The sequence below is a fragment of the Oncorhynchus nerka genome, linkage group LG13 (genome assembly GCF_034236695.1).
Source record: "Oncorhynchus nerka isolate Pitt River linkage group LG13, Oner_Uvic_2.0, whole genome shotgun sequence".
NCBI classification, from domain to species: Eukaryota; Metazoa; Chordata; class Actinopteri; order Salmoniformes; family Salmonidae; genus Oncorhynchus; species Oncorhynchus nerka.
Genome location: NC_088408.1, coordinates 52,977,950 through 53,050,038, shown reverse-complemented (window position 1 = coordinate 53,050,038; position 72,089 = coordinate 52,977,950). Strand labels below are relative to the sequence as shown.

Genomic DNA, 72,089 nt, shown 5'->3' with positions numbered 1-72,089 from the left:
CGTGAACCACAATTAATTGACTGAGGTTGCAGTACCTACAGCTTCCACAGGGTGTCTAGAGTCTTGTCATTTCCCTTCGAGTTTTTTCTTGGTCAAACACATACAGGACACCGTATCTAATCCGGTCTAGGACCGGATATTTTCGTTGAGTTTCTAGCCGGACATTTTTCCAGACGGACAGCTAATGATCTTTACATCGCCTCCTGATGAATTTTATCGCTTATTAACGTTTACTAATACCTAAAGTTGCATTACAAACGTATTTCGAAGTGTTTTGTTAAAGTTTATCGTCGACTTTTTGAATTTTAAAAAATGACGTTACGTTTTGAAACAATGTTTTTTTCGTTTATCACACAGTCTACATATAACGATATCTAGGCTTTATATGGACCGATTTAATCGAAATAAAGACCCAAATAGTGTTTATGGGACATCTAGGAGTGCCAACAAAGAAGATGGTGAAAGGTAATGAATGTTTTCTATTTTATTGTGCGGTTTGTGTAACGCCGAAATGCTAATTATTTTGTTTTACGTCCCCTGTGGGTCTTTTGGGGTGTTGCATGCTATCAGATAATAGCTTCTCATGCTTTCGCCGAAAAGCATTTTAAAATTCTGACTTGTTGCCTGGATTCACAACGAGTGTAGCTTTAATTCGATACCCTGCATGTGTATTTTAATGAACTTTTGAGTTTTAACTAATACTATTAGCATTTAGCGTAGCGCATTTGCATTTCCAGAGCTCTAGTTGGGACGCAAGCGTCCCGAGTAGAAGCAACAGGTTAAAGCCACAGACATGATTCAACCAGTTGTAGAGACTTCAGAGTGTTTTCTATCCACACATACTAATCATATGCATATACTATATTCCTGGCATGAGTAGCAGGACGTTGAAATTTTGCGCGATTTTTTACAAAAAGCTGCGAAAATTCGCAGCATCCCTAACAGGTTTTAAAGTATTAGAACATGAAGGACAAACAATACAGCATCAAGACACTATCAAACATGTATCAGTCTTTTCGCAACAGAGCCAGCTTGGGTATGTAATAGAATTCTACAACAGTTCAAATGACTCATAGTGTGTTCCCCAGATATGAAAAGTGTACACAATCCAGCCCTACATTCTGGCACAGAGACTCATTCAGGACTTCTCCTTAGATGGGGGGCTCACAGCAAGTCAAAATATGTCCCCACGTGTCAGACATACGCGATACCAACACAGGCTTTCCTCAGGGATGTGTTTTGTCCCCACTCCTGTACATCTTGTACACTAATAGTGGTACTAGTTCCCATCCTGACAGACACCTCGTTAAGTTCGCTGATGACACCGCCTTGATGAGCCTGTTGCATGATGATGAGGAACATCATGGCCGGTCCTAGATAACTTTGTAGAGTGGTGTGAGGAATCACACTTCGTCCTCAATACCAACAAGACCAAAGAGATGTGCATAGACTTCAGGAAGTGTACAACACCTACAGTTGAAGTCGGAAGTTTACATACACTTTAGCCAAATACATTTAAACTCAGTTTTTCACAATTCCTGACATTTAATTCTAGTAAAAATGCTCTGTTTTAGGTCAGTTAGGATCACCAATTTATTTTAAGAATGTGAAATGTCAGAATAATAGTAGAGAGAATGATTTATTACAGCTTTTATTTCTTTCATCACATTCCCAGTGGGTCAGAAGTTTACATACACTCAATTAGTATTTGGTAGCATTGCCTTTAAATTGTTTAACCTGGGTCAAACATTTCAGGTAGCCTTCCACAAGCTTCCCACAATAAGTTGGGTGAATTTGGGCCCATTCCTCCTGACAGAGCTAGTGTAACTGAGTCAGGTTTATAGGCCTCCTTGCTCACACACACTTTTTCAGTTCTGCCCACAAATTTTTATAGGATTGAGGTCAGGGCATTGTGATGGCCACTCCAAAACCTTGATTTTGTTGTCCTTCAGCCATTTGCAACAACATTGGAAGTCTGCTTGGGGTCATTGTCCATTTGGAAGACCCATTTGCGACCAGGCTTTAAGGACATCAGAAATATTATGGACACATTAGAAATAGTGGATATTTGGAGACTAAAAAACCCTGACCTAGTGAGATATACTGGAGGAGACTTAATCAAGCTAGTCATCTTGACTACTTTCTTGTCTCGTTCTCTCTTGCATCAAAGGTTAAAAAAGTTTTAATCGGAGACAGAATGCGATCGGATCATCATCTAATTGGCATTCACATAACTCTTATAGATTTTCCACATGGACGGGGATATTGGACATTTTATCAAAGTGTACTGGAGGACAACTTATTTTTAACTAAGACAAAATCATTTCTAACTGATTTTTTCCAGTATAATATAGTTTCAGCAAATCCCCTTATTGTTTGGGATACCTTTAAATGTTCCCTCAGGGGTCATTCAATTCAACATTTATCAATAATAAAAAAGCAGATTCTGGCTAAAGAAACAAGACTAACAAAGGAAATCCATGAACTAATAGTACAGGTAGATAGCAATACAAATGATACTACAGAGATACAAAATAAGTTAGAGGAAAAATAAAAAGAACTTCAGGAACTTATTCAAGTACGATCTAATTTAATCTATTACAAAAATAAAGCAAACTGGATGGAATATGGAGAAAAATGCCTAAAGTTCTTTCGGAATCTCCAATACAGGAACGCTAACAAAAATAATTTGCAGAAACTCATTTACTGAAGATGGATTCATCTATGATTCTCCGAATTATATTTTAAAAGAGGAAGCTAATTATTTTAGGCTGAGGTTCTCTTTTCCGTCTCATCCTCTCCCACTGAATGAAGATTACGGTAAGGAATTATTTCCAAATAATATAAAAAATGGAAATTAACAAATGTTCAGAAAGATCAGTGCGAAGGCGAAATTACAGAGGAATAACTTTTTGAGGCTATTAAATCATTTCAGTCTGGAAAAACCCCAGGGCTTGATGGAATACCTAATTCAAGTATTTTTTGATATACTAAAAGCCACATTGTTAGATTGTTTTAACTACTCCTATAGAAATGGTAGTCTGTCAGGTATTCAGCAGGAACTCAGCAGGAAGGTCTATTATTAAAACAAGACCCAGATGGCAAGTATAAAGACCCGGTCTATCTAAAAAAGACAATGGTGTGATGCAAAAATACTGGGAAAATGCATAGCACTAATTAAAAGGGGTTTACAAGGTATTGTTCATCCTGATCAGACAAGTTTTTTACATGGACGATACATTGGAGATAATATACAACAACTACTAGAAATAATTGAACATCATTGAAACATAAGAAGCCAGGAATGGTATTTATAGTGAATTTTGTAAAGGCATTTGATAAAGTAAGACTGGAATTTATTTATAAATGCCTGGATTGTTTCAATTTCGGTAATTCTCTTATAAAATGGGTAAAAAATCATATATAGCAACCCCAGGTGTAAAATAGTCAATAACGGCTACTTCTCAGAGAGTTTTGAATTGTCAAGAGGAGTTAAACAAGGGTGTCCGCTGTCACCATAACAAATATTTATGGCCATCGAAATGCTTGCTATTAAAATCAGATCCAATAACAACATTAGAGGATTAGAAATTCAAGGCTTAAAAACAAAGGTGCCCATGTATGCCAATGACTCAAGTTTTATGTTAAGTCCGCAAGCTAGATCCCTGCAATGTCTCATTAAAAGATCTAGATAACTTTTCTGTACTCTCTGGACTAAAACCTAATTATGATAGGTGTACAATATTCCGTATTGGATCCTTAAAAAATACAACTTTTACATTTCCTTGCAGTGTACCTATAAAATGGGCTGATGGTGAAGTAGACATACTCGGTATTCATATCACAAATTATATAAATAAGCTCTCCACAATGAATTTCAATAGAAAACTTGTAAAAATAGACAAGATCCTGCAACCATGGAGAGGTAAATACCTGTCTATTTATGGAACTTGTAATGGTAGAGTTATGTCCTTCATGGAGTTATCAGAATTGTACGGGAAGGTCTGCTCAATCCAAGAGTACAACCAATTGATTACACCATTGCCCCAAAAATGGAGGAGACGGGTGGCAGCGGGAGGAGGTAGGGAACTGGTCTGTCTTCCCAATATAAAGGATCAAAACTGGCAGAGGAATAAAAATAGCATAAATAGGAAAGTATACCAGTTTCATTTGATGACCAGGATGTTGACAACTGTGCCATACAGATTGCAAAATAGTTGGGAAGAGATTTCTGATGTACGGATTCCATGGTACAGGGTGTATGAGTTGATATATATAAAACAATGCAAGATTCAAGACTTTGTGCTTTTCAGCTAAAATGATCATATAGAATTCTTGCCACCAACAAAATGTTGAATATTTGGGGGATAAAATCATCGAAGCTCTGCAGATTTTGTTGTGAGGATACAGAATCAATAGACAATTTACTTTGGTATTGCCCTCAGGTAGCCTGTTTCTGGTCTCAGGTTCACGAATGACTGTGGGAGGGGTCTCGAATGGTTGAGGGACAGCTATTGGGGAACTGTGGGGGGATCTTGGAGGGTTCGGGATTCACAAGGTTGTGATCATGAAAAAGGAAACTATGACATATTTTATATCACTATCATGCACACACACCCTCACACATAAGGCTGGCTCTGTTGCGAAAAGACTGATACATGTTTGATAGTGTCTTGATGCTGTATTGTTTGTCCTTCATGTTCTAATACTTTAAAACCTGTTAGGGATGCTGCGAATTTTCGCAGCTTTTTGTAAAAAATCGCGCAAAATTTCAACGTCCTGCTACTCATGCCAGGAATATAGTATATGCATATGATTAGTATGTGTGGATAGAAAACACTCTGAAGTCTCTACAACTGGTTGAATCATGTCTGTGGCTTTAACCTGTTGCTTCTACTCGGGACGCTTGCGTCCCAACTAGAGCTCTGGAAATGCAAATGCGCTACGCTAAATGCTAATAGTATTAGTTAAAACTCAAAAGTTCATTAAAATACACATGCAGGGTATCGAATTAAAGCTACACTCGTTGTGAATCCAGGCAACAAGTCAGAATTTTAAAATGCTTTTCGGCGAAAGCATGAGAAGCTATTATCTGATAGCATGCAACACCCCAAAAGACCCACAGGGACGTAAAACAAAATAATTAGCATTTTGGCGTTACACAAACCGCACAATAAAATAGAAAACATTCATTACCTTTCACCATCTTCTTTGTTGGCACTCCTAGATGTCCCATAAACACTATTTGGGTCTTTATTTCGATTAAATCGGTCCATATAAAGCCTAGATATCGTTATATGTAGACTGTGTGATAAACGAAAAAACATGGTTTCAAAACGTAACGTCATTTTTTAAAATTCAAAAAGTCGACGATAAACTTTAACAAAACACTTCGAAATACGTTTGTAATGCAACTTTAGGTATTAGTAAACGTTAATAAGCGATAAAATTCATCAGGAGGCGATGTAAAGATCATTAGCTGTCCGTCTGGAAAAATGTCCGGCTAGAAACTCAACGAAAATATCCGGTCCTAGACCGGATTAGATACGGTGTCCTGTATGTGTTTGACCAAGAAAAACTCGAAGGGAAATGACAAGACTCTAGACACCCTGTGGAAGCTGTAGGTACTGCAACCTCAGTCAATTAATTGTGGTTCACGTTTATCAATGGGTTCAAGTAGCGCATGGATATATTTTCCCCATTTTCAGTGATCAGTTTTTCCTGTGCTTTTCGATGTAAATGCCGTTCTGGTAAAGCCACAGCAGTGATTTAACCAGTTTTTTAAACGTCTGAGTGTTTTCTATCCACACAGACTAAGCAAATGCATATACTATATTCCTGGCATGAGTAGCAGGGCGCTGAAATGTTGCGCGATTTTTAACAGAATGTTCAAAAAAGTAGAGGGTCGACTGAAGAGGTTAACAGAACGTGTTTAGGAGTAAAAATCCCAAGGAAAACTGTTCACAAAAAAACACAAAAAAAATATTCATCCGCCAGTCTATCTATCTATCTGTCTGTCTGTCTGTCTGTCTGTCTGTCTGTCTGTCTGTCTGTCAGTCAACTCCGGCAAATGCTCAATCGAGGGAACTCCCGCTTCATACCTGAACTGAAGACCTGCTGGCGGACCTTTTACAACAAGGCACAGTTTTATGGAGTGTTCAAAAAGGTCATGAAGCCACCGCTGCTGGACAAAGGTAATTACTGGCTCTGTTGACATTGGAGAATCCCATGAAATAAAATAGATAAATAACTGGCGGCAGTAAATCAAATGAAACTATTTTTGTTTTTAACAGTGACGCACTCAATCACCATGATGAAGGCTTTACCAGATATGTTCCCATCACCTGTGGCTCCACCGAAGAAGTTAGGACATTGTCACGACTCCCACCGAAGGTGGCTCCCCTGCCTGTTCGGGTGGCGCTCGGCGGTCGTCGTCGCTGGTCTACTAGCTGCCACCGATCCCCTTTTCCTTTTCTGTTTGTTTGGTCTTATTGGTTGCACCTGTTTCTTATTTTGTTTTTTGATTCAGTCTATTTAAGACTGTTTAGGCCTGCCTGTTTTTGTGCGGGCTTGTTTTTCTGTTAGTCAGGTTGTGCGTGTTGTGTTCCTGTCTGTTTGTGCCCTGTGTTGGGTTGGACCATTTTGTGCCGATTTTCGCTGTTGTCTTGGGCGTTCGCTTTGGAAACCTAATAAAGTCGGTTTCCGCAGTATCATCTGCTCTCTGCATTTGACTCCGCACCCACCACTCCAGGCCTGGTGACAGACATGCAAGTGCAAGTGAGGCTATGCTTCACATTCTTGAAGTAAGAAATGTGTGCATGTATTAGAAATTTCATTACTTAACCATAACATACAAAGAGTGTGAATTGTCTTTGTGGTCATATTTGTTTTCTCTTTGTGTTTGTGTCAGTCTGCAGAAGACCCCAACACCTTTCTTCAGGTGAGACCACTCTTCAGCCCTGTCGTGATTGTCTGCGAAACAAACTGCGTACTGGCCATTGAAACCATGCCTGTGGTGACCTTCCCAAAAGAGGACATCTATGCCAGAGTGACGTATCTCATGGCATGTTATTACGCCTTTCACCTCACATATCCCAAGTGTATGGCGACACTCCTCTCTGTGCTGCAGACATAAGTCCTCTCAGACGCCATTTACGACCGGGACAAGACTTCTTCATATAAAAAGACTATGGCCAAGTGGAAAAAGTTCATTACTGACTAGAGTTGCAACATTTCTTCATTTCCGGTCCCGATAACAGAACTGTGTGTATTGGCCCACACGAGAACCGATCCGATCACCTTTTTTTTTTTTTTTTACCTTTATTTAACCAGGCAAGTCAGTTAAGAACAAATTCTTATTTTCAATGACGGCCTAGGAACAGTGGGTTAACTGCCTGTTCAGAGGCAGAACGACAGATTAGATTAGAGTTTTACGCGCTTCAGCACTTGGCGGTCCCATTCTGTGAGCTTGTGTGGCCTACTACTTCACGGCTGAGCCGTTGTTACTCCGAGATGTATCCACTTGAGTGATTGTGGCTGAAATAATCGTATCCACTAATTTGAAGGGGTGTCCACATAATTTTGTATATATACTGTAAGTATTCAGACCCTTTGCTATGAGACTCGAAATTGAGCTTAGGTACGTCTTGTTTTCATTGATCATTATTGAGATGGTTCTACAACTTGATTGGAGTCCACCTGTGGTAAATTCAATTGATTGGACATGATTTGGAAAGGCACACACAGTTGACAGTCCATGTCAGAGCAAAAACCAAACCATGAGCTCCGTAGAGCTCTGAGACAGGATTTTGTCGAGGCACAGATTTGGGGAAGGTTACCAAAACATTTCTGTAGCATCGAAGGTCCCCAACAACACATTCTTTAATGGAAGAAGTTTGGAAGCACAAAGACTTCCTAGAGTTGGCTGCCTGACCAAACTGACCAAAGCAATCGGGGGAGAAGGGCCTTGGTCAGGGTGGTGACCAAGAACCCAATGGTCACTCTCACAGAGCTCCAGAGTTCTTCTGTGGAGATGGGAGAACCTTCCAGAAGGACAACCATCTCTGCAGCAGTCCACCAATAAGGCCTTCATGGTAGAGTGGTCAGATGGAAGCCACCTCTCAGTAAAAGGCACATAACAGCCCTCTTGGAGTTTACCAAAAGGCATCTAAAGGACTCTCAGTCCATGAAAAACAAGATTCTCTGGTCTGATGAAACCAAGATTGAACTATTTGGCCTGAATGCCAAGTGTCATGTCTGGAAGAAACCTGGCACCATCCCTATGGTGAAGCATGGTTGTGGCAGCCTCATGCTGTGGGAATGTTTTTCAGCAGCAGGGACTGGGAGTCTAGTTAGCATTGAGGGAAAAATGAACGGAGCAAAGTACAGAGAAATCCCTGTTGAAAACCTCTCCAAAGCACTCGACCTCAGACTGGGGCAAAGGTTTTACCATCCAACAGGACAACAACCCAACGCACACAGATGACTTAGGAGTGGTTTCGGGACGAGTCTCTGAATGTCCTTGTGTGGCCCAGCCAGAGCCCGGACTTGTTTCCGATCGAACATCTTTGGAGAGTCCTGAAAATAGCTGTGCAGCAACACTCCCCGTCCAACCTGAGATCTTGAGAGGATCTGCAGAGAATGGGAGAATTCCCCAAATACAGGTGTGCCAAGCTTGTAGGATCATACCCAAGATGATTCGAGGCTGTAATTGCTGCCAGGTGCATCAACAACTTACTGAGTAAAGGGTCTGAATACTTATGTAAATGTTATATTTCAGTCTTTTATTTTTAATAAATAAGTAAACAATTCTAACAGTTTTTGCCTTGTCATTATGGGTTATTGTGTGGGCCGAAGCTCTAACCACTAGGCTAACTGCCTCCCCAAATGTCAAGCGGTCTGAATACTTCAGAACAAACTTCCTTTAGATTTATTTGGGGTCTATCTGTTGTTCCATGTTGTGAATCTGTTATTCAATGCATTTGTATGGGCTAATAGCAGTAAGGCCAAAACTTTTATTATTTGATACTTCAAGGGGTCTTAAAATGTAAAATAAAATAGCTAAAATATCCCCCCCATCCCCTGCCTTAGACTCTTATGGGTAAATTAAATATTTTCTGATGTATTTTTAGGGGGAAAGGGATTGGAAAACTTGGAAGACTACGAAACTCAAGGTAGTCAAGATATTTTGAATGTACAACACTGTTTTACCATTATTATAAAGCACCGTTTGTCCCAATGATGAACCGTTATATTTTTGTAAGTTTAAGTTTAATGTTAGTTTCCCCCCCAATAAAAGCTCCATGAGATATTATACAACAGTCCTGTAATTGAACTTGAAAGGATGTGTGGATAGGTCTGGAGGAGGCAACGGTAAGATTACACATTCATTTATCCCAAATGGCACCCTATTTCCTACAAAATGCACTTATTTTGATCCCTACGGACCCTGGTCAAAAATGGGGCCACTGCAGAGGGAATAGGGTGCTATTTGGTACACAAACTCAGTGAGCTGAGAGGAGCACCGTTTTTTCTTCATTCGTCTCTGTGAGAAGAGTGTTAAATAATATTCATGACCGGGTTAGTCATATTACTTACCTCCGTTTGTACCGACTCAAGTGATTTTATCAATCAATAGGGAATGCAGAACAGCACAGAAGATGATTCTGCCTGACATAATCACAGGCTTAAATAAATTGATTAGCACACCCGCTATCTTTAAATAGATCTAGATGATGATGTTGATTGGAAGCAGAGCTCTATCCATCTTTTTGATCTGCTGATAACTGAAATCCATCTGCATCTTCTATCAGGCCCTGGCTCTCTCCCGAGACCACAGGTTTTGGGGATGGGGCCCAAGAATGTAAGTCATTCTCAGACTGAACTATTATTAGTCAATGGGCTGTGAAAATATACTGAACAAAAATATAAAACGCAACACACAACAATTTCAATGATTTTACTGAGTTACAGTAATCAGTCAGTTGAAATAAATTAATTAGGCCCTTATCTATGCATTTCACATTCCTGGGCATGGCCGCCACCACGGGTGGGCCTGGGAGGGCATAGGCCCACCCACTTGGGCTCTAGGCCCAACCAGTGGGGAACAGGGCCCAGCCAATCAAAATGAGTTTTTCCCCACAAAAGGACATTATTACAGACATAAATTCTCCTCAGTTTCATCAGCTGTCCGGGTGGATGGTCTCATATGGTCCCTCAGCTGAAGAAGGTGGAGGTCCTGGCCTGGCGTAGTTACACGTGGTCTGCGGTTGTGAGGTCGGTTGGACTTACTACCAAATTCTTTAAAACAGCGTTGGAGGAGACTTATGGTAGAGAAATAACATAAAATTATCTGGCAACAGCTATGGTGGACACGCCTACAGTCACCATGCCAATTGCATGCTCCCTCAAAACTTGAGACATCTGTGGCATTGTGTTGTGTGACAAAATGGCACATTTGATTAGTATTGCCCAACACATGTATTAATATTTTGTGTCACTGAACCACAGGATTCTTTGTTCTGAACCAGAGGTTTTTGCTGCTTTAATCTGATTAACACTTTGTTACTTGTAGCATTTAATGTAATGTTCTCCAGCTATGTTTTTCACAGCTTGCTGCATCTAATATGGCCAGCCCTGCATGATTATGCACTTGTTAATTGGTCATTTTCATTGATGGTTGTTAATTGGTCATTTTCATTGGTGGATGTTATTAGAAGGGTAATTTCACTCTGGACGTAAAATCTCTGCAGAGCATGGCCACTCACTAAAGTCTATTTATTCCCAGTCCAAGTCTAATTACTCTGCCTGGTGTGCTGCAGGTATGGGCCGCCTTGATCCAAGTCACAGCCGCCCCAGCACAGCACTGATAAGAAAATATTCATTGTTTGCTTTGTCTCCCAAGGGACCCAAGTCACTTAATAAAGAAAAATGATTCCTTCTTCTTGATTCACCTACTATTCTGAAAATACTTGAGTTGGGCAAGCAAGGCGGAAGGAAATCTTTGCTCCTGTTACCGGATGGGCCATTAACTTGAAACTGGCCAAATACCCTGAAAACAAATCTAGTAAATAAAGGGGAAATAGATGATGGTTGCAGGACATTGTTCACGGAGACGACAAAGTGTGTTTCATAAATTGTCAAAGAATAATTGTTTTAACCTAAATAATTTAATAAAGACATTTATAGTATATTATGGGGAATGGGAATGAGAGGGATACTCACACCGTGTTGGAAAGGGATCACAGCAGTGATTGAATGAGGGTATGAGGCATGAGTTGAGGTGTTCAGAGGCTTGACCAGTGCAGGACAGGATTTGACATGGCTTCAGTTCATGTCAGGAGAAAGTTGACAAAGATAGTGGAGTGGAGTAGTCATCACCTCATTAATAATCAGGGAACAGGAGAGGACTTAGCTGTAAATACAAATAGCAGATACATTCCATTACAGCTGCGCCATCGTAGGGTTTGAACAACGAGTTTCTCTATGAACTTAAACTCAGACATCACAAAATTCATAAAGTCAAACAAACTGCGCATCTCGCCCACGACACATCAAAGTATCCCAAGAAACGTTCATGAATAAAGCCCTGATCATCCACATACCTGATGATAACTGACAACTGCAAGGTCCCAGAGCGGTGGGGAAATTTTTACCTCCTGGGGCGTGGAGTTTTTCCTTATATGTTAATTAACCTAACTAGGAAAACTCTGGACCCTATACAGTTTGACAGTGATTAATCAGTTGTAAAAAAGTTTTATATGGGCTATGATGGGACCCTGGGGGAGTGAAAACCCTGTCAAACTGCAGTTACCTTATATTTGTTAATGTAAATTATATTTAGACTAGATTAGGAGGGGGATTTCCTCTACCCAGACAACAACTGATAGACAATAGAGCTCACAGAGCTGAGCTTGCTTTATGCATGTTTGCATCATGCAGGCCTATGCAACTGTAGGCCTTACAAAACATTTACTCACATAGTCATCACTATTAAGTTGATTCATTCATTCCAGTTAATCATTATGGATTAAAACGTATAGGCAGCCTAGCCAGCCCAATTTTGAATATAAACCAAATTTGATCACATTCACATTTTCTCCTGACACACAAATGGACTATAAATACATAACGTTACCAATTAGTTTACCCTGAACAGATGGACAGGGCGCATAGGATGTATTTCTGCTGCTCTTATTAGTAGCCTACAGTTGATCAGACTGAAAAATTGTCTCGTTTTCATCCCATACAGCATGTCAGATTTCCAATGTTTAGGTGTAGCCTAGGCTGCTGCAACATTTCTATCGTGAGTTTTTGCTTGTGTCTGTCCAGAGTGATTGTGTCATCATCTTTGCTAAATAAATACCAGAGGAAAGTGGAAAGTCTACTTGAGCACACGTGGAAAAATGCTCTGCATCAAACTCTCTTTAATCTTTTAATGGATGATGCAATGGAAGCTATCAAATCATTCGGAATTGTTTTCGACATCCCAGAAAAGACAGTCGAAAGTTTGATAAGTTCAGCAAGTAAAGCAATCGTAACCCCTGCAAGCGCCTTGTAGTTGCCCTTCTCTGCGGAACTTTCCATCTCGCTGTGTCCTCTAAAATTAAATTCTTGCCTGCCCAAAAACGCAGGCGAGTCCAGCAATACAGGTGGCTTGATTAAAGGCTCCCTGTTAATTAACCAGCTATACTTTTGATACCAGGTGGTATTGAACACCCTCACCTTTTCATCCTTCATGAAACTGATCTTAGGCAGAGATCGACGCTCGCTTTTAATTCATACCTTTTCCATGTACCCCAGAGAATGAAAGGGGTTTTTCAACAAAAAATCTACAACATTTTCGGCAGCATTGGCCATTCTACCATTCTGGCACAGAAAACTGCACTCACGCTGGAAGTTTGCAAGGCAAATTGATATAATTTGCACTACCTGGACACAAAAATAAAGTTATAAAATCAAGAAAACTATTTATAATATACCGCCTCAGTCTCCTGTAATATGAAAAAAAATAAAGAGTTTAATAATATCCCCAAAATGCTCAATTATCACTTTTCACTCTAAATCTCTAACCAACAACGTCACCAAGCTTCTCAACACATAAAACCCCCATAATGCCCTGTGGCACAATCACAATACATCTCAATGGGATCATTCTCTGATCCTAATTCTATGATTGGATGGACAACATTCTCTGATACTAATTCTATGATTGGACGTCCTCCGGAAGTGGTCATAATTACCATGTATGTGTATGGAAGGGGGTGTGTAACGGTTTTCTTGACTTGAAGGAGAGGCGGACCAAAGCGCAGCTTGGTTATTCTGATTCATGTTTAATTCAAAGATAACCACAACAAAACAAGAACCGTGAAAACCCAAACCAGCCCTATCTGGTGAAAACACAGAGACAGGAACAATCGCCCACAAGAGACCTAAAGAATATGGCTGCCTAAATATGGTTCCCAATCAGAGACAACGATAAACACCTGCCTCTGATTGAGAACCACTCTAGGCAACCATAGACTTACCTAGAGTACTACTCTAACCACAATCCCGTACCTACAAACAACCCCAGACAAAACAAACCACACAAATCCCCATGTCACACCCTGGCCTCAACAAAATACTAACGAAAACACAGAATACTAAGGCCAGGGCATGACAGGGTGAGGCCTATGAGCCTCCTAGGTTTTGAATTAAAGTCAATGTAGCCAGAGGAGGAGGATAGAAGCTAGCTTTTCCTCCGGCTACACCATGATGCTACCCCAGACAGTGCTGTTAAAGTTACTGTAGACCTTCATTGTAGACCTTCATTGCAAAACATTTTTATTTAAATCAATTATTTGGTAACATATGAATATATTTAATATAGTTTAATCTAAAAAAGATAACTTTTTAAATGTTTCACAATTTTTATTTTTATGAAATTTCACTGAGGAGGATGGTCCTCCCCTTCCTCTGAGGAGCCTCCCCTGATGGATCCTCATTCGCTGCTGACACTTCCTTGTATCATCATTAGCAGAGCCTATTTCCTCTAGGTGACTCGTTAGAGACTAAATTAGTATCACCCTCCCAATTGTTCTTAAAGGGGAATTTCCCCCTGGGGGAATCTGGTCTTTGTTTTCATAATTTCTGAGGCATTTCTAGGACAGTGAGATGTAATTGCCCAGGAGGAAGGCAGGTCAGTGATCCAAAAATGAATGTAGTCCTGCTTCGTGGCATTTCATGAAGGCTCTTTTTTATACTGATCGCACTATATGTTTTTGTGGGTGTTAATATGGTCGTCCTTGTTCGATAGATCTATTGGACATATTTCAGAGGTGTTCCTATCGGCGGATTCATTGATAAATATACAAGCATTTTTCCAGTCTCTGAAAGACTACAACTTGTGTTGGGCTGTGCTTTATGCTCTGGCCCCCGTTTCTCCCCCAAGGCGAACATTAAAACCTCTTAGATGTAATGGCAAAATATAGATTTCCGTCTAAATAGACCTATCCAAAGGTAACTTGCTATTCATGTGTAATTACATGATTCTGACATGCCATAACTTGGTGTATTTGGAAAGAATACATCTGGAAGACTATGAGGAAATGATCAAAAGATAGGAGTTACATAGTTCAGAATACACAAGATCAAGCAGATACAAAATAACATTGTTTTTTCTTTTTTATGTCATCTTTAATTGACAAGCTATAAGTGAGTGGTTGAAAAACAAGTTTTAATGACTCCAACCTAAGTGTATGTAAACCTCCGAGTTCAACTGTATATGATATGCTTGTGGATATCTCTGAAAGACTGAATGAATTGCTAGATTTTTAAAACAACTATCTATGGATGAACATTTTAAAATAAAATGATTCCTATTTAACAAGGGCATTTCCATTTAAAAGGATCCAAGAGCACCAACATGTGAAGTTCATAGGAGCATGTCAAATTGGATGTCAAATTAAAGCTAAGAGTCTATATTTTTGAGAAATCATGGCATATATATATAAAAAAAAAATACATTATTCCATCCAAAAATGTTGGACTTTGATTTCTGGTCAAACAGATGGAAAATTGGTCTTGGACAACATCTACCAGAAAAAGTACATCAAAACACAATAATGTTGAAGAGTGCTGAACATATCTACTTTACTGTATTCTACTCAAAACACAATAATGTTGAAGAGTGCTGAACATATCTACTTTACTGTATTCTACTCTACTGTGCTATACTGTACTGCACTCTGGTCCGTACCAACCAAATGCTCATTACAATAATAGCCAGTGTGTAGAATAAAACTCAAATAAGCAAAATGAGGATATTGCATATTTCTTCCTTTGTGTACCTAATCAGGATACATCACCATGATGAGCACGATATTCATATCCTTCATTATGCATTTCTGTATAGTACAGATCAGGGATCCATGATGCAATTTCATTACCGTAATTCCGTTACCAGATGTAAACCCACTTCACCTACTGTAGTTCAATAACCAAAATAAATTATTTCAAACTCAAGGTGTCATGTCATAACTGACACCCCATTCTTTTTGCATACATATTTTAATCTTAATTATTGGAAAATGTGTTTGCATAAGAAACTGAGGGAGATTTTACCGTAATTCTATTACCAAACTTTGCATCTGTACAGTTATTTTAGTAAATGTAAGTGTAAATTGTTCAAAGTAGTCATTGTGCATGGAGTTATATGGTTTGTTAAACTTAGAAATCAATGTTTTTGTTTGGCATACATTTTAACGTGATACATCTGAGTCAAAGTGTAATTCGGTTAAAGTGGAATTGCCCTGAAGTAATCACTAGCAATTTTCTATGCAATTGTGCAATAGTTTTTAAAAATATTAACAACTTTGCAGCTTGCTACTACATCTTCCAGATTAATCCCCACAAATTAATTTCTCATAAATAATAAAACATACTCACCATAACAATGCAACATGTTCACAAATGGGAACCTCAATTAACATTTCACAACATACAGCTGCTGTGATTACATTTGATATGTCAAAATAAGTGAAGTATAATATACTTTGTGTAATCTTTCAACATTGTAAAAAACTAAAAGTTGTTTCAGCTTAGCATGACAAAGTGCTGAGTGGATAGTGCAAATGACATACTGATCATTTTGGCAGTTAATGAGTGTAGGTTAAGAAACTAAATTACAATGGTTTTAAGATATTAATTGTAAATGACATCTTCTCATAATGACTGAATTCATTGTATTCATTTTGTTAAAAGTTAGTATACACATTAGAGAGCCATAAACAACAACTGCATAATACTTCTCTGAATACAGTAACACACATAGTGATAACCCTACCAACCCTCCACATCCACAATAAATGGCTCTTTGACTTCTATCTTCCCACTGTTGACAATGACACACTCTGTGTAGGGCAGGTTCCGGTCATTTGTGTCTTGGAGCTCGATGGTATGAACCACAGACTGAAAAAATAACATTAGAATATGTATTAGTGTTGAATTGGACCACTATGTATCACCTGTGTGTGTGTGTGTGTGTGTGTGTGTGTGTGACAGATGATTTTCCAATGCCTGTGGCCACAAAAACAATTCAAACTCTAACAGCAAATTGTGAGCCTCCAGTAGTGTGCCTCCACTTACCATGCCCTCCAAGATTTTCCCAAACACCACGTGCTTCCCGTCCAGCCAAGGAGCCCTGGACGCAGTGATGAAGAACTGAGAGCCGTTGGTGTCTGGGCCCGCGTTGGCCATGCTGACCCAACCTGCTCCCATGTGCTTCAGCTTGAAGTTCTCATCAGCAAATTGGTTCCCGTAAATGCTTCTACCTGTGCCAGCAAATGAGTAAACAGCATTTAGGGACTGTGTGACAGATGGAGACACTGGGACTGGAGACTATGGGCCCATGTCAAAAGTAGTGCCCTCTATAGGGAATAGGGTGCCCTCTAGGACAGACCCACAGAGAACTTTAAGGGAGTGCACATAACCACCTTTTCTGCTCTGTTGATGCTCTATGAGAAAAACGCTTTACAAATTAAATGAATAATTATTATTGTTACTATTCCCAACATTCAACATGAGATCAAAGGTCTAAGACAGGTCAAACTCTACGTGATCATACTTAAATCTTTCTTACCTCCATTTCCATCTCCAGCTGTGAAGTCACCTCCTTGGATCATGAAGTCCTTGATCACCCGGTGAAATGTACTTCCTTTGTAGCCGTATCCTTTCTGCAAAAACAACGATTTTGGAAATTGAAATGAGCATCGCTTATCCATTTGCAATTGTGCAAGAAATATGCTGGTGATCTATTAGCTAGCAACCGTGTGTTAGAATCAAATACTGTAAATTGCACCATATTCCCAACATAGTGGACTACTTTTGACAAGAGCCCCTATGGGCCCTGGTAAAAAGTACACCATTTAGGGAATAGGGTGCCATTTGAGATGAAGATGGTGTGTTCAGTTTACTCTGCCAAAGCAACATCATGTCAGCTCTTAAGACCTATGATCTATGGATGGATATTGGTATTCAGATGCTTTCCTTTGTGTTGTTTACTCACACAACAATAACAGGTTTCACAGGCTTACCTCCCCTGTGGCAAGAGCCACAAAGTTATTCACAGTCAGGGGAACAACATCTCCAAACAGGCCAATCACAATCCGTCCAACTTCATGACCTGCCACGGTGATGTCAAAGAACACCTGTGATAGGGAGACAAACACAAAACATACCAGCTTCAATTATGTATTCATATACTGTAGACTGATACAGGACAGTTTATAGATTAGAGTTTGTTGAGATGTGAAACAGAAGTGATCATATTTGTGTCCTATGATATTTGATATATTGCTGAACTGGAGAAAATGTCTCATCTAGTTGCACAGGCTTAAAGTCACTTTATCTTAATGGTGGTGGGCACTGGTGGCATTTGAGAGTAGAAAAATCTGAACCTTTGACGTTTTCCTAAATAGTCCCAATTTTTATTTATACACTTATGGATTGTAATTACTTATTGTACAAATTTGAATAGCTAAGATATCCCATAACCATAGGCCTACAAGCTGCATTTCTAAAGGATATTTTACTAAATGGTGCAATGGGGAATGAGTGTAGCATATTATGTGGAATAGCTTGGTTTTTATAGTCCGACTCATTCCATTCAATGGCTTGCCCATTTGGCAGTAGCCAGACTACTTGTATATATAAAAAAATAGGCTATGTTGAGTTTAATCTCCGGTTAACTATTCCTAGCTCCCGAGGCTCCTATGTCGATATGTGTAGGCTACCAAGCCGTTTAACGTAAGAATGTGATAAATACCGTGTGCTGTTATTGCGCTATATCTGTTATTAAGATGTAGGTTCTCGTGCTATGTATTCAACAATGCAGCTGTTATTTGAAGGCTTCCATCGAATTCCCCCGTGAGGCAAGCCTGTGTTTGTGTATTCTCCGACGTCACATAAAATAAACGATAGCACGATGCTCTACTAACCTTTTCGGTCACTTTAGGTCCAACCCTTCCTCTAATACATCCGACGTTTTCTGAAAACGCAAAAGCCAAGAAAACGAAGCAGGACATAAATTGCGGCTCCATCTTGCAGAAACAAAACAAATAATAATCTCAGTGTATCAAAGATGTCAGAAAAAATATATTTTTACCATCCATCCTTCCTGCATGATTTACAACCCCACTCCAAATTGGGCCGTGTTTTAGCGGAGAGGTTGGCTTTAGAATGGAGCCCAACCTTTGCTTCAACTCAGTGAGAAATGAGATAGATGCACCTAGCGCTCCTCAAATAGCCTCCCTTCCGACAATGCATTCTCTATAATTTCGTGTTAAAACAGGTTTACCAATCCAACAAAACCGTAGAGGGTGTTGTGTCCCGATCAGACACTGCGCCCTCTGGCAAATGTTGGAGACATAACACATCCAGCATCTGAAGCCGACTCGGCTGTATACTCTTGTCGTCGTTGGCTATTGTTTTATTTGCCCGTATACAAACAAATGGGAATAGGTTACAGCATTCAGGACATGGGTAGGCAATTATTATACTTTTTTTTTAATAACCTGTATTTAACTATGCAAATCAGTTATGAACAAATTCTTATTTACAATGATGGCCTACCCTGTACAATGATGCAATGTCTTAGATGCAGAGTCTTAGATCACTATGCCACTCTGGAGCCCTTCAATTGACTGAGCCAAAAACTATTTTATTCCAGTGGCCAAGACTTCTGAATGACTATTTCATATATTTAATGTATAGTTGAAGTCGGAAGTTTACATACACTTAGGTTGGAGTCATTAAAACTCGTTTTTCAACCACTCCACATATTTCTTGTTAACAAACCATAGTTTTGGCTAGTCGGTTAGGACATTACTTTGTGCATGACACAAGTAATTTTTCCAACAATTCTTTACAGACAGATTATTTCACTTATAATTCACTGTATCACAATTCCAGTGGTCAGAAGTGTACATACACTAAGTTGACTGTGCCTTTAAACAGCTTGGAAAATTCCAGAAAATTATGTTATGGCTTTAGAAACTTCTGATAGGCTAATTGACACCATTTGAGTCAATTGGAGGTGTACCTGTGGATGTATTTCAAGGCCTACCTTCAAACTCAGGGCCTCTTTGCTTGACATCATGGGAAAATCAAAAGAAATCAGCCAAAACATTGTAGACCTCCACAAGTCTGGTTGATCCTTGGGAGCAATTTCCAAACGCCCGAAGGTACCACGTTCATCTGTACAAACAATAGTATGCAAGTATAAACACTGCTCAGGAAGGAGACTCGTTCTGTATCCTAGAGATGAATGTACTTTGGTGCGAAAAGTGCAAATAAATCCCAGAACAACGGCAAAGGACCTTGTGAAGATGTTGGAGGAAACCGGTACAAAGGTATCTATATCCACAGTAAAATGACTTCAATCCTATAGAAGATTTGTGGGCAGAAATGAAAAAGAGTGTGCGAGCAAGGAGGCCTTACAAACCTGACTCAGTTACACCAGCTTTGTCAGGAGGAATGGGCCAATATTCACCCAATTTATTGTGGGAAGCTTGTGGAAGGCTACCGAAACATTTGACCCAAGTTAAACAATTTCAAGGCAATGTTACCAAATACTAATTGAGTGTATGTAAACCTCTGACCCACTGGGAATGTGATGAAAGATATAAAAGCTGAAATAAATCATTATCTGTACCATTATTTTGACATTTGACATTCTTAAAATAAAGTGGTGATCCTAACTGACCTAAAACAGGGAATTTTTAACAGGATTAAATGTCAGGAATTGTGAAAAACTGAGTTTAATATGTAAACTTCCTACTTCAACTGTATATGTACATATTCTTATTCATCCATTTACACTTGTGTGTGTACAAGGTAGTTGTTGTGAAATTGTTAGATTACTTGTTAGATTTTACTGCACTGTCGGATCTAGAAGCACAAGCATTTCGCTACACTCACAGTAACCAATCAAATTCTATTTGAATTTGAGATAGGTGTTCCTTTTTGTCCATGTGGGAAAGGGCAGTGTGGAGTGCGATTGAGATTGCATCATTTGTGGATCTGTTGGGGCGGTTTGCGAATTGGAGTGGATCTAGGGTATCAGGGAGGTTGCTGTTGATGTGAGCCATGACCAGCCTTTCAAAGCACTTCATGGCTACTGACATGAGTGCTACGGGCCTGTAATCATTTAGACAGTTTACCTTCGCTTCCTTGGGCACAGGGACTATGGTGGTCTGCTTGAAACATGTAGGTATTACAGACTCGGTCAGGGAGAGGTTGAACATGTCAGTCAAGGCACTTGCCAGTTGGTCCGCACATGCTTTGAGTATACGTCCTGGTGATCCGTCTGGCCCCGCGGCTTTGTGAATGTTGAACTGTTTAAAGGTCTTGCTCACATCGGCTACCTAGAGCATTATCACACAGTCATCCAGAACAGCTGGTACTCTCGTGCATGCTTCAGTTTTGCTTTCCTCGAAGCGAGCATAAAAGGCATTTAGCTCGTCTGGTAGGCTCGCGTCACTGGGCAGCTCGCATTTCGGTATCCCTTTGTAGTCCGTTATAGCTTTCAAGCCTGTATTGACACTTTACTTGTTTGATGGTTCGTCTGAGGGCATAGCGGGATTTCTTATAAGCATCCGGATTAGTGTCCCGCTCCTTGAAAGCGGCTGCTCTAGCCTTTAGCTCGATGCAGATGTTGCCTGTAATCCATGGCTTCTGGTTGGGATATGTACGTACGGTCAGTGAGGGGACGACGTCGTCAATGCACTTATTGATGAAGCAGATGACTGAGGCGGTATACTCCTCAATGCCACTGAATGAATCCCGGAACATATTCCAGTTTGTGCTAGCAAAATAGTCGTGTAGTGTAGCATCTGCGTCATCTAACCACATCCGTATTGAGTAAATCACTGGTACTTCCTGCTTTAGTTTCTGCTTGTAAGCAGGAATCAGGAGGATATAATTATGGTCAGATTTGCCAAATGGAGGGCAGGGGAGAGCTTGGTATGCATCTCTTTGTGTGGAATAAATGTTGACTGTGGTCAAATAAGTTTGGCTGGGGCCTCTGGACACTATATGGTACTTATAAAGCACTGTGCAGGAAAAACAATTGTGTCCATAAAACAATGGTCCAGTCTGCACTTTTCTACACTCGCTTTAAGGGCTGTAGAAACCTTTTACTGCAACATTGTATTTAAGATGATTTTTCCACTCTCGCTCTTCTGGGTGTAAACTCTGTGGATTTGGAAACTAGAAGTCCTCCTGAGTAGAATGGGCCACCCTTTTACAGCGACACAACATACATCAAATTGTGCAGGGTGCAATAAATGATAGTACACACACAAAAAACATTGTTGACCAAAAATACTTTTCATTAATCCATGTATAATAACTAGTATGAAATATAAAGATAGTTGTGCATATTTTCCATCATTTTCAGCCTAATTATTGATTTACAAAGTATACAAAGACGGGACTTTTATTCTGAAGGATTTCAAAAATCCATGACCCGGAACTACTTAATTATTCTTGCCTGCTTCACAGCGGTGGATACGGTCATAGCTTTAGGGTTGCATACAAACGGAGCTGGAGGAAATGCGAGAGGGAACCAATTAATTCGATTTACAATTCATCGGGTAAGCAACCCTCAAACGAATCACTCGATTGATAATGAAATGCATGGCCTCAGACGACCACTAGTTTCCATGGGAGTTATGAGGGTGCATGGGATATTTGTGTATAAAACGGGTTTGTTGTTTGCATTTAGAATGCATGTCAAACAGACCATATACCTTCCCTTCCTTTGTTCGCCTGCGCCGTTTTTGCACACCGATGCGGGGTTTGTATGTACTGCTGGTTCAACATGGCTGACATTGTTAGAATCCAGTCAATCCACCTATTTGGCAATCAAGCGAATCATTGCTTCAGGATGCACATGTGTTTACAAATGCAACCGCAAGCAAATACTTCCTCCCTTTGATTTTATTTATTGTATAAATGGCAATCCTATACGTTCTTAGCTATAACTGCTCTCCATGGCTGTTAAATAAAAGTATAGTTAGGTCGGGGGCAGTGAGACAGATACACATTGTTTCAATGTTATTTGTAGGTACATTTTTTTTTATAAACCATGAATGAACTGGGTGGGGCTAATTCTAATCCCAATTGTGTGTACATTTTCAGGAATGACAGCCTATTAGGCTAGTGGCAAGGCTCCCACATTGTCTTGATACCCATATCCGAGGTAAAATAAACTACGTTTTTTTCCATATCTCTAAGGTCTCATGTATGAAGTGGATGGTTGTGTGAATTTTTTTTTACTGCAAAAGTGGGTAAATTGATAGATATTGTGACACATCCCCTTAACTCAAGCAGTGCTAAATGATCCTGTCTGATAAAAATACATACAGTAACACTTTTCATTTTATGTTGTGGCTATTGTAATCTGCTCTAAAGAAAACACCCCCCCCCCCTAAACTCAAAGTGCAGAATAATGCCTGACTGAAGGGAGTGGTATACATAAACTCATGTAACCCAATATTGCAAGCTCTGATATTGCTCTAATTTGGAATACAAGTATTCACCTGTCAGCCCTACATGCATAAACAAACAGCATTAGGCTTTCTGAATGCATCTTAGAAAAATAGACCTGTAAAGACACAGATACAATAGGTGGAAATATATATATATTTATTTATGATGAATGTAAACTTCACTTTTTGGTAGCTATTCAATAGACCACTATCCATGTCAAATGTGCTCTCATTCAGTGCTGTATGGTCATTCAGTACTGTATGTTCCTGCCTGACAAGAAAAATTCAAACAGTAAGGCTACATGTTTTTTCATGTTGTGACTATTGTAATTGGCTCTAAGGAAAACAAATGGGCTCAGACATCAAAATATATATTTTTTTGGGGTCTAATGTTCCTTAAAGTATTTTGTATCTTTTAGCCCCTAGTATTTCAATTAAGTCATGGGGCCATCACATATTATCTTTATATTTTGCCTCGTTCAATATGCCATCCAAAATTCATTTTTCCCCCAGAATTGTGTAGTTTACAACACTTGACTATAAAGGCTGCTGTGAATCAATTTGATTCTGAATCCAATATGGCCAACATTATTACACTCCAACACCTTCACCTGCACGTAAGTAGCCCTTGTTCATTTTGTATGTATTATTCTGTCTTTAAAAATGGTTTCGTAAGGGTCTTGGTATATCTAACTATGAGTGGCACTGCCATGCCTCTGTGTTTGAATAGCCGAAGCCAACTTCGATGTGTTTGTTTTAATCTCATTCACACACTTACAGCATATCAACAATGGGCAATTCTACAAAATATAATAACAAGCCTTTCACGACACAAACACACAGTAGCGTAACCAACTTACAGGAAAGCAACCATAATACCACACTCAGCTACTCTAGTAGTGTATATGTACAGCCCTCTTTTACCCGCTAAAATTAAGTGTGCAAGGTTGATCCAAAGTCTTTGAGGTCTCCATGAAATGTGTGTGTTTTTAATAAAGGGAGAGGAGACGAAGTAGCCAGTTGTGGTTGTAGTTCAGGGGCCTGATCAGCTTGCACAGCTAACTGGTCCTTCTAGGCAAGCTGCAGCGACATGGGTGGTATCCTTCCTGTTTGACTGGCGGGGTATTGGGGCTGTTGGGTGATAAGTTTCCATTTATACGGTTCACTATAGGCAGTCAGCAGATGCAGCTTGCATACCGAAGAGACCCATTGACTAACTGGAATGTTATCCCAGCCTGAATGACAATGGGGATACTCCAGTAGTGGAATGGTTGGTTGGCTGGTTGTGAGGGAAAGTCTGTGAAAGGGCTGTCACAGACTGACTTGCCTTTAGATTAACCGTGCATGGTTGGCATTGATTACGGACTGGGGCACGCCCAGCAGAAGTGGAGAGTGACCGAACCTGTGAGGGGGACCTAGCTAGGTATTTGTATTTATTAGGGAACCCCATTAGCTGCTGCCAAGGTAGCAGCTACTCTTCCTGGGATCCAAACATATCAATGAACTTACATTACATGTGAAACCAAATATAAAACAGTACATCATATAACATTATTACTCCACTACATAGCTACAGTACTAAATGTTTAATACCACCATACAACAATTAGACCATGTGTGCGTATGCATGTGTCTGTACTTTTGTGTGTGTGTCTCTTCACAGTCCCCATTGTTCTGTAAGGTGTATTACCAGTTTTTTAAAATCTGATTCTACTGCTTGTATCAGTTACCTGATGTGGAATATAGTTCCATGTAGTCATGGCTTTATGTAGTACAAATCCTAGTATTGGAACAGTTTTAATTCTAAGTGATGCATAATTTCTGCCAGGGCACACTTTTAAGATGCTGGAACGGTCCACATCTGCCAACAAAACGAGTAATGATTAGAAAAGTCAGACAACCAGGGACTGATTTAGACTTGGGACACCAGGTGGGTGCAATTCATTATCAGGTATAGTAGAACAGAGAACCAGCAGGCTCCGGACCTCATAAGGTAAGAGTTGAATACCTCTGGTGTTGGATATAGGCAACTCCAAAAGCCTGCAAAGGTTGTGAAATATGAACACCAGAACTTTCAAATGCTTTTGAAAATACAGTTTTTTACAGAAGTTTACTAAGTGTTGGTAACAGGCTGATTGGTTGGCTATTTGAGCCAGCCTGAGGGCACACACTTTCTAGTAGGCTTAAATTGAAGATGTGGCAATATCGTCCGTTATTATCCTCAGTCAATTTCCATCCAGATTGTCAGACCCCGGTGGCTTGTCGTTGTTTATGGACAACAACAAAAAATGTACCTATTCCACACTGACTTTACGGAATGCAAAAGTTTCTTGTCATTCATAATTTGGTCAGATATATTTGGATGTGTGGGTGATTCTCATGAAATCTTGGTTTCAAAGATTTCAAACATGAAATATTTAAAAAGACATGCATCAACAAATGTCCTTTTTAGGCATTAATAACAAGGTCTGGAGTGTTTGTGAGCATTAGTTTAAAAATATTTACTGACAATTTAACACCTTTTTGAACATATTTTACAAAACAAGTCCTCTGAAAACGTCAAGACCGCTAGGAAAGCTAATACATTTTCAATGTATTTTTTATTAAGTCATGCACAGTTACTTGAAACTGAAATAATATATATTTTTAAATTGCATTTTTTATTTGATTTTGACTGATTTCTCTCACACCTTCCGCAATCTACAACCTAATATTTTTGATGTCCGGTTTCAATGAAATATTTTCAAAATGATGTGGCAAGCCTGATAGAACGTAACGTATAGATTCCGCACATGCATTTAAAAGCAAACTACTATTTCTTCCATTCATTAAATTAACATTAAATTAACACCTGTTGCGGTAATGATATGTAGGTTCGGAAATGAGGTTGATTTCAGTAATGATAATAAGTATACTAAGACTGAGGTATGGTTAAAAACACAATATTTAATGTAGAAAATAAATGAGATAATATTGGCACAATCATGGATTCAAGTTCAATCAATTTCAATTTGCAGTGCTTCAGAAGAACATAACATACATTGGCTAAAAACAGAGAACACATAAAAACACATACGAGAACATTAGAACAGTACGTCATCGTCATTACACACACTGGCCTGTACAGTGTCCCTTGGGGTTGATGTTTCTATGGCCACAAGTTGGTGCAGTTTCATCTTCAAACCAAAGTTTTCATGTGTTTTGCAAGCACTTGTTTTTCTGTCTGTGACTCTTCGCAGGCCAATCCAAAATGGCTTAAGTTTAAAGAATTGAGCCTTGGAAAGGTTGTCCCTTGGATTCTCAGATAGAAATCTTCTATGAAGATGTGCCCGTTAAGGCTCTCTTGCGGAATATCTGTCCCTTTCCCCGGATTTCCCATTTATTACAGTGAAGATTTAATCTTGACGAAGGAAGCAGCTAACAAGTTTGCGGATTATTCTTCTCTGGCTGTTATTGGATAATTCTTCTGGACCTCTCTGCCTTCCATTTTGACAATTACCTGCTTCCTCTTGGCCATCACCTCAAGTCTTTTCAGTATTTTCTTTAGGTTGACCATCTCCTTGTGGTCCTCTCCAGCAGTTTCTCTTCTGTGTAGTGCAACTTTGACCTCAATTTTGATAGTGTTTTCTTGCTTCTGTTCCTCTTTTTGGGTGATTCCTTTGGGTTAGATGTATTCTGTCCTGGTGTCTCTTATTTTAGAAGTTGAGTTGATGGCAGGGACATTTACCTGCTGATGTTAGAATGTCTGTTCTCAACTTGTTCATTTTTCTTCTTGAACATGTTGAAGTGTATCATCATCCTTGCTTGATTGTGTTATGTCCAATACAGCTTTTAGATGTTTCTCTTCTCTGTAATACCTTTGAGTTTTCCCGCCACTGGTTTTTCTTCTTTTCATGTGGCTTCTTTGTCAGATCTGGAGTTTTCTTGATTTTGCTTTCGTTTTTGATATCTGGAAAGGAACCATGACATGAAATGAGCATGTCTAGAAACATGGGAAAAATCTTACTGTTATGGACACGTCATCCTATAGCAGAGACTGAATGGCTTACTGACTGTGTGTGTACTCAAATCAAATCAAATTTATTTATATAGCCCTTCGTACATCAGCTGATATCTCAAAGTGCTGTACAGAAACCCAACCTAAAACTCCAAACAGCAAGCAATGCAGGTGTAGAAGCACGGTGGCTAGGAAAAACTCCCTAGAAAGGCCAAAACCTAGGAAGAGAGGAACCAGGCTGTGGGGTGGCCAGTCCTCTTCTGGCTGTGCCGGGTGGAGATTATAACAGAACATGGCCAAGATGTTCAAATGTTCATAAATGACCAGCATGGTCGAATAATAATAATAAGGCAGAACAGTTGAAACTGGAGCAGCAGCATGGCCAGGTGGACTGGGGACAGCAAGGAGTCATCATGTCAGGTAGTCCTGGGGCATGGTCCTAGGGCTCAGGTCCTCCGAGAGAAAGAAAGAGAGGAGAGAATTAGAGAACGCACACTTAGATTCACACAGGACACCGAATAGGACAGGAGAAGTACTCCAGATATAACAAACTGACCCCAGCCCCCGGACACATAAACTACTGCAGCATAAATACTGGAGGCTGAGACCGGAGGGGTCAGGAGACACTGTGGCCCCATCCGAGGACACCCCCGGACAGGGCCAAACAGGAAGGATATAACCCCACCCACTTTGCCAAAGCACAGCCCCCACACCACTAGAGGGATATCTTCAACCACCAACTTACCATCCTGAGACCAGGCTGAGTATAGCCCACAAAGATCTCCGTCACAGCACAACCCAAGGGGGGGCGCCAACCCAGACAGGATGACCACAACAGTGAATCAACCCACTCAGGTGACGCACCCCCTCCAGGGACGGCATGAGAGAGCCCCAGTAAGCCAGTGACTCAGCCCCTGTAATAGGGTTAGAGGCAGAGAATCCCAGTGGAAAGAGGGGAACCGGCCAGGCAGAGACAGCAAGGGCGGTTCGTTGCTCCAGAGCCTTTTCGTTCCACCTTCCCACTCCTGGGCCAGACTACACTCAATCATATGACCCACTGAAGAGATGAGTCTTCAGTAAAGACTTAAAGGTTGAGACCGAGTTTGCGTCTCTGACATGGGTAGGCAGACCGTTCCATAAAAATGGAGCTCTATAGGAGAAAGCCCTGCCTCCAGCTGTTTGCTTAGAAATTCTAGGGACAATTAGGAGGCCTGCGTCTTGTGACCGTAGCGTATGTGTAGGTATGTACGGCAGGACCAAATCAGAGAGATAGGTAGGAGCAAGCCCATGTAATGCTTTGTAGGTTAGCAGTAAAACCTTGAAATCAGCCCTTGCTTTGACAGGAAGCCAGTGTAGAGAGGCTAGCACTGGAGTAATATGATAAATATTTTTGGTTCTAGTCAGGATTCTAGCAGCCGTATTTAGCACTAACTGAAGTTTATTTAGTGCTTTATCCGGGTAGCCGGAAAATAGAGCATTGCAGTAGTCTAACCTAGAAGTTAACCTACACATCTTATAGCAGAGACTGAATGGCTTACTGACTGTGTGTGTACACATCCTATAGCAGAGACTGAATGGCTTACTGACTGTGTGTGTACACATCCTATAGCAGAGACTGAATGGCTTACTGACTGTGTGTGTACACATCCTATAGTAGAGACTGAATGGCTTAATGACTGTGTGTGTGTACACATCCTATAGTAGAGACTGAATGGGTTAGTGACTGTGGGTGTACACATCCTATAGTAGAGACTGGATGGCTTACTGACTGTGTGTACACATCCTATAGCAGAGACTGAATGGCTTACTGACTGTGTGTGTGTACACATCCTATAGTAGAGACTGAATGGCTTACTGACTGTGTGTGTACACATCCTATAGTAGAGACTGAATGGGTTAGTGACTGTGTGTACACATCCTACAGTAGAGACTGGATGGCTTACTGACTGTGTGTGTGTACACATCCTATAGCAGAGACTGAATGGCTTACTGACTGTGTGTGTGTACACATCCTATAGTAGAGACTGAATGGCTTACTGACTGTGTGTACACATCCTACAGTAGGGACTGAATGGTTTACAGACTGTGTGTGTGTGTACACATCCTACAGTAGGGACTGAATGGCTTACAGACTGTGTGTGTGTACACATCCTACAGTAGGGACTGAATGGCTTACTGACTGTGTGTGTGTGACCGTGCGCGTGTGTGGTGGATGTGTGTGCGCGCGCGCATGTGTAGACTTCTAAACACTGTAGGGTATTGACTTCCTATAGACAGTGTATGAGGGCGTAGTCTCCCTATAGAATATATATATGCGCTAATTACTCTTGCTGTAACCTCTCCAACCCCTAACATCTTCTCTCGCCTGCCTTCTGTACTCTTCCAGCAGTTCTGGGTTGGTGTAAACTTTTTCTCAGAATTCAGTCTAGCCTGTCAGTCTAGCCTGTCTAACTGTCTGCAATTAAACAGGACATAAAGCAAAATATCAACAGTTAATAAATAATATTTAAATTAATAGTTCATTATATATATTTTAAAAATAGTCTATGATACAATTCTCATTACCAAAACAAAGGTTTTCTCTACCACAAATTGCAGCGGTAAGTGAGAATGGTGTTGCGGAGGATGAGGAAGCTTAGCATGTTTTGCTAACTATAGAGAAGACATGATGACAAAGCAAATTTTACTCAATGTACATAATTAGACATTAATGAAGTATATTTTCATAGAACATTTTTAATCTAACGTTTTTCTAAATGTGGAAAACTACCTGTATCGGTAATGATAATCAATACTGTCATGTACGCAGTCTGACGTGATTGTTTAACTTTTTAACTGGGGAAATATAAAGAGATCTGCTTACCTGGTAGCCATCTTGAAGGTACTGGCAGATGTGTTGCTTCATTCAAAATCAAACTTTATTTAAAATTCTCAGTCCTTCAAAAATGTTGCGGAGGATGACAACATCAGTCACGGACACTTGATTTTTCCACTTTTTTCATTATTATCATACATGAATATTTAGTTAATACCTTTTCTGTCATTTGAAAACATCTATTAGAACATGCATAATGTTTTTTTCAAAATATTTAAATTTTACTCTGTTTAAATTACAACATAACATGCATTTTTTTATTTTTTTATTTCACCTTTATTTAACCAGGTAGGCTAGTTGAGAACAAGTTCTCATTTACAACTGTGACCTGGCCAAGATAAAGCATAGCATTGTGAACAGACAGAGTTACACATGGAGTAAACAATAAACAAGTCAATAACACAGTAGAAATAAAGTCTATATACATTGTGTGCAAAAGGCATGAGGAGGTAGGCGAATAATTAAAATTTTGCAGATTAACACTGATAAATGATCAAATTGTCATGTACAGGTAGACATACTGGTGTGCAAAAGAGCAGAAAAGTAAATAAATATAAACAGTATGGGGATGAGGTAGGTAAATTGGGTGGGCTATTTACCGATAGACTATGTACAGCTGCAGCGATCGGTTAGCTGCTCAGATAGCAGATGTTTAAAGTTGGTGAGGGAGATAAAAGTCTCCAACTTCAGCGATTTTTGCAATTCGTTCCAGTCACAGGCAGCTGAGAACAGGAATGAAAGGCGGCCAAATGAGGTGTTTGCTTTAGGGATGATCAGTGAGATACACCTGCTGGAGCGCGTGCTACGGGTGGGTGTTGCCATCGTGACCAGTGAACTGAGATAAGGCGGAGCTTTACCTAGCATGGACTTGTAGATGACCTGGAGCCAGTGGCGAGGGCCAACCGACTAGATGTCATAAGGTGAACGCACCAATTTGTAAGTCGCTCTGGATAAGAGCGTCTGCTAAATGACTTAAATGTAAATGTTAAATGTAGAGCATACAGGTCGCAGTGGTGGGTGGTATAAGGTGCTTTAGTAACAAAACGGATGGCCTGTGATAAACTGCATCCAGTTTGCGGAGTAGAGTATTGGAAGCTATTTTGTAGATGACATCGCCGAAGTCGAGGATCGGTAGAAAGTCAGTTTTACTAGGGTAAGTTTGGCGGCGTGAGTGAAGGAGGCTTTGTTGCGGAATAGAAAGCCGACTAGATTTGATTTTAGATTGGAGATGTTTGATATGAGTCTGGAAGGAGCGTTTACAGTCTAGCCAGACACCTAGGTACTTATAGATGTCCACATATTCTAGGTCGGAACCATCCAGAGTGGTGATGCTAGTCGGGCGTGCGGGTGCAGGCAGCGAACGGTTGAAAAGCATGCATTTGGGTTTACTAGCGTTTAAGAGCAGTTGGAGGCCACGGAAGGAGTGTTGTATGGCGTTGAAGCTCGTTTGGAGGTTAGATAGCACAGTGTCCAAGGAAGGGCCGGAAGTATACAGAATGGTGTCGTCTGCGTAGAGGTGGATCAGGGAATCTCCCGCAGCAAGAGCAACATCATTGATATATACAGAGAAAAGAGTCGGCCCGAGAATTGAACCCTGTGGCACCCCCATAGAGACTGCCAGAGGACCGGACAACATGCCCTCCGATTTGACACACTGAACTCTGTCTGCAAAGTGGTGAACCAGGCAAGGCAGTCATTAGAAAAACCGAGGCTACTGAGTCTGCCGATAAGAATATGGTGATTGACCGAGTCGAAAGCCTTGGCCAGGTCGATGAAGACTGCTGCACAGTACTGTCTTTTATCGATGGCGGTTATGATATCGTTTAGTACCTTGAGCGTGGCTGAGGTGCAGCCTCAGTGCAGTGGGCAGCTGGGAGGAGGTGCTCTTGTTCTCCATGGACTTTAGTGTCCCAGAACTTTTTGGAGTTAGAGCTACAGGATGCAAATTTCTGCCTGAAAAAGCTGGCCTTGGCTTTCCTGACTGACCTCGTGTATTGGGTCCTGACTTCCCTGAACAGTTGCATATCGCGGGGACTATTCAATGCTATTGCAGTCCGCCACAGGATGTTTTTGTGCTGGTCGAGGGCAGTCAGGTCTGGAGTGAACCAAGGGCTGTATCTGTTCTTAGTTCTGCATTTTTTGAACGGAGCATGCTTATCTAAAATGGTGAGGAAGTTACTTTTAAAGAATGACCAGGCATCCTCAACTTACAGGATGAGGTCAATATCCTTCCAGGATACCCGGGCCAGGTCGATTAGAAAGGCCTGCTTGCAGAAGTGTTTTAGGGAGCGTTTGACAGTGATGAGGGGTGGTCGTTTGACTGCGGATACAGGCAATGAGGCAGTGATCGCTGAGATCCTGGTTGAAGACAGCGGAGGTGTATTTAGAGGGCCAGTTGGTCAGGATTACGTCTATGAGGGTGCCCTTGTTTACAGATTTAGGGTTGTACCTGGTGGGTTCCTTGATGACTTGTGTGAGATTGAGGGCATCTAGCTTAAATTGTAGAACTGCCGGGGTGTTAAGCATATCCCAGTTTAGGTCACCTAACAGAACAAACTCTGAAGCTAGATGGGGGGTGATCAATTCACAAATGGTGTCCAGGGCACAGCTGGGAGCTGAGGGGGGTCGGTAGCAGGCGGCAACAGTGAGAGACTTATTTCTGGAGAGAGTAATTTTTAAAATTAGTAGTTCGAACTGTTTGGGTATGGACCTGGAAAGTATGACATTACTTTGCAGGCTATCTCTGCAGTAGACTGCAACTCCTACCCCTTTGGCAGTTCTATCTTGATGGAAAATTTTATAGTTAGGTATGGAAATCTCAGAATTGTTGGTGTTCCTTCCTAAGCCAGGATTCAGACACGGCAAGGACATCAGGGTTAGCAGAGTGCTAAAGCAGTGAGTAAAACAAACTTAGGAAGGAGGCTTCTGATGTTGACATGCATGAAACCAAGGCTTTTTCGATCACAGAAGTCAACGAATGAGGGTGCCTGGGGACATGCAGGGCCTGGGCTTACCTCCACATCACCCGCGGAACAGAGGAGGAGGAGTATGAGGGTGCGGCTAAAGGCTATCAAAACTGGTCGCCTAGCGCGTTGGGGACAAAGAATAAAAGGAGCAGATTTCTGGGCATGGTAGAATATATTCAGGGCATAATGCGCAGACTGGGGTATGGGTACAGCGGAGGTAATCCCAGGCACTGGGTGACGATAATAGAGGTTGTATCTCTCGGTGAGGTCACTGCATGTGTGGGAGGTGGGACAAAGGATGTATCAGAGGTATGAAGAGTGGAACTAGGGGCTCCATTGTAGACTCAAACAATGATAACTAACCTGAACAACAGTGTACAAGGCATATTGACATTTGAGAGAGACATACAGCGATGCATACAGTAATCGCAGGTGTTGATTGTGAGAGCTAGCTAAAACAGCAGCTAATCAGCTAGCACAACAACAGCAGGTAAAATGGCGCTGACTAGGCAGAGAGGGTCGGATTAACTACACACAGAGCCTGAGTGCGGCTGGGGCCGACAGATAAAAACAAACAAACAGAATGGAGTACCGTGATTAATGGACAGTCCAGCAGGTATCAGCTATGTAGCCAAGTTTACAGCAAGGATCCGGTGGAGTATTGGGCTCTAGCCGTGTATAAGTGTGGTTCGGGTGAACAGATGAGTAGGCCGGGAAGTGGGCCTCAGGGATAGCTTCGGTACTGTGTGCAAGCTAGCTGTGAAGATCAGAAGTAGTTGTCCAGGGATTACGGCAGGAATCCGGCATTGTTGTGGAGAGACGGTTATCCAGGCTAAAAAAAACTGGCTGGCTGTGCAGAAGGTAAAAGCCGCTAGCAGTGGCTAACAATGACTAAATAGCTTGTAGCTATTTAGCTGGTTAGCTTCTGGAGGTTCTTGAAGGTGTTCTAAAAATTTAAAATAATAGCGATTCCGTATCACATTGGGTGAGGCAGGTTACCGGAAGGTATAATCAAATTAAAAATCGAGAAGAGATTGAAAATAAATATGGGTCCGGTGAGTGGTTGGGCTAGCTGGGGACACGGCGATTCAGACAGTTAGCAGGCCTGTGCTAACAAGCTAACAGTTAGTAGGCCGGGGCTAAACAAGCTAGCAGTTAGCAGACCGGGGCTATACAAGCTGTCTGTAGACCGGGGCAGGCTAGCAGTTAGCAGGCCGAAATTGAAATTTGCTATCGTAAATGTTGGCAACACCTCCGCCTTTGCGGGATGCACGGGGGATATGATCATTAGTGTAGCCAGGAGGTGAGGCTTCATTTAACACAGTAATTCATCAGGCTTAAGCCATGTTTCAGTCAGGCCAATCACATCAAGATTATGATCAGTGATTAGTTCATTGACAATAATTGCCTTTTGAAGTAAGGGATCTAACATTAAGTAGCCCTATTTTGAGATGTGAGGTATCATGATCTCCTTCAATAATGACAGGAATGGAGGAGGTCTTTATCCTAGTGAGATTGCTAAGGCGAACACCGCCATGTTTAGTTTTGCCCAGCCTAGGTCGAGGCACAGACACTGTCTCAATGGGGATAGCTGAGCTGACTACGCTGACTGTGCTAGTGGCAGACTTCACTATGCTGGCAGGCTGGCTAACAGCCTGCTGCCTGGCCTGCACCCTATTTCATTGTTGGAGCTAGAGGAGTTAGAGCCCTGTCTATGTTGGTAGATAAGATGAGAGCACCCCTCCAGCTAGGATGGAGTCCATCACTCCTCAGCAGGTCAGGCTTGGTCCTGTTTGTGGGTGAGTCCCAGAAAGAGGGCCAATTATCTACAAATTCTATCTTTTGGGAGGGGCAGAAAACAGTTTTCAACCAGCGATTGAGTTGTGAGACTCTGCTTTAGAGCTCATCACTCCCCCTAACTGAGAGGGGGCCAGAGACAATCACTTGATGCCGACACATCTTTCTAGCTGATTTACACGCTGAAGCTATGGTGATCTCTGACTTTCATCCTAACATCGTTGGTGCCGACGTGGATAACAATATCTCTATACTCTCTACACTCGCCAGTTTTAGCTTTAGCCAGCACCATCTTCAGATTAGCCTTAACGTCGGTAGCCCTGCCCCCTGGTAAACAGTGTATGATCGCTGGATGTTTCGTTTGAAGTCTAATACTGCGGGTAATGGAGTCGCCAATGACTAGAGTTTTCAATTTGTCAGAGCTAATGGTGGGCAGCTTCGGCATCTCAGACCCCGTAACGGGAGGAGGTAGAGACGAGAAGGTTCGGCCTCTGACTCAGACTCGTTGCTTAATGGGGAAAGCCGGTTGAAAGTTTCTGTCGGCTGAATGAGCGACACAGGTTGAGCATTCCTACAGCATTTCCCTCCAGAAACCGTGAGAAAGTTGTCCGGCTGCGGGGACCGTGCGAGGGGATATATGGTTAATACGTTAGTACCTTTACTATCTGTACTTACTGGTGGCACAGACGCCGTTTCATCCTTTCCTACACTGAAATTACCCTTGCCTAACGATTGCGTCTGAAGCTGGGCTAGCAGCACAGCTATCCTCGCCGTAAGGCGATCGCTTTCCTGTATATTATGAGTACAGCGACTGCAATTAGAAGGCATCATGTTCATGTTACTACTTAGCTTCGGCTGTTGGAGGTCCTGACAAACCATGTCCAGATAAAGCGTCCGGAGTGAAAAAGTTGAATGGGGAAAAACAAAATATAAACGGTAATTAAAAAGTAAAAACCGTAAAGTTGCCAGGTAGCTAAGTAAGCACAGCAACACGTGAACAAGTCTGCAAGTTGTGACCGGAAATCCGGTGCCGACAGAGATGGCCGCCTCGCTTCGCGTTCCTAGGAAACTATGCAGTATTTTCTTTTTTCTGTGTTATTTCTTACATTGGTACCCCAGGTAGTCTTAGATTTTATTACATACAGTCGGGAGGAACTATTGGATATAAGAGCAACGTCAACTCACCATCATTACGACCAGGAATACGACTTTCCCGAAGCGGATCCTGTTTTACCCACCACCCAGGACAATGGATCGGATCCCAGCCTGCGAACCAAAACAACAACGCCGTAAAAAGGGCAGACGAAGCTGTCTTCTGGTCAGGCTCCGGAGACGGGCACATCGCGCACCGCTCCCGAGAAGAGAATACTACTCGCCAATGTCCAGTCTCTTGACAGCAAGGAAGACGAAATCTGAGCAAGGGTAGCATTCCAGAGAGACATAAGAGACTAACGTTCTATGCTTCACGGAAACATGGCTCACTCGAGACACGCTATTGGAGTCAGTACAGCCAGCTGGTTTCTTCACGCATCGCGCCGACAGAAACAAGCATCTTTCTGGTAAGAAGAGGGGCGGGGGGGGGGGGTATGCCGTAAGATTAACAAGACGTGGTGTGATCATAACATACAGGAACTGGAGTCCTTCTGTTCACCGGACTTAGAATTCCTCACAATCAAATGTCGACCGCATTATCTACCAAGAGAATTCTTTTCGATTATAATCACAGCCACATAGTGGGAGAACAAGTATTTGATACACTGCCGATTTTGCAGGTTTTCCTACTTACAAAGCATGTAGAGGTCTGTCATTTTTTATCATAGGTACACTTCAACTGCGAGAGACTGAATCTAAAACAAAAATCCAGAAAATCACATTGTATGATTTTTAAGTAATTCATTTGCATTTTATTGCATGACATAAGTATTTGATACATCAGAAAAGCAGAATTTAATATTTGGTACAGAAACCTTTGTTTGCAATTACAGAGATCATACTTTTCCTGTAGTTCTTGACCAGGTTTGCACACACTGCAGCAGGGATTTTGGCCCACTCCTCCATACAGACCTTCTCCAGATCCTTCAGGTTTCGGGGCTGTCGCTGGGCAATATGGACCTTCAGCTCCCTCCAAAGATTTTCTATTGGTTTCAGGTCTGGAGACTGGCTAGGCCACTCCAGGACCTTGAGATGCTTCTTACGGAGCACCCTGATGTCCTTACACAGCTCTCTGGTCTTGGTCATTGTGGAGAGGTTGGAATCTGTTTGATTGAGTGTGTGGAAAGGTGTCTTTTATACAGGTAACCAGTTCAAACAGGTGTAGTTAATACAGGTAATGAGTGGAGAACAGGAGGGCTTCTTAAAGAAAAACTAACAGGTCTGTGAGAGCCGGAATTCTTACTGGTTGGTAGGTGATCAAATTCTTATGTCATGCAATAAAATGCAAATTAATTACTTAAAAATCATAGTGATTTTTCTGGATTTTTGTTTTCGATTCTGTCTCTCACAGTTGAAGTGTACCTATGATTAAAAAAAAAGCAGTCACATCGATGGCCTTGAACAAACTTAATTTGACTCTATGTAAACTGGAAACCCAATATCCTGAGGCTGCATTCATTGTAGCTGGGGATTTTAACAAGGCTAATCTGAAAACAAGACTCCCTAAATTTTATCAGCATATCGATTGTGCTACCATGGCTGGTAAAACCCTAGATCATTGTTATTTTAACTTCCGCAACGCATATTAGGCCCTCCCCTGCCCTCCCTTTGGAAGAGCTGACCACGACTCCATTTTGTTACTCCCTGCCTATAGACAGAGACTAAAATAGGAACCTCCCGCGCTTAGGTCTGTTCAACGCTGGTCCGACCAATCTGATTCCACGCTTCAAGATTGCTTCGATCACGTGGACTGGGATATGTTCCGCATTGCGTCAAACAACATTATTGATGAATACGCTGATTCGGTGAGCGAGTTTATTAGCAAGTGCATCGTCGATGTCCTACCCACAGCAACTATTAAAACATTCCCAAACCAGAAACCGTGGATTGATGGCAGCATTCGCGCGAACCTGAAAGCGCGAACCACTGCTTTTAATCAGGGCAAGGTGACCAGAAACATGACAGAATACAAACAGTGCAGCTATTTCCTCCGCAAGGCAATCAAACAAGCGAAGTGTCAGTATAGAGACAAAGTAGAGTCGCGATTCAACGGCTCAGACACAAGAGGTATGTGGCAGGGTCTACAGTCAATCACGGATTACAAAAAGATAACCAGCCCCGTCGTGGACCAGGATGTCTTGCTCCCAGCCAGACTAAACAACTTCTTTGCTCGCTTTGAGGACAATACAGTGCGAGACGAGACTGCCTACAGGGAGGAGGTGAGGGCCCTCGGAGTGGGTTGTCAGGAAAATAACCTCACACTCAACGTCAACAAAACAAAGGAAATGATCGTGGACTTCAGGAAACAACAGAGGGAGCACCCTCCCTATCCACATCGACGGGACAGTAGTGGAGAGGGTAGTACGTTTTAAGTTCCTCGGCGTACACATCACGGACAAACTGAATTGCTCCACCCACACAGACAGCGTGGAGGCTGAAGAAATTTGGCTTGTCATTAAAAGTACTCACAAACTTTTACAGATGCACAATAGAGAGCACCCTGTCGGGCTGTATCACCGCCTGGTACGGCAACTGCTCCTCCCACAACCGGCTCTACAGAGGGTAGTGAGGTCTGCGCATTGCATCACCGGGGGCAAACTACCTGCCCTCCAGGACACCTACACCACCCGATGTCACAGGAAGGACAAAAAGATAATCAAGGACAACATCCACCCAAGCCACTGCCTGTTCACCTCGCTATCATCCAGAAGGCGAGGTCAGTACAGGTGCATCAAAGCAGGGACTGAGAGACTGAAAAACAGCTTCTATCTCAAGGCCATCAGACTGTTAAACAGCCACCACTAACATTGAGTGGCTGCTGCCAACATACTGACTCAACTCCAGCCACTTTAATAATGGACAAATGTATGTAATAAATGTATCACTAGACACTTTAAACAATGCCACTAAAAATGTTTACACACCCTACATTACTCATCTCATATGTATATACTGTACTCGATACCATCTACTGCATCTTGCCTATGCCGTTTTGTATCATCACTCATTCATATATTTTTTTGTACATATTCTTCATCCCTTTACACTTGTGTGTATACGGTAGTTGTTGTGAAATTGTTAGGTTAGATTACTCGTTGGTTATCCCTGCATTGTCGGAACTAGAAGCACAAGCATTTCGCCAGACTCGCATTAACATCTGCTAACCATGTGTATGTGATAAATAACATTTGATTCGATTTTTGATTTGAATTTTATGTAAACAATGTTTAAATGCACATCTTTACATCTTCGCATGAAATACTGTCGCCAATTGGATGGAAACCTAGCTAATGAGTTGACATGAGGAATCCAAAGAAATTGTCAAAAGCCTGCCACGGACCCAACACATCCCACCCAAAAACTAATACTGTATATAGTATCATAGTATATATAGTATGTCTGACAAGTCGTATATAGCTGCGGCTCAGATTATTGTTTATTCATCCAATGTAATGTATTTCCAGTTAATTTTGTCCCCCCCCCCGCCCCATGTTCTGAGAAATTAGTAATTGAAGTGGTTACAATTCTACATCCTGATATTACCAAGTTCTGTGCACTACATGGTGCTGTTCCAGTTTTTTAAAGAACCCCCCCACCCATTGGATTTGTGCATTTGAAACATTGGTCAGGTAAACAACCAAAGCATGGGTTACTGTCATACCTTGTCCATAAACTGCTAACAGGGTAAGGAAACCAGTATGTGATTTGGTGAACTATCCCTTTAACATTGGGGGTGGGGGGTGTAATCTTTAAAAATAAATAACATCGTAGCAACAGCACTATCTAGTGGTCAGAACCTGGTAATGACAGTATGTAGGATGGGACATGAAATGAACAATTTCTCTGAAAAGATGGGGGGGACCCCAAATTTACACAATGCTTAGAGCTGCAGCTCCATACTACTTATTAGACATGGAGAACTGATTGATATTGTATACTCATTCTCACGATGGGTTGGGGGGTCCATAGGTGGCTTTTGACAATTATTCTTCATGTCTTACACATAGTAAATAAAATAGAAAAGGTGGTCCAAATTGGATCCTATAAATTTAAAATATATATTTCGGGTGCAATCAATTAGCTTAATTTTTCAAAGCTCAAATTATATTTCAACCAAAAAATGTTGCAGGAATGCTTATCTTATCTAACTACAGAAATTACTTCAGAACAATCTGAGACGGTGGGCTTGCTGAAATGATGGATGGATGTTGGGATTATTGCAGTGTAACTATGCATTTTTGTCAGGACCATACAGCACTGAATGAGCAAATTTGACTTTGCAAGCTGTATATTGAACCGCTACCAAAAAGTAAAGTTTACGTTCATCATGAATATTCATAGTTAATATTTCCGACTGTTGTATCTGTGTTTTACAGGTCTATTTCCAAGATGCAAATAAAATGTTATTCGTTGCATGCTTCATAAAAAACAAGTGAAGATCAACAGTGAAATGCTTATTTAAGGGCCATTCCCAACAATGTACAGAAATAAAGTAATAACGCTTAATGAAAAATACACAATGAGTAACTTTGCTATATACACGGAGTAGCAGTACTGAGTTGGTGGAGAGATTTGAGGTAGATATGCGCAGTTGAAGTCAGAAGTTTACATACAGGTTGGAGTCATTAACTCGTTTTTCGACCACAACACAAATTTCTTCTGAACAAACTATAGTTTTGGCAAGTTGCTTCGGACATTTACTTTGTGCATGGCACAAAAAACATTTCCAACAATTGTTTACAGACCGACTATTTCACCTATAATTAACTTTATCAAGTTTTACATACACTAAGTTGACTGTGCCTTTTTTAAACAGCTTGGAAAATGAAAATGTCAAGGCTTTAGAAACTTCTGATTGACTAGTTGACATAATTTGAGTCAATTGGAGGTGTACCTGTGGATGTATTTCAAGGCCTACCTTCAAACTCAGTGCCTCTTTGCTTGACATTATGGGGAAGTCAAAAGAAATCAGCCAAGACCTCAGAAAAAAAATTGTAGACCTCCACAAGTCTGAGCAATTTCCAAACGCTTGAAGGTACCATGTTCATCTGTACAAACAATAGTACGCAAGTATAAACACCATGGGACCACACAGCCGTCATACCGCTCAGGAAGGAGACATGTTCTGTCTCCTAGAGATGAACGTACTTTGGAGCGAAAAGTGGAAATCAATCCCAGAACGAAGGACCTTGTGAATATGCTGGAGGAAACCGGTACAAAACTATCTAAATCCACAGTAAAACAAGTCCTATATCGACATGAAAGGCCATTCAGCAAGGAAGATGCCACTGCCTCAAAACTATACTGAATAAAAATATAAACGCAACATGCAACATTTTCAAAGATTTTACTGAGTTACAGTTCATATAAGGAAAACGGTTAGGCCCGACTCTATGGATTTCACATGACTGGGAATACAGATATGCATCTGTCCCACTCCTCTTCAATGGCTGTGCGAAGTTGCTGGATATTGGCGGGAACTGGAACACGCTGTCTTACACGTCGAGCCATAGCATCCCAAACATGCTCAATGGGTGACATGTCTGAGTAAGCAGGCCAGCTTCCAGGAATTATGTCTGTAGCTTATGTCTGCAACAACCCCAACGACTCCATACACGTGGTCTGCGATTGTGAGGCCGTTTGGACATACTGCCATTTTCTCTAAAAAGACATTGGTAGAGAAATGGTCATAAAATTAACTGGCAACAGCTCTGGTGGACATTCCTGCAGTAAGCATGCCAATTGCACACACCCTCAACTTAAGACATCTGTAGCATTGTGGTGTGTGACAAAACTGCATCTATGAACTTATTAATGAAGCCGATGACTGACTGATAACTCCTCAATGCCATTTGATGAATCACGGAACATATTCCAGTCCTGATAGGCTAGCAAAACAATCCTGTAATTTAGATTCTGCTTCATCGGACCAATTGTGTTTGTTGTCCGTAGCTTATGCCTGCCCATACCATAACCCCACCACCGTGGAGGTCCTGGGCTGGCATTTTTACACATGGTTGTGATGCCGGTTGGACGTATTGCCAAATTTTTTAAAACGACATTGGCTTATAGTGGAGAAATTAACATTTCGTTTTCTGGCAACCGCTCTGGTGGACATTCCTGCGGTCAGCATGCCAATTGTTTGCTCCCTCAAAGCTTGAGACATTTGTGGCATTGCTGTGTGAAGAACAAAAAAAGTTTACCTGTGTAATGATCATGCTGTTTAATCAGCTTCTTGATATGCCACACCTGTCAGATGGATTAATTATTTTGGCAAAGGAGAAATGTTCACTAGCAGGGATGTAAACACATTTGTCATCATTTGAGAGAAATAAACTTTGTGCATATGGATGATTTTATGGGATATTTTATTTCATCTCATAAAACATGGGACCAACACTTTACATGTTGGGTTCATATTTTTGTTCAGTGTAAATGGTCTATTGACCTCAGTATGGTTAGGCTTACCTGTTCTCTGTACTGTAATTATGACTCACTGAATCTATATATATATAAATTAATTAATTAATTAACTGGTTTCCTATGGTGTGTTAGTAGACTTAAGGGCTCTACACAGTCTACGCAACGGCTCCGACAGAGGTTTGTTTACGAAGCTCTAAGTAGTTCTACGTATTGTTTTGCAGCAGAATTTTTGGAATATGATACAATTCTGTTGTGTGTTTCGTTTCCTACGACCAAAAATCGCTTCTGGACATAAGAAGATTTTTACCAGTGGCACAGGACAAACTGCTCACCCTGGACCAGGCCCTAAATCCCAGAGACTCGGGAAAGGAAAAGACGGCAAAAGAGAGGCCAACGTGTAGGCTCTCGGATGAAACTAAGTCTGCAAATAAATTATCTGCCTTTACCTTCCGTTCTATTTGCGAATGTACCACAACTGGAGAACAAACAGGATGAACTCCGTTCGACACTATCCTATCAACGGGACCTGAAGAACTGTAATATCCTAGGTTTCTCCGAGTCGTGGCTGGACATGGATAATATACATCTAGCTGTTTTTTTCTATGCGTTGTCAAGACTGTACGGCAGCGTTGGGTAAGGTTAGGGGGAGGGATGTGTCTCTTTGTCAACAACAAATGCTCGTGCACGATCTCGAATATTAAGGAAATCTCGAGTTTCTTCTCTCCTGCATTTTAGAATACTTCATGATTAGCTGTAGACCATATATTTACCAATAGAGTTGATCTATATTTTTAGTAGCAGTCTATTTACCACCACAAACCGATGCTGGCGGTAAGACAACACTCAACGAGCAGTATTAGGACATAAGCAAACAAGAAAATACTCTCAGGGAAACTGAAATCCATTTTACCTCATTTCTACTAGCATGTCACCTGCGCAACTAGAGGACCTTTACTCCACACACAGAAACGCATACAAAGCTCGCCCTCTATTTGGCAAATCTGACCATAACTCTATCCTCCTGATTCCTGTTTACAAGCAAAAACTCAAACGGGAAGTATTTGAACAGGAAGTACCAATAATGAAGTGGTCCGATGAAACAGATGCTAGTCTACAGGACTGTTTTGGTAGCAAAGAATGGAATATGTTCTGGGATTCATCCAATGTCATTAAGGAATTTACAATATCAGTCACTGGCTTCGTTAAAAAGTGCATTGACGTCGTCGTCCCCACATTGACCATATGTACATATTCTATCCAGAACAGCCGCTAAAGGATGGAGCTGCCGCTTTCAAGGAGTGGGTCACTAATCTGGATGCTTATCCACACTGCCCTCTCCCACCTGGACAAGAGGAACACCTATGTGAGATTGATGTTCATTGATACAGTTCAGCGTTCAACACCAAAGTGCCCTCCAAGCTCATCACTAAGCTATGGACCCTGCATCACAGCTTGGTATGGGAACCGCAGAGGGTAGTGCATACGGCCCAGTACATCACTGGGGCCGAACTCCCTGCCATCCAGGACCTCTATACCAGGCGGTGTCAGAGGAAGGCCCTAAAAATTGCCATTCAAGACATAAACTGTTATTTTTGTTACCGCACGGCAAGCGGTACTGATGCACCAGGACAGCTTCTACCCCCAAGCCATAAGATGGCTAAATAGTTAGTCCGGGTAGCTATTTGTTTAACTATTTAACTATCTGCATTGACCCTTTTTGCACAAACTTTTTTGACTCATCACATACGCTGCTGCTACTGTTTATCTATCCTGTTGCTTAGTCACTTTATTCCTAGTTATATGTACAAATCTACCTCGATTATCTTGTACCACTCCACATCGGCTCAGGACTGTTACCCCGTGTATATAGCCAAGTTATTATTTCTTATTGTCTATGTATTATTACTTTTATTACATGTTATTAGTTTTCTATTATTTCTCTATTTTATCTCTGCATTGTTGGGAAAGGCCCGTAAATAGTTTACTGTTAGTCTACACCTGTTGACACAAAACAGTTTGATTTGAAAGCCCTTAAGTAACACTGCAACAAAATGATTTACTGTTCTGCCGTTGTTTTTAGGGAGCTAAACTATATGATTGTGTAATTGCTGAAGGATATGTCTATAGCACACGAGTCAACATGACTGACTGTGTTCATATCAGTTAAATTTGGAGATAATTGCTAATTATGGCATTTTCTACACCAACTTTATTCATCATAATGTTGCAGAGTTTCTCTTCTGTGCCCCATGTTTAACACATGTTCATTTTTCAACAGTCTGCTTTCCTGCACTGGATGGGAGTGATCCTCCCACCTAGTGCCACCACCTGCATTCTGTCCCTCTCTCTCCTGATTCCCTAGTAGATACATTGTCACCCTATAGTCTGGTAGCCTGGCTGCTCACCTACATGTATATCAATGAAGACCCCATTTGGAAAGACGCCAGGCCAGCGCCCCAGAGCTGATGGGGGTGAGAGAAACTCACGGCTTATGTACATGAATGTAGCCAAAACGTTACACATGACAGCCTACAAAACCATATGGGTTTTTTAAGATATAAGTATGATACAGTAATATGCCTTCAGAAAGATATTCGCACCCCTTTGACATTTTCAACATTTTGTTCTGTTACAGCCTGAATTTAAAATTGATTACATTTAGATTTTTTGTCAATGCTCTACACACAATACCCCATAATATCAAAGTGGAATTCTGTTTTTACAAATGTTGACAAATGAATTAAAAAATGTAAGCTGAAATTCCTTGATAAATGTAAGTATTCAACCCCATGTTCACAAAAATGTGCTTAACAAGTCACATAAGTTGCATTGACTCACTCTGTGTGCAATAATAATGCTAAACATGATCTTTGAATGACCTCATCTCTGTACCCAACACATACAATTATCTTTAAGGTCCCTTAATAGTGAATTTCAAACAGATTCAACCACAAAGACCAGGGAGGTTTTCCAATGCCTTGCAAATAAGGGCACCTATTGGTAGATGGGAGAAAAAAAAATATCCCATTGAGCATGGTGAAGTTAATAATTACACTTTAATTGGTGTATTAAAACACCCAGTCACTGCAAAGATATAGGCGTCCTTCCTAACACAATTGCCAGAGAGGAAGGAAACGGCTCAGGGATTTCACCATGAGGCCAATGGTGACTTTAAAACAGAGTTTAATTGCTGTGATATGAGAAAACTGAGGATGGATCAACAACATTGTAGTTACTCCACAATACTAACCTAATTGACAGAGTGAAAAGAAGGAAGCCTGTACAGAATAAAAATGTTCCAAAACCTGCATCCTGTTTGCAACAAGGCACTAAAGTAATACTGCAAAATATGTGGCAAAGCAATATATTTTTTGTCCTGAATACAAAGTGTAATGTTTGGGATAAATACAACACATTACTGAGTACCACGCTCCATATTTTGGTATGCTTGTAATCGTTCAGGACTGGCGTTTGTATGGCCGAGTTACACTTTATTAATTTTTTTACCCCTTTTTCTCCCCAATTTCGTGGTATCCAATTGTTTTAGTAGCTACTATCTTGTCTCATCGCTACAACTCCTGTACGGGCTCGGGAGAGACGAAGGTTGAAAGTCATGCGTCCTCCGATACACAACCCAACCAAGCCGCACTGCTTCTTAACACAGCGCCATCCAACCCAGAAGCCAGCCGCACCAATGTGTCGGAGGAAACACCGTGCACCTGGCAACCTTGGTTAGCGCTCACTGCGTCCGGCCCACCACAGGAGTCGCTGGTGCACGATGAGACAAGGATTTCCCTACTGGCCAAACCCTCCCTAACCCGGACGACGCTTGGCCAATTGTGCGTCGCCCCACGGACCTCCCGGTTACGACAGAGCCTGGGCGCGAACCCAGAGTCTGGTGGCACAGCTGGCGCTGCAGTACAGCGCCCTTAACCACTGTGCCACCCGGGAGCGAGTTACAATTTCGACTTAAATCTGCTTGAAAATCTATGGCAAGACTCAGGGCTGTGAATACGTATGTAAATGAGATTTACAGTTAAAGTCGGAAGTTTACATCCACTTAGGTTGGAGTCATTAAAACTTGTTTTTCAACCACTCCACAAATTTCTTGTTAACAAACTATAGTTTTGGCAAGTCGGTTAGGACATCTACTTTGTGCATGACACAAGACATTTTTCCAACAATTATTTTCAAACAGATTATTTCACTTATAATTCACTGTATCACAATTCCAGTGGGTCAGAAGTTTATATACAGTGGGTAGAACAAGTATTTGGCCCACTCCTCCATACAGACCTTCTCCAGATCCTTCAGGTTTCGGGGCTGTCGCTGAGCAATACGGACTTTCAGCTCCCTCCAAAGATTTTCTATTGGGTTCAGGTCTGGAGACTGACTCGGCCACTCCAGGACCTTGAGATGCTTCTTACGGAGCCACTTCTTAGTTGCCCTGGCTTTGTGTTTCGGGTCGTTGTCATGCTGGAAGACCCAGCCATGACCCATCTTCAATGCTCTTACTGAGGGAAGGAGGTTGTTGGCCAAGATCTCGTGATACATGGCCCCATCCATCCTCTCTTCGATACGGTGCAGTCATTCTGTCCCCTTTGCAGAAAGTTTCCACCTCCATTCTTCACGGTTGGGATGGTGTTCATGGGGTTGTACTCATTCTTCTTCTTCCTCCAAACACGGCGAGTGGAGTTTAGACCAAAAAGCTCTATTTTTGTCTCATCAGACCACATGGCCTTCTCCCATTCCCCCTCTGGATCATCCAGATGGTCATTGGCAAACTTCAGACGGGCCTGGACATGCGCTGGCTTGAGCAGGGGGACCTTGCGTGCGCTGCAGGATTTTAATCCATGACGGCGTGGTGTGTTACAAATGGTTTTCTTTGAGACTGTGGTCCCAACTCTCTTCAGGTCATTGACCAGGTCCTGCCGTGTAGTTCTGGCCTGATCCCTCACCTTCCTGATGATCATTTGAATTGATGCCCCACGAGGTGAGATCTTGCATGGAGCCCCAGACTGAGGGTGATTGACCGTTATCTTGAACTTCTTCCATTTTCTAATAATTGCACCAACACTTGTTGCCTTCTCACCAAGCTGCTTGCCTATTGTCCTGTAGCCCATCCCAGCCTTGTGCAGGTCTACAATTTTAACCCTGATGTCCTTACACAGCTCTCTGGTCTTGGCCATTGTGGAGAGGTTGGAGTCTGTTTGACTGAGTGTGTGGACAGGTGACTTTTATACAGGTAACGAGTTCAAACAGGTGCAGTTAATACAGGTAATGAGTGGAGAACAGGAGGGCTTCTTAAAGGAAAAACGAACAGGTCTGTGAGAGACGGAATTCTTACTGGTTGGTAGGTAAATACTTGTCATGCACTAAAATGCAAATTAATTACTTAAAATTCATACAATGTGATTTTCTGGATTTTTGTTTTAGATTCCGTCTCTCACAGTTGAAGTGTACCTATGATACAAATTACAGACCTTTACATGCTTTGTAAGTAGGAAACACTGCCGATTTTGCAGGTTATCAAAAACTTGTTCTCCCCACTGTACACTAAGTTGACTGCCTTTAAACAGCTTGGAAAATTCCAGAAAATGTTGTCATGGCATTAGAAGCTTCTGATAGGCTAATTGACATAATTTGAGTCAATTGGAGGTGTACCTGTGGATGTATTTCAAGGCCTACCTTCAAACTAAGTGCCTCTTTGCTTGACATCATGGGAAAATCAAAAGAAATCAGCCAAAACCGCCATGAAAAAGACTACGGTTTGCAACTGCACATGGGGACAAAGATTGTCTTTTTGGGAGAAATGTCCTCTCCTCTGATGAAACAAAAATAGATCTGTTTGGACATAATCACCATCGTTTATGTATGGAGGAAAAAGGGGGAGGCTTGCAAGCTGAAAAATACCATCCCAACTCTGAAGCATGGGGGTGGCAGCATCATCTTGTGGGGGTGCTTTGCTGCAGGAGGGACTGATGCACTTCACAAAATAGATGGCTTCATGAGGAAAGAAAATTGTGGATATATTGAAGCAACGTCTCGACATCAGTCAGGAAGTTTAAAGCTTGGTTGCAAATGTCTCTTCAAAATGGACAATGACCCCAAGCGTACTTCCAAAGTTGTGGCAAAATGGCTTAAGGACAACAAAGTCAAGGTATTGGAGTGGCCATCACAAAACCCTGACCTCAATCCCATAGAAAATTTGTGGTCAGAACTGAATAAGCATGTGCGAGCAAGGAGGCCTTACATTCCTGACTCAGCTACACCAGCTCTGTCAGGAGGAATGGGCCAACATTCACCCAACTAATTGTTAAACAATTTAAAGGCAATGCTACCAAATACTAATTGAGTGTATGTAAACTTCTGACCCACTGGGAATGTGATGAAATAAATAAAAGCTGAAATAAATCATTCTCTATTATTCTGACATTTTACATTCTTAAAATAAAGTGGTGATCCTAACTAACCTAAGACATGGACTTTTTTTTCTTTGATTAAATGTCAGGAATTGTGAAACACTTAGTTTAAATGTATTTGGCTAAGGTGTATGTAAGCTTCCGACTTCAACTGTATGTATTTCATTTTCAATACATTTCTCAATTTCAAAATACATGTTTACACTTTGTCATTATGGGGTATTTAGGAAAAATATATATTTAATACATATATAATTCAGGCTGTAACAACAATTTTGAATAAGCCAAGAGCTGTGAATACTTTCTGTAGGCTAATTTATTGTTATTTTGGGGAGATATTTCATGCACACATTTGTTTGCCATTTTAGGTAATACTGGGGTATCTGCAAATCTGATCAAGAGGAAAAATTCCCACAAGTAAGTTCTCATTGTATAGACACAGCATAAGACCAAAAGCAGGTTGCCTTCCAAACAGACAGATGTGTGGATATATTGATTTGACATTACGTACTTCCTTCCAAATTGGGATCTCTATAGGAAGCAGAAGAATGTTGGTCCAAGCAAGCCTATTGCCCAACCCAGACGAAACATAGTGGGTTGCAGGATAACGCACCAGTGGAAGGAAGACACCAAGGTTTCCCAGTGGAAAGGAACAGTTCTCGATCAAGTCCCTGTCAACCCATCTCTCTACCTGATCAAGTATGATGGATTTGACTGCATCTATGGACTTGAGCTTCACAAAGATGAGAGGGTGCAAGGCCTGGAGGTTTTACCAGACAGAGTTGGTAGGTATTGTGAAGACATGACACAAGTTGGCCTTGCTATGCCATAAGCATATTACATTTGTCTGTATAGTATGAGTGTGTAAGAACAAATGCACTCGTGCTAGATGTGTATTTGATCATGCATACCTTTATAAACTCTGCAAAAAAAGAAACGTCCTCTCACTGTCAACTGCGTTTATTTTCAGCAAACTTAACGTGTAAATATTTGTATGATTCAACAAGTGAGACATAAACTGAACAAGTTCCACAGACATGTGACTAACAGCAATTGAATGATGTGTCCCTGAACAAAGGGGGGGGATCAAAAGTAACAGTATCTGGTGTATGGTGTGGCCAACAGCTGCATTAAGTACTGCAGTGCATCTCCTCTTCATGGACTGCACCAGATTTGCCAGTTCTTGCTGTGAGATGTTACCCCACTCTTCCACCAAGGCACCTGCGGGTTCCTGGACATTTCTGGGGGGAATGTCCCTAGCCCTCACCCTCCGATCCAACAGTTCCCAGACGTGCTCAATGGGATTGAGATCTGGGCGCTTCGCTGGCCTAGGCAGAACACTGACATTCCTGTCTTGCAGGAAATCATGCACAGAACGAGCAGTACGGTTGGTGACATTGTCATGCTGAAGCATCATGTCAGGATGAGCCTGCAGGAAGGGTACCACATGAGGGAGGAGGATGTCTTCCCTGTAACGCACCGCGTTGAGATTGCCTGCAATGACAACAAGCTCAGTCCGAGGATGCTGTGACACACAACCCCAGACCATGACGGACCCTCCACCTCCAAATCGATCCCGCTCCAGAGTACAGGCCTCGGTGTAACGCTCATTCCTTCAACGATAAACGCAAATCCGACTAAACCGCGACTCGTCAGTGAAGAACACTTTTTGCCAGTCCAGCGATGGTGGGTTTGTGCCCATAGGCGACATTGTTGCCGGTGATGTCTTACAACAGGCCAACAAGCCCTCAGTCCAGCCTCTCTCAGCCTATTGTGGACAGTCTGAGCACTGATGGAGTGATTGTGAATTCCTGGTGTAACTCGGCAGTTGTTGTTGCCATCCTGTACCTGTCCTGCAGGTGTTGTTACACCTGGTCTGCCACTGTCCGTCCTGTGTCCCTGTAAGCACTGTCTTAGAGTACAGTACGGACATTGCAATTTGTTGCCCTGGCCACATCTGCAGTCCTCATGCCTCCTTGCAGCATGCCTGAGGCACGTTCACGCATATGGGCAGGGACCCTGGGCATCTTTCTTTTGGTGTTTTTGTCAGTAAAAAGGCCTGTTTAGTGTCCTAAGTTTTCATAACTGTGACCTTAATTGCCTACCGTCTGTAAGCTGTTAGTGTCTTAACGACCTTTCCACAGGTGCATGTTCATACATTTTTCATGGTTCATTGAACAAGCATGGGAAACAGTGTTTAAACCCTTTACAATGAAGATCTGTGAAGTTATTTGGATTTTTACAAATTCTTTGAAAGACAGGGTCCTGAAAAAGGGATGTTTCTGTTTTTGCTGAATTTGTTACAAATTAGTTTACATCTTTTCATAGCCATATTTACTATTCATTTGAAACTGCTCTCTGTAATGCAGCTCCAGCTCGTGTCAGTGATGCACAGCTAGCAGAAACCATGATAGGCAAAGCAGTGGAGCACATGTTTGAGCAAGATGAAGGACCAAAGGAGGAGTGGAGGGGCATGGTGCTAGCACGGGCTCCCATTATGAACACATGGTTCTACATCACTTATGAAAAGGACCCTGTTTTGTACATGTACCAGCTCTTGGATGACTACAAAGAGGGGGATCTCCGGATAATGCCTGATTCAAGTGAGTCCATCAGAAATTATATTTTGTGTTAACACTGTGGGCATTGTTTATGGTCTCCATACCACTCTTTCTTTAAAAACATGTAATTCTAAGTTGTATTACGGTAGATACAATCATACTACATAAATGTTGTCAACAAATTACTAAAGCTCACTAAAGCTGGTAATATTCTATGCTTTTGCAGATGACTCGACCCCATCAGAGAGAGAGCCTGGCGAAGTGGTGGATAGCCTTGTTGGCAAACAAGTGGAATATGCCAAAGAGGATGGCGGCAAAAGGACAGGCATGGTTATCCATCAGGTTGATGCCAAACCCTCTGTGTATTTCATCAAGTTTGATGACGACTTTCACATCTACGTCTACGATTTAGTAAAAACGTCTTAGGGCATTGAGAAAATCATTGATTCACAGACCGTGGCAAATGTTTTCAGGATTTCTTTGAGACAAGACAATTCCTTCACAGGCTACGAATGTGAAACTTGTCATTTCCTGTGTCACTGCTTCCAATGCGAAAGCTATTAGTGTACTTTGTCTGAAGTCCACTTTTGTTTGAAAAGAAGAGACCTCTGCAGAATTCACCATGTCTGAAAATTTACTCTGTTCAATTGGGCCAGACACCAGGAGCCTAATCCCAAAGTTTTTCTTAACATGAAAGAAAAGTGAGAATTTTGTGGTGGGTTTTCTTGTCTATGATGCTGTAAATGAATTCTTGTGAGGTTCTCGTAACATGTTTCTACCACTTTTGTTGACTTGTGGGTTTAACATCCTCAGAATTTAGCATGCATCAGTCTAACAGCTGTGGTCCTTTGTAGCCCAGTTGGTAGAGCAGGTTAGTGGATTCGATTCCCCCATCCATATGTCAAATGTATGCACGCGTGACTAAGTCGCTTTGGATAAAAGCGTCTGCTAAATGGCACATTACTGTATCAGTCAAACCTAGTAATCAGTTTAAAAAGAAAGGTATTACATGAAATTCTGTGATTTAATTTTATTCCTTAATTCTCTACTTGTATGAACTGCCATTGTGAAATTGTCCTTCACATAAGGCTAGTTTCTGAGACCAAGGAAATCCAAGAGCTTCTTCCTTTTAGTTTTTAATCAGTGTTATTTTATGTCGGCCACACTTGCATTCTCCCGAAATGGGTGTCTAAGACCTCTACTACTCTGTCAAATCGAAATTGTATTAGAGTAATTTGGCTGATTGGTTGTGCAAAGTTAATCAATTATTTTAATTCTAATATTTTTTGTTTACTGTATCTTTTAGATATGATTTTAGTTTCCTTCAACCTGAAATTATTAGTTTTGTTATTTAATACTCTATCATCCAAATCTGATTTCAAATTTGTATTATCACATTTCACTCTTACTCCTTTGCTAGAGCTACTGTATTGCAAATTTGTTGTCAAAAACACTAAAAGGATACTGATTGATACACATAACTAACTATACACTGAGTGGACAAAACATTAAGAACACCGTCCTAACATTGAGTTCCACCTACTACCATAACCCGCCCTGGCACATACTAACCTCATCCATTGGCACTTAAATGGGCACTTGCCTCTTCACCCTTTGAATGGCACGCATACACAAGCCATGTCTCAAGGCTTAAAAATCTTTTTTTAACCTGTCTTCTCCTCCTCATCTACACTTGTAGTGTATTGAACAGGTGACATCAATAAGGGGATCATAGCTTTCACCTGATCAGTGTGTCATGAAAAGAGCAGGTGTTCTAAATATTTTGTATACTCAATGTACATGAAAGACGATTATAAATGAGGTTTACAAGAAATATAGTGTAGCAATCATCTTGTTAGCATTGTGATCCATTTGGAAGTATTTTTACGACTTACCTTCAATTCTTCATGCCTGTTTCATGTCTATGTGCCATATATTTTCAGAGTGATAGATCTCAGAAATGTTTCTATCGAAATTGTCTAAATTGATTAAGCAAAGGGCCTGTTAATGTTCTAATGGATTTTGGGTCATATGCCACTGAGCCACCTACCATCAATGAGGTTAATTTTGAAAATGTCATTGTTTAATTGAATTCAGCATCAATCCAATCCATACGTTTATTTCTCATTTAAGCAAATATGAATTGTTTGCTGTTTTCTGACCTGAGCCTAGGTTGATTTCATGATTTAACTTGATACTGTATAATAGTATTATACATCACTTGCAACATTTTGAATTTCATCCAAGGATTTAGAAAGATATTTAAATGGTCAACATGTCATGGTTATTTTAGAATTGTTGTATTGTTAGCATGTTCAAATTGTGTTACTGAAGCCTACAGTGCATTTGGAAAGTAATTCAGACACCTTGACTTTTTCCACATTTTGTTATGTTACAGCCTTATTCTAAAATGGATTAAATATTTGTTTTCCCCTATTCAATCTACACACAATACCCCTTTAATAACAAAAGCAAAAACTGTTTTTTAGAAATGTATTAAAAATGGAAACATCATATTTACATAAGTATTCAGACCCTTTACTCAGTACTTTTGTTGAAGCACCTTTGGCAATGGTTACAGCCTCAAGTCTTCTTCGGTATGACGCTAAACGCTTGGCACACCTGTATTTGGGGAGTTTCTCCCATTATTCTCTGCAGATCCTCTCAACCTCTGTCAGGTTGGATGGGGAGCGTCACTACATAGCTATTTTCAGGTCTCTCCAGAGATGTTTGATAGGATTCAAGTCCGGGCTCTGGCTGGGCCACTCAATGACATTCAGAGACTTGTCCCGAAGCCACTGCTACGTTGTCCTGTTGGAAGATGAATCTTCACCCTAGTCCTGAGCGCTCTGGAGCAGGTTTTCATCAAGGATCTCTCTGTACTTTTTTCCTTTCATCTTTCCCTCGATCCTGACTAATTTTCCAGTCCCTGCCGCTGAAAAACATCCACAACACATGATGCTGCCACCACCATGCTTCACCGTAGGGATGGTGCCAGGTTTCCTCCATTGGTGACGCTTGGCATTCAGGCCAAAGAGTTCAATCTTGGTTTCATTGGACCAGAGAATCTTGTTTCTCATGGTCTTCGAGTCTTTAGGTGCCTTTTGGCAAACTCAAAGCGGGCTGTCGTGCCTTTTACTGAGGAGTGGCTTCCCGTCTGGCCACTCTACCATAAAGGCCTGATTTGGTGGAGTGTTGCTGAGATGGTTGTTCTTCTGGAAGGTTATCCCAATTCCACAGAGGAACTCTGCAGCTCTGTCAGTGACCATTGGGTTCTTGGTCACATCCCTGACCAAGGCGCTTCTCCCTGATTGCGCAGTTTGGCCAGTAGGCCAGCTCTAGGAAGTATTGGTGGTTCCAAACTTCTTCCATTTTAAGAATGATGGAAGCCACTGTGTTCTTGGGGACCTTCAATGCTGCAGACATTTTTTTGGTACCCTTCTCCAGATCTGTGACTCGACAGAATCCTGTCTCGGAGCTCAACGGACAATTCCTTCGACCTCGTGGCTTGGTTTTTGCTCTGACATGCACTGCCAACTGTGGGACCTTATATAGACACGTGGGCATTTCCAAATCATGTCCAATCAATTGAATTTGGAGACCACAGGTGGAATCATGTTCTAGAAACATCTCAAGGATGTTCAATGGAAACAGAATGCACTTGAGCTCAATTTTGAGTCTCATAGCAAAAGGGCTGACTACTTTTTATTTGTTTTATACATTTACCTGTTTTTGCTTTTGTCATTATGGGGTATTGTGAAAAGATTGATTTAATACATTTTAGAATAAGGCTGTAACCTAACAAAATTTGAAAAAAAGGAAGGGGTCTGAATACTTTCTGAATAAACTGTATGTCTGGAGCTTCTGCAGGTTTTCTTGCCATCACTAGTCACTCTCCCGCACAAAGATGAGATCCTGCTAACCTCTGTAGTATTATTAAGACATCTTGAAAGAGGGCGACAGGTCTATTTAAAATCCTTGATTGCCCCTTCATGATTTCCAAAGTGTGGAAATCATCATATGTTGCCAATGGCTGTGGGAGTCGAGGCATTTAACATTTTACATTACTATTGTAATGTACTGTGTATACTGTCAGTTCCAGTTCTGAAAAGCAGACTTATGTCGCATGCATATAGCTAAATGTACGATGATGTGAGTTGCATGTCAGTTTCTTTTCAAAGTTATTACCGTATGTCAATTGTGACATTTTGTTGTTTTTGTACTGTGCATTACATTAACCAACGCACTGATAATTCTAAATGAGTGCCAACTAAACGTGCCAGTCTTGTACAGCATTTAAGGGGTGATAGTTCTAAATAAATCATTTGTCAGTTTATTTAAAAAAAAGTTACTGGCTTATTGATATGTATCCATAAAGAACTTTCCTTATTTGATTGGGAGAAATGTGTGTGCATGTAAGGATGGACCTTGTGCGTACATATTCAGTCAGTCGTTATATGTTAAAATAGGATTAACATATTTTGAGTTGAAATAGAAGAGATTTAATTAAGGGACAGTAGTAAAGTACTTTTCTTCAATTTGTATATGTTTATATATCAAAATATAGAGGTAAAATTATGTCTTAATGGCCTTGTGTTCTAAATAATATTTTTTTTAAATAAATGGTTACAGTTTAGTCATCTGGCACAAACACTTTAATGTTACTGAATTCTGCAAGAAAATTTGATAATGGACTATCCTGAATATTAAAATAAGTAGGCCTATGTAATGTTTATTTTTTTAAATGTTATGTTTCCTTTTAACACAACACTGGAAGATCCAGTATTTGTGTGGCAGGTATAGTAGTCCAAATGGGGTCCATGGAAAAGCTTTCATAATATTGAGTGTTGCAGAACACACATACTAGCCATTCCCTTTGTCATGCAAACTCTGAGAAATATTCATATAATTACATACATAATATAAATGGTAGGATCTTTGTATTTAGCTGCAGAATATTTTCAAAGCTGGTATAATTTATTAGCTGATTACTTTTATAAATACGTATGCATATCGTGAGTAGAAACAATAGTCTAGCAGCTAGGCCTTAAGTACTGCTTAAGTAGTTTTTTGGGCTACATTATTTTACTATTTTGTATTTTTGATAACTTTTACTCCACCACATTCCTAAAGAAAATATGTACTTTTTACTCACATTTTCCCTGACACCCAAAAGTTAAATTTGTAATGCTCAGGCAGGACAGCAATATGGTCCAATTCGCACACTTATCCATATAACGCGTTGTCATTCCTACTGCCTCTCATCTGGCAGACTCACTAAACACAAATACTGCGTTTGTGATGTCTGAGGGTTGGACTGTGGCCCTGGCTGTCCATAAATAAAAATATAAAAACAAGATAATCGTGCCGACTGGATTGCTTAATATAAGGAATTGGATGTATAATATTGGAGTACTTTTTCCAACACTGTACTTATATTTAAAACCAGAAACTTTTACTCAAGTAATATTTTACTGGTGGACTTTTACTTTAGTCGTTTTAGTTTTTTACAGATATTTTGTTAAATATAGTACATTATTCATATACTTTACATACATGGTACTTTTATATACAGTATTACATGATTGGAATACAGTTTGACATACACATGAAATGGTACTCATCATTACATTCTCTTGCAATAAGTGCCATGAGATCTTTAGTGACCAAAGAGTTGGGCCACCCATTTTAAGTCCCGTCTTCTTCAAGTAACATTCCATTGTTAGTTAGTACTTCAACATTATTAAAATGAAATTAATTTTGTACAAATGTATTGTATAAATTACAGTGATCTGTCGTAGAAATGACTGCCGCCTTGTTCATTTCAGCAGCTTATTTCTCTTTGGCTTTTGCCTTTCCCCAGGTGGCATTCATGTCTTTGTGCCCACAACTTGAAACGGAACACCATTGAATGGGAGACTTTTACTCTCCCAACTTTGTTTTTTTTTCCTTCCAAAGGCTGTGCACATGTTGAAGGTCAAGATTGTGATATTACTATCGTGCTTCTACACCTGCATTGCTTGCTGTTTGGTGTTTTAGGCTGGGTTTCTGCACAGCACTTTGAGATATCAGCTGATGTACGAAGGGCTATATAAATACATTTTATTTGATTAGAATGAAAGGCTTGTATGGAACCTTCCTCTATCAAATAGAATAACTCCTCTGTGCTTGGAATGGAATCCCTTATGTTACACTAGCTAGCTAGCTAGCTCACTCATTTTAGATAAGAGTAGCAAAAGCTAGTCACTAGTTATCTGAAAAAGAAAAGACAACTGAATTATGTGAAATATGGCGGTGGAAACGCTTGATATAACACATTTTCTGACAAGCAAACGATTAGATATGGAAATGTTTACGTTTACATACATTCATAGAATGTTTGGGAATGTTTAGCAATATACTGTGTGAAGCGGCCGTGCATTTGGACAATTAATAGACACTGCAGTAAAATAAACCTAATAAAAACATCTGTCTTGTCCAGGACCAGAGTCTACACAGGCTGATGGGCCATAGCCAATCAGAGCTATAGTAGGCCTTTATGGCCCAACAGTAGAGGTATCATAATACCCATAAAACCTAGTGGTCAAACAGGGAAATGGTTCCAATTGTTTTTCCACCATTAATTTTTCACATAGGGTATTTTAGAAACACTTAAAATAAGGGGTGTGTTTTGTGTAGGCCTACCCTGGAATGACGTTTTGATAACCATGTATGTCTCGAACAAGGTGACTTTTGTCAATGTATTTGGTCCCAGATTTGAAAACGCTAACTAGTATCAAAGTAGACATCATGCAGAACTACAAATCCCTGCAAGCTCCTGCACGTCATCTCTAGCGGATACCTTTGCTAATAGGTATTGTAAATTTAAAATTTGCACAAGAAAGTTCACAGAATTGGCCATTTAAAGAAATGTAGACTATTTATTCATGACTACGGTTAGCTAACATTACATAGAGTGCATTCGGAAAGTATTCAGACCATTGACCTTTTCCACATTTTGTTACATTACAGCCTTATTCTAAAATAGATTGATGATTGTATTTTTAAAAAATCTACACACAATACCCCATAATGACAAAGTAAAAACAGGTTTTTAGAAATGTTTGCAAATCTATACCAAATAAATAACATACCTTATTTAAATAACTATTCAGACCCCTTCCTATGAAACTCGAAATTGAGCTCAGGTGCATCCTGTTTCTATTGATCATCCTTGAGATGTTTCTACAACTTGATTGGAGTCCACCTGTGGTAAATTCAATTGATTGGACATGATTTGGAAAGGCATTCACCTGTCTACATAAGGTCCCACAGTAGACAGTGCATGTCAGAGAAGAAAAAAACATCTGCAGCATTGAAGGTCCCCAACAACACAGTGGCCTCCATCATTCGTAAATGGAAGAAGTTTGGAACCACCAAGACTCTTCCTAGAGCTGGCCGCCCGGCCAAACTGAGCAATTGGGTCTTTATGACCAGACGGAAGCCACCACTCAGTAAAAGGCACATGACCGCCCGCTTTGAGTTTGCCAAAAGGCAACTAATGAACAAGATTCTGTGGTCTGATGAAACCAAGATTAAACTCTTCGGCCTGAATGCCAAGCGTCACATGTAGTGGAAACCTGGCACCATCCCTATGGTGAAGCATGGTGGTGGCAGCATCAGGATGTTTTTCAGTGGCAGGGACTGGGAGACTAGTCAGGACTGAGGGAAAGATGTACGGAGCAAAGTACAGAGAGATCCTTGATGACAACCAGTTCCGGAGCGCTCAGGACCTCAGACTGGGGTCGAAGGTTCACCTTCCAACAGGACAATGACCCTAAGCACACAGCCAAGACAACGCAGAAGTGGCTTAAGGACATTCAGAGACTTGTTCCGGAGTCGCACAGCCAGAGCCTGGACTTGAACCCGATCTAACATCTCTGGAGAGACCTGAAAATAGATGTGCAACGACGCTCCCCAATACAACCTGACAGAGCTTGAGAGGATCTGCAGAGAAGAATGGTGGAAACTCCCCAAATACAGGTGTGCCAAGCTTGTAGTGTCATACCCAAGAAGACTCCAGGCATTAATCGCTGCCAAAGGCGCTTCAATAAAGTACTGAGTAAAGGTTCTGAATACTTATGTAAATGTAATATTACATTTTTTATGTTGTATAAATGTGCAAAAACTTCTAAAAACCAGTTTTTGCTATGTCAATATTGGATATCGTGTGTAGATTGATGAGGGAAAAAAACTATAATCCATTTTAGAATAAGGCTGTAATGTAACAATGTGGAAAATGTCAATGGGTCTGATTACTTTCCAAATGCACTGTAGTCAACTACAGTTGAGGAACAATGGGAAAGACATTTTGCTTTGAAATTGGTAATTAACGGTATGTGTGCCATCCCCGCGGCCTCTAAAATGGATAATTCCACACAGACCAGCGTGAATCACGCAGGTGTCTCGTGTGCCATACAATTTTTTTTATATATATATTTGCCACTGCTCAACTAAAAAATCTTGGTTGACCAACAGCCCATTTACTAAATGGGGTCAGCCCTAAAATGAATTGTGGGCAATTCGAGGTGACCTTGTTAGCCATTTGGCAGGAGAATGGGGGATGGGAGCAGAATAAGGAATGAAGAGGGATTTCCTGAGCCAAACGTGTCAAACAATACATCACTGTCACATATGATATTGCGACACAGAGGGCTTATTTATTCACATATTTGCAGAGTAAAGGTAGAGTAATAATGATTCACTGTTACATTGCAATAATTATATGTCCTATCAAGTTGATTTAAGAGTTAGCGGAGAGGATGTTTTCCATTATTATAACATAGCCCCTACAATAGTATATGCATTGGTTGAAGTTCAATGTTAAATTCAAATTTCCCTGCCATCATATCTAAGCCAATATGACACCAATGTCGATTGAACATTTGCAAATCAACTTGGAGGTTCACAACAAACTCCACGCTTCGCATCATGACCTGTCCAGGGTCTACTGAGAACCAATATTCCAGATTTGACATTTACATTTACATTTAAGTCATTTAGCAGACGCTCTTATCCAGAGCGACTTACAAATTGGTGCTTTCACCTTATGACATCCAGTGGAACAGCCACTTTACAATAGTGCATCTAGGTCTTTTAAGGGGGGGGGGGAGGGGAGGTGAGAAGGATTACTTTATCCTATCCTAGGTATTCCTTAAAGAGGTGGGGTTTCAGGTGTCTCCGGAAGGTGGTGATTGACTCCGCTGTCCTGGCGTCGTGAGGGAGTTTGTTCCACCATTGGGGGGCCAGAGCAGCGAACAGTTTTGACTGGGCTGAGCGGGAACTGTACTTCCTCAGTGGTAGGGAGGCGAGCAGGCCAGAGGTGGATGAACGCAGTGCCCTTGTTTGGGTGTAGGGCCTGATCAGAGCCTGGAGGTACTGAGGTGCCGTTCCCCTCACAGCTCCGTAGGCAAGCACCATGGTCTTGTAGCGGATGCGAGCTTCAACTGGAAGCCAGTGGAGAGAGCGGAGGAGCGGGGTGACGTGAGAGAACTTGGGAAGGTTGAACACCAGACGGGCTGCGGCGTTCTGGATGAGTTGTAGGGGTTTAATGGCACAGGCAGGGAGCCCAGCCAACAGCGAGTTGCAGTAATCCAGACGGGAGATGACAAATGCCTGGATTAGGACCTGCGCCGCTTCCTGTGTGAGGCAGGGTCATACTCTGCGGATGTTGTAGAGCATGAACCTACAGGAACGGGCCACCGCCTTGATGTTATTTGAGAACGACAGGGTGTTGTCCAGGATCACGCCAAGGTTCTTAGCGCTCTGGGAGGAGGACACAATGGAGTTGTCAACCGTGATGGCGAGATCATGGAACGGGCAGTCCTTCCCGGGAGGAAGAGCAGCTCCGTCTTGCCGAGGTTCAGCTTGAGGTGGTGATCCGTCATCCACACTGATATGTCTGCCAGACATGCAGAGATGCGATTCGCCACCTGGTCGTCAGAAGGGGGAAAGGAGAAGATTAATTGTGTGTCGTCTGCATAGCAATGATAGGAGAGACCATGTGAGGTTATGACAGAGCCAAGTGACTTGGTGTATAGCGAGAATAGGAGAGGGCCTAGAACAGAGCCCTGGGGGACACCAGTGGTGAGAGCACGTGGTGAGGAGACGGATTCTCGCCACGCCACCTGGTAGGAGCGACCTTTCAGGTAGGACGCAATCCAAGCGTGGGCCGCACCGGAGATGCCCAACTCGGAGAGGGTGCAGAGGAGGATCTGATGGTTCACAGTATCGAAGGCAGCCGATAGGTCTAGAAGGATGAGAGCAGAGGAGAGAGAGTTAGCTTTAGCAGTGCGGAGCGCCTCCGTGATACAGAGAAGAGCAGTCTCAGTTGAATGACTGGTCTTGAAACCTGACTGATTTGGATCAAGAAGGTCATTCTGAGAGAGATAGCGGGAGACCTGGCCAAGGACGGCACGTTCAAGAGTTTTGGAGAGAAAAGAAAGAAGGGATACTGGTCTGTAGTTGTTGACATCGGAGGGATCGAGTGTAGGTTTTTTCAGAAGGGGTGCAACTCTCGCTCTCTTGAAGACGGGAGGGACGTAGCCAGCGGTCAGGGATGAGTTGATGAGCGAGGTGAGGTAAGGGAGAAGGTCACCGGAGATGGTCTGGAGAAGAGAGGAGGGGATAGGGTCAAGCGGGCAGGTTGTTGGGGCGGCCGGCCGTCACAAGACGCGAGATGTCATCTGGAGAGAGAGGGGAGAAAGAGGTCAGAGCACAGGGTAGGGCAGTGTGAGCAGAACCAGCGGTGTCGTTTGACTTAGCAAACGAGGATCGGATGTCGTCGACCTTCTTTTCAAAATGGTTGACGAAGTCATCTGCAGAGAGGGAGGAGGGGGGGGGGGGAGGAGGATTCAAGAGGGAGGAGAAGGTGGCAAAGAGCTTCCTAGGGTTAGAGGCAGATGCTTGGAATTTAGAGTGGTAGAAAGTGGCTTTAGCAGCAGAGACAGAGGAGGAAAATGTAGAGAGGAGGGAGTGAAAGGATGCCAGGTCCGCAGGGAGGCGAGTTTTCCTCCATTTCCGCTCGGCTGCCCGGAGCCCTGTTCTGTGAGCTCGCAATGAGTCGTCGAGCCACGGAGCGGGAGGGGAGGACCGAGCCGGCCTGGAGGATAGGGGACATAGAGAGTCAAAGGATGCAGAAAGGGAGGAGAGGAGGGTTGAGGAGGCAGAATCAGGAGATAGGTTGGAGAAGGTTTGAGCAGAGGGAAGAGATGATAGGATGGAAGAGGAGAGAGTAGCGGGGAGAGAGAGCGAAGGTTGGGACGGCGCGATACCATCCGAGTAGGGGCAGTGTGGGAAGTGTTGGATGAGAGCGAGAGGGAAAAGATACAAGGTAGTGGTCGGAGACTTGGAGGGGAGTTGCAATGAGGTTAGTGGAGGAACAGCATCTAGTAAAGATGAGGTTGAGCGTATTGCCTGCCTTGTGAGTAGGGGGAAGGTGAGAGGGTGAGGTCAAAAGAGGAGAGGAGTGGAAAGAAGGAGGCAGAGAGGAATGAGTCAAAGGTAGACGTGGGGAGGTTAAAGTCGCCCAGAACTGTGAGATGTGAGCCGTCCTCAGGAAAGGAGCTTATCAAGGCATCAAGCTCATTGATGAACTCTCCGAGGGAACCTGGAGGGCGATAAATGATAAGGATGTTAAGCTTGAAAGGGCTGGTAACTGTGACAGCATGGAATTCAAAGGAGGCGATAGACAGATGGGTAAGGGGAGAAAGAGAGAATGACCACTTGGGAGAGATGAGGATCCCGGTGCCACCACCCCGCTGACCAGAAGCTCTCGGGGTGTGCGAGAGCACGTGGGCGGACGAAGAGAGAGCAGTAGGAGTAGCGGTGTTGTCTGTGGTGATCCATGTTTCCGTCAGTGCCAAGAAGTCGAGGGACTGGAGGGAGGCATAGGCTGAGATGAACTCTGCCTTGTTGGCCGCAGATCGGCAGTTCCAGAGGCTACCGGAGACCTGGAACTCCACGTGGATCGTGCGCGCTGGGACCACCAGATTAGGGTGGCCGCGGCCATGCGGTGTGGAGCGTTTGTATGGTCTGTGCAGAGAGGAGAGAACAGGGATAGACAGACACATAGTTGACAGGCTAGAGAAGAGGCTACGCTAATGCAGAGGAGATTGGAATGACAAGTGGACTACACGTCTCGAATGTTCAGAAAGTTAAGCTTACGTAGCAAGAATCTAATTGACTAAAATGATTAAAATGATACAGTACTGCTGAGGTAGGCTAGCTGCGTTGTTGACACTACCCTAATCAAGTCGTTCCGTTGAGTGTGAAGTTTCTACAATGCTGCTTTTCGGGGACTAGCTGGCTAGCTAGCAGTGTTGGTTACGTTACGTTGCGTTAGGAGAACGACAATAGCTGGCTAGCTAACCTAGAAAATCGCTCTAGACTACACAATTATCTTTGAAACAAAGACGGCTATGTAGCTAGCTATGTAGCTAGCTACGATCAAACAAATCACACCGTTGGGACTGTAATGAAATGAAATGAAAATGTGATACTACCTGTGGAGCGGAGCGGAATGCGACCGGAATGCGAAAGTTCTATTCAGTAGACGTTGGCTGGCTGTTGGCTAGCTAGGAGTGTCTCCTACGTTAAGGACGACAAAATAGCTGGCTAGCTAACCTCGGTAAATTAAGATAATCACTCTAAGACTACACACTCTAAACTACACAATTATCTTGGATACGAAGACAGCAAAGACAACTATGTAGCTAGCTAACACTACACTAATCAAGTCGTTCAGTTGAGTGTGATAGTTACTACAGTGCTACGGTAGACGGTGAACGTGTTGGGCAGATAGGAGGACGACGAAATACGATAATTACGCAATTATCTTTGATACAACGACGACTATGTAGCTAGCTAAGAAGAAATTGCTAAGATTAGACAAATCAGACCGTTGTACTATAATGAAATGTAATGAAATGTAATGAAAAAGTTATACAACCTGCAGACCGAAGCGCGGATGCGACCGGCTCGCTCCAACCCGGAAGTGATTGGCAGGGTCTTTAGCATTTACATGCTGACTACACCACTCAAATTAAATTAAATTAAATTTACACATGTAATTAAATCATTTAATTCAATCTGCTCGCGAGCATCTGCATAGCCAGGCACTAAAATAGAACTTGGTTCTATTTTTCACGCATGACACGCTGCAAGTCCTGCCTCTCCCATCTGGTGATTGGTTTTTAGGAGGATATACCCACATGGGTGATTGAAAGCTGAACGGAGATCCACACTCCAGTCCATTTGGTGGTGGTAAGTCTAAAGAAGACTGAATGAGGAGAGGCGACAAATCAGGGAGCCAATAGCAGATTTCACTGAAGACCGTGAGCTGGAGGAAGACTGGTACGGGTGGTTCGCCGGTCGAGGAAAGATGACGGAAGCGAACAATGAAGTGGATTCTGAATCTAATGGCGGTAGAATCAAGGAGAATATTGTCAGAAAGAATAGAAAATGGAGCAAAGTAGTGTACAGTGATGAATGTCCCTTCATATATTGTAGGAGTACGGTTTGTTAATGAGGGAGCAGCTGATCAGATTACCAATCTTAATAATAATAATCCATTTGAATAATCCATTTGAGATATCCAAACTCGTGGAGAGAGTGCTGGGTAAAGTGATGGCCGTGAGGATCACAAGGGGCGGGCTTGTTTAGATTTTTTTGTAATTCTGCGGACCAGAAGGAACGTGTGTTGTCTCACCCGATTTGCTAAGTTTGAAGTGTTGTTTGTGTCTTCGGAACAGGGCACCCCTCAAGGGGGTTATATCTGGCGTCTCATGGGAAGTCGATTTTTGAAGAGATTAAAAATATTCCTGGAGTGATTGATGCACGTCGGATGAATCATGTGGTGAATGAAAAAAGTGAAGTCTAGCTGTTCTTTTGTTTTTTATATGGAATCTCTCCCTACTCAAGTGCAGTTTGGGTATATCAACTACAAAGTCACAGCATTTATCCCAAGACCAATGCAGTGTGATCACTGTGAAGCTTTTGGTCATGTTTCAAGTCATGTTTGCAGAAGGGAGAAGCCGAGATGTCCAAGTTGTGGAAAAGATCATGTCCTGTTTTAAAAATGATGAAAATGTGACATGTTGTGGTGTAAACCATGAAGCCATGTCTTTCGAATGCCCGACAAGGGTGTAAGAGAATGAGGTGGCCAAAGTCAGGGCTGTACAGAGGATTTCATATGCAGCAGCTGTTAAAAGGGTTGAGACTTTGAATGGTGCACCTAAAGAGTCCATGGTGGTGGATAGGCTTTCGCTGCAGGGGTTGTCTTTCACCAGAATGATCCTGACATTTTAAAGGTTGAGATGGTGGACTTTGTGGCCTTCATAGCTATGGTGATTTAACGGCATTGCCAAGGTGGAGAGAAGGTCCAGGAAGATGGATATCATTGTGGATGCGGCGGAGCGGTTCCTGGGACTAAAAGATTTCTCAGCGGAGGAGTTACATGGAATATTGTCACAACCGTACCACCCTCTCAGGCCCTAGAGCCTGAGAAGGGAGATATAGAGATTTGGACGAAGTGGGAGTTTTGTTTACATTTTGTCAATGTACTATTTTTAACCTGTCCTGGTTTTTCAACCTGTCCAGTTGGTGGCAGCAATACTTTTTTGGGTTGTAGTCCGCCATAAAACATTCAAAGGGAGGAGAGATTACCAGAAATTTACTAGGTTTACCCTTTTATTTGTGGATTAATTGTTGGACTAGACAACCTTGTGCATTTCAGGTAAAATAACAACCCAATGTTTAAATCCTTGGACAAAGTAGCCACAGCAAGCTAGCTAGCTAAATGGCCATGAATGTTTCAATTGACCTGTCCCCAAATTAATATATGTGGTTCAGAGTTCATTTCGATATTTAAAATTGCGCATCCCGATCACGTCTGATGGGGATGGACAAAATCAACATGCGCGTGCCTGTTCTAGTCGACATATTAAGTTCGACAGACAATTTTTTTTATCCAAACCTCGCTCGAATTCTAGATTTCCGATTAAAACGAGGCTATAGCGTCCATAAAGTGATCCAGTTTGATTGAATACGTTTGTACAGTACGTGCAACAGTATCATTTATCATTCTCAAGTGCACATTTCCGTCCATTAAGTACCCAACACGGGTGGAAAATTACTGACCTATAAGCATTCTTCCAGTGCTATCAAAAGTAGCTGAAAGATGGGTGGCTAATCATCTGATTGATCACCTCATTCAGGGCAACTCCATACATCAAATGCAATTTGGATACAGAACTAACCAACCTACTGAAACAGCCAATTGCTATTTTCTGGAGTGCATTAAATCTAAACTGGACATAGGTTGTGAGGTCGGCACTGTCTTTTTGGATCTTAAAAAGGCCTTTGATACTGTGAATCATTAGCTCTTCCTTTCCAAATTATCCTCCCTTAATGTGTCCACCTGAAGTCATTAGTTGGATGTATTCCATTCTGAAAAACAGAAGTCAAAGGGTTCGTTTGGGGGACACTCAGTCGGACTGTTCACTATAACATTGAGGACCTACAAGGGTCAATATTAGGCCCCCTTCTGTTTACCATCTATATAAATGATCTCCCACTTGCTTGCCCACAAGTTAACTTGCAGATGTTTGCCGTTGTTACAGTTCTGTATGTACACTCGAAAAATAGCAATTGGTTGTTAACTGAAGCTATGGTACATGTTTCTAACTGGATGACTAAGTCTTGCCTGCATTTAAATATCGACAAGACTGTTTGTATTTACTGCTCTAAGAAATCCATTGATTCTTCTCAACGAGCTGTTCTTGTTAATGGCGAGAATCTGAAAGTTGTGTCTAACTTCAGCTATCTTGGTGTCATTTTGGAATCCAACTTGAAACATGTTAAGAAGGTGGTTAACTTCTCTGGAATTTTGGATGAAAAGCATGCCTTCCACTCAGGCCCAGAAGATAGGATATGCACATAATTAGTAGATTTGGATAGAAAACACTAAAGTTTCCAAAACAATGTCTGTGAGTATAACAGAACTGATTTGGCAGGCGAAAACCTGAGAAACATCCATTCAGGAAGTAGGATTTTTTTATTTTTTGGTAGTTTTCTATTCAATGCCATTACATTGTATGATACTCTTGTACTTATTCATGGAAATTATACCGACTCAAAGACATACTGGAATGAGGAACAAAAGACTTTTGATGCAGTTATCGTCCCTTGAAATGCCTTCTCGTCGGAAATGGAGTCTCCCTCAATTTCCTCCCAGTATAGGAACTGATTTTACTTGTCAAAGGGGAAATGAGAGCAGCTCTAGCCACTTTCCTCCTGGATGAAAACTACCAACACTTGTCAAGGGCTGCGTGCCATGTCTTACTGGACCTTTTCGATTCTACTTATTGACTTAGGACTCAAATTGCAGTTCCTATGCCTTCCACTAGATGTCGACAGTCTTTAGAAATTGTTTCAGGCTTGTATTCTGAAAAATGAGGGAGTAAGAGCAGTCTGAATGAGTGGACCCTTCCGTGTCACAGAGCTTTTTCATGCGCGCGACAGAGAGAGTGCCTTTCTTTTTTACCTTTTATATTGACGACGTTATTGTCCGGTTGAAATATTATTGATTATTTAGGCTAAAAACAACCTGAGTATTGAATATCAACATCGTTTGACATGTATCTATGAACTGTACGGATACAATTTGGATTTTTTTGTCTGCCTGTTGTGACTGCGTTTGAGCCTGTGGATTACTGAAGAAAACGCGCCAACAAAATATAAAGAGGATATAAAGAGACATTATCGAACAAAAGGAACATTTATTGAATAAATAAATGTCTTCTGAGTGCAGACATATGAAGATCATCAAAGGTAAGTGATTCATTTTATCTCTATTTCTGACTTGTGTAACTCTTCTACTTGGTGTGGTTGCTGTTTGTAATGATTTGTCTGCTGGGCTATGTTCTCAAATAATTGTAAGGTATGCCTTTGCCGTAAAGCATTTTTTAAATCTGACACCGAAGTTGGATTCACAAGAAGTTCGTCTTTAAACCTATGTAAAATAGTTGCATCTTTTCTGATTTTTTATGATGAGTATTTCTGTATTTGAATTTGGCGCTCTGCAATCTCACTGGTTGTTGGCCAAGTGGGATGCATCCCACATACCCAAGAGAGGTTAACACGGTTAAGTTTGGATTATCCAACTTTAGGTTTATAAGACCTTTCCTTCCTCTGGAGGCCGCCGAACTATATATGCATGCTATGATCTTCTCACATTTGAGATATTGCCTCACATGCTGGTCACAAGCAAGGGCTACTATTCTGAAACCAATTGAATCACTCTACAAACAAACACCTAATATTTTTGATAACAAACCAAACAGTTACCACCATTGTCATATCATTTACATGCATTATTTATTTAGTCTGGATAGATTTAAGCAGCATGTAAATGTAGATACAAGACTTGTCTTTAACCTCTTAAGTCGACCCTCTACTTTTTTGAACATTCTGTTAAAAATCGCGCAACATTTCAGCGCCCTGCTACTCATGCCAGGAATATAGTATATGCATTTGCTTAGTCTGTGTGGATAGAAAACACTCAGACGTTTATAAAACTGGTTAAATCACTGCTGTGGCTTTACCAGAACGGCATTTCCATCGAAAAGCACTGGAAAAACTGATCACTGAAAATGGGAAAATATATCCATGCGCTACTTGAACCCATTGATAAAGGTGAACCACAATTAATTGACTGAGGTTGCAGTACCTACAGCTTCCACACGGTGTCTAGAGTCTTGTCATTTCCCTTCAAGTTTTTTCTTGGTCAAACACATGCAGGGCACCGTATCTCCTATGGTCTAGGACCGGATATTTTCGTTGAGTTTCTAGCCGGACATTTTTCCAGACGGACAGCTAATGATCTTTACATCGCCTCCTGATGAATTTTATCGCTTATTAACGTTTACTAATACCTAAAGTTGCATTACAAACGTATTTCGAAGTGTTTTGTGAAAGTTTATCGTCGACTTTTTGAATTTTAAAAAATGACGTTACGTTTTGAAACAATGTTTTTTTCGTTTATCACACAGTCTACATATAACGATATATAGGCTTTATATGGACCGATTTAATCGAAATAAAGACCCAAATAGTGTTTATGGGACATCTAGGAGTGCCAACAAAGAAGATGGTGAAAGGTAATGAATGTTTTCTATTTTATTGTGTGGTTTGTGTAACGCCGAAATGCTTATTATTTTGTTTACGTCCCCTGTGGGTCTTTTTGGGTGTTACATGCTATCAGATAATAGCTTCTCATGCTTTCGCCGAAAAGCATTTTAAAAATCTGACTTGTTGCCTGGATTCACAACGAGTGTAGCTTTAATTCGATACCCTGCATGTGTATTTTAATGAACTTTTGAGTTTTAACTAATACTATTAGCATTTAGCGTAGCGCATTTGCATTTCCAGAGCTCTAGTTGGGACGCAAGCGTCCCAAGTAGAAGCAACAGGTTAAAAGCAGAGAAAACCCCCTAAATTATGTTTTTTCTACTTGAAATTTGATGACTTTTCCTAGTGACCCCAACATTACAAAAAGTGAAACATCGCCTTTGTTCTTAAATCCATGAAAGCTGTACACCATCAGGGTACAAATATTGTCTCAGGATCATTTTTGACCCGGCAGTTAGTCATTTACACATCACAAAAACCACACATACGCACACATACGCATGCACGCACACACACACACACCCCTCAAAGTAAATGTATAGAGTTAAACATGTGTGCAAGTCATGTATTTTTTTATTCTCTCCTTATCCCTTCTTTCTATTCTGTCTTTCCATCTGCAGATGGTTCCAACCCTTACACCCCCCAGCTTTGCAAGGGTGGTTAGTCAACACACTTTTCGGACCTGAGAATGGAAAGGCGGGGTGTTAAAAACACTCAGCAGCAACAACTGCAATCAAGCGTTTGCAATAACTGGCAATGAGTCTTTCACATCGCTGTTGAGGAATTTTGTCCCACTCTTCTTTGCAGAATTGTTTTAATTCAGCCACATTGGAGGGGTTTTGAGCATGAACCACCTTTTTAAGGTCACGCCACAGCATCTCAATCGGATTCAATTAAAGACTTTGACTAGGCCACTCCAAAACCTTTCATTTGTTTATTTTTAAGCCATTCAGAGGTGGACTTGCTGGTGTGTTTTGGATCATCGTCCTGCTGCAGAACCCAAGTGCGCTTCAGATTGAGGTTACGAACTGATGGCCGGATATTCTCCTTCAGTATTTTTTGGTAGAGAGCAGAATTCATGGTTCCATCAATCACAGCAAGTCTTCCAGGTCCTGAAGCAGCAAAGCAGCCCCAGACCATCACACAACCACCACCATATTTGACTGTTGGTATGATGTTCTTTTTCTGAAATGCTGTGTTACTTTTACACCAGATGTAACGGGATGCACACCTTCCAAAAAGTTCAACTTCTGTCTCGTCAGTCCACAGAATATTTTCCCAAAAGTCTTGGGGATCATCAAGATGTTTTTTGCCAAAAGTGAGACGAGCCTTAATGTTATTTTTGGTCCGCAGTAGTTTTCGCCTTGGAACTCTGCCATATGGATGCTTTTTTTGCCCAGTCTCTTTCTTACGGTTGAGTCATGAACACTGACCTTAACTGAGGCAAGTGAGAACTGCACTGTTGTTGAGGGTTCTTTTGTGACCTCTTGGGTGAGTCGTCGCTGCGCTCTTGAGTAATTTTGGTAGGCCGGCCACTCCTGGGAAGGTTCACCACTGTTCCAAATTTTCTCCATTTGTGGATAAGGGCTCTCACCGTGGTTCACTGGAGTCCCAAAGCTTTAGAAATGGCTTTGTAACCCTTTCCAGACTGATAGATGTCAATTACTTTGTTTCTCATCTGTTCCTGTCAGACAAGTGATTTCTTGATTCAACAGGTCTGGCAGTAATCAGGCCTGTGGTTGGCTTGTGAAATTGAACTCAGCTTTCCAAAAATGTTGATTAACCACAGTAAATTCATGATTTAACAAGGGGGGGAAATTACCTTGTTACATAGGACCATGAAGGTTCTGATAGTTTTTTTCCGGGGGCAGTATTTTAACGTTCGGGTGAAAAGCGTGCCCAGAGTAAACTGCCTGCTACTCAGTCCCAGAAGCTAAGATATGCATATTATTAGTAGATTTGGATAGAACACACTCTGAAGTGTCTAAACTGTTTGAATGATGTCTGTGAGTATAACAGAACTCATATGGCAGGCGAAAACCTGAGAAGAATCCAACCAGGAAGTGGGAAATCTGAGGTTTGTAGTTTTTCAAGTGATTGCCTATTCAATATACAGTGTAAATGGGGTCATATTGCACTTCCTAAGGCTTGCACTAGATGTCAACAGTCTGTAGAACATTGTTTCAGGCTTCTATTGGGAAAGGGGAGCGAATAAGACCAGTCAGAGTAGGTGGCTCAGTTGAAAGCTATGAGTTGTTTATCGCGCGTGGCCGTGAGCACGAGCTCCGTTCCCTTCCCTTTCTAAAGATAAAGGAATTCTCCTGTTGAAACATTATTGAAGATTTATAATAAAAACATCCTAAAGATTGATTATATACATTATTTGACATGTTTCTACGAACTGTAATGGAACTTTTTTGACTTTTCGTCTGGACTTAGTGCCCGCGCCTTGTGCATTTGGATTGGTGAACTAAACGCACAAACAGAAATGACGTATTTGGACATATAGATGAACAAAATGAACATTTATTGTGGAACTGGGATTCCTGGGAGTGCATGCCGATGAAGATCATCAAAGGTAAGTGAATATTTATAATGCTATTTCAGATCTTTGTTGACTCCACAACCTGGCGGGTGT

At 41.5% G+C, this 72,089-nt stretch overlaps 2 protein-coding genes across 3 annotated transcripts; one reads left to right on the top strand and one right to left on the bottom strand.

Moving 5' to 3' along the window:
- Positions 1-14,651: 14,651 nt before the first annotated feature.
- On the bottom strand, positions 14,652-18,908 carry ppic (peptidylprolyl isomerase C). Of its 2 annotated transcripts, XM_029677333.2 has the most exons (6): positions 18,644-18,906; positions 18,477-18,526; positions 17,574-17,687; positions 17,120-17,213; positions 16,627-16,811; positions 14,652-16,449 (listed from the first exon to the last, which is right to left on the bottom strand). In XM_029677333.2, exons 1-6 carry the CDS (start codon positions 18,648-18,650, stop codon positions 16,321-16,323), a joined length of 579 nt encoding a protein of 192 aa, XP_029533193.1. In that variant the 5' UTR covers positions 18,651-18,906; the 3' UTR covers positions 14,652-16,320. The 2 variants fall into 2 exon arrangements, with proteins under 2 accessions (XP_029533193.1, XP_029533192.1); XM_029677332.2 differs by having other exon boundaries at positions 18,477-18,908.
- A 3,139-nt stretch (positions 18,909-22,047) lies between these two features.
- Positions 22,048-53,659, top strand: LOC115139685 (spindlin-Z-like). The gene is made up of 7 exons (XM_029677331.2): positions 22,048-22,133; positions 22,681-22,741; positions 44,519-44,711; positions 49,031-49,079; positions 49,200-49,447; positions 51,032-51,265; positions 51,450-53,659. The coding sequence occupies exons 3-7, from the start codon at positions 44,660-44,662 to the stop codon at positions 51,647-51,649; spliced, it is 783 nt and encodes a 260-aa protein (XP_029533191.1). The 5' UTR covers positions 22,048-22,133; positions 22,681-22,741; positions 44,519-44,659; the 3' UTR covers positions 51,650-53,659.
- The last annotated feature ends 18,430 nt before the right edge of the window (positions 53,660-72,089 follow it).

Bases quoted from the DNA above. Each gene is read 5' to 3' on its own strand.
- ppic (XM_029677332.2), bottom strand. From the start codon at position 18,578: ATGGAGCCGCAATTTATGTCCTGCTTCGTTTTCTTGGCTTTTGCGTTT. The intron at 17,688-18,476 runs GTTAGTAGAGCA...TCCCTATCACAG, and splicing joins GACCTAAAGTGACCGAAAAG to GTGTTCTTTGACATCACCGT. The intron at 17,214-17,573 runs GTAAGCCTGTGA...TTGTTTTTGCAG, and splicing joins TGGCTCTTGCCACAGGGGAG to AAAGGATACGGCTACAAAGG.
- LOC115139685 (XM_029677331.2), top strand. From the start codon at position 44,660: ATGAAGACCCCATTTGGAAAGACGCCAGGCCAGCGCCCCAGAGCTGAT. The intron at 44,712-49,030 runs GTGAGAGAAACT...TTGCCATTTTAG, and splicing joins GCGCCCCAGAGCTGATGGGG to GTAATACTGGGGTATCTGCA. The intron at 51,266-51,449 runs GTGAGTCCATCA...ATGCTTTTGCAG, and splicing joins CCGGATAATGCCTGATTCAA to ATGACTCGACCCCATCAGAG.